Genomic DNA, 70,410 nt, shown 5'->3' with positions numbered 1-70,410 from the left:
ATAATAAATTTAGGGATAAATAATAATAAATTTAGGGATAAATAATAATAAATTTAGGGATAAATAATAATAAATTTAGGGATAAATAATAATAAATTTAGGGATAAGTAATAATAAATTTAGGGATAAATAATAATAAATTTAGGGATAAGTAATAATAAATTTAGAGATAAATAATAATAAATTTAGGGATAAATAATAATAAATTTAGGGATAAATAATAATAAATTTAGGGATAAATAATAATAAATTTAGGGATAAATAATAATAAATTTAGGGATAAATAATAATAAATTTAGGGATAAGTAATAATAAATTTAGGGATAAGTAATAATAAATTTAGGGATAAATAATAATAAATTTAGGGATAAGTAATAATAAATTTAGGGATAAATAATAATAAATTTAGGGAAAAATAATAATAAATTTAGGGATAAATAATAATAAATTTAGGGATAAATAATAATAAATTTAGGGATAAATAATAATAAATTTAGGGATAAATAATAATAAATTTAGGGATAAATAATAATAAATTTAGGGATAAATAATAATAAATTTAGGGATAAATAATAATAAAATCAGGGAGAAATAATAAAAAAATTGGGGATAAATAATAATAAATTTAGGGATAAATAGTGTTCAATGTAGGGATAAATAGGGTTCAAGGTAGGGGTAAATAATAATAAATGTAGAGATAAATAGGGTTCAAGGTAGGGATAAATAGGGTTCAAGGTAGGGATAAATTATAATAAATGTAAGGAGAAATAATAATAAATATAAGGATAAATAATAATAAATGTAAGGAGAAATAATAATAAATGTAGGGATAAATGATAATAAATGTAGGGATAAATGATAATAATGTAGGGATAAATAATAATAAATGTAGGGAGAAATAATAATAATAAATGTAGGGATAAATGATAATAAATGTAGGGATAAATGATAATAATGTAGGGATAAATAATAATAAATGTAGGGAGAAATAATAATAATAAATGTAGCGAGAAATAATAATAAATGTAGGGATAAATAATAATAAATTCAGGGAGAAATAATAATAAATGTAGGGATGAATAATAGTAAATAATAATATTATTCTCTGTAGGGATAAATAATAATAAATAATAATAGAATTCTTCGTAGTGATAAATACTATTCTGTGTAGGGAGAAATAGTACGCAACTTAGGGAGAAATAATAATTAACATAGGGATAAATGTCACTCAATGTAATGAGAAATGTCACTCAATGTAATGAGAAATAATAATTAACGTAGGTAGAAATAGTATTCAATGTAGGGATAAATCGTACTCGGTAGTCAGATTTCATTATATCTGTATGATTTTATTATAACTATTTCGATTTTTAACTATCATAATGACCAAGCTGAGGTTAATTGAACTATTTTCACATTAAATTAAATTAAATTAGGCACCATTTACGCGTCTTCGATAAACGTTGTATTACACGTTTAATTACGATCAGGCTCGCTGACACTAAATGCCTAAACCGTGAACGCCACTGTAGCTTACCACTAAGATTACACAATTTAACTTAAAAGCACCGATTTTTCTACTTCGAATTTAGAAAAATTAGATTTAAATTTAATCATCCAAAATCTTCTTCCATTTTTATTTAATATTTTATTAAAATGTTGTTTATTGGTATTCAGAGTGATACAAACACCAAAACACCAATCTAGTGTTTACTTGTTTTAATTTGTGCAAAATTATTTTCAAATTCCTTTCGCTAAAATTGCGACGTGAGTTGATGCCGAGAAAGTCGGTCTTAGGCATTCTTAATTTAAAATAATATAATCTATGCGGAAATTTACTAATACGCTGTTTATCTTAAGAACTTCCTGGTTTTTTATTAAAATGCTTTTGATATTACCACGATAATAACAGAATTAACACTTAATTGCCTAGAAGATAAGACAAGGCGTAATTTTTCTCACAAGTTATTATAAAAATTATTCTCACATTTTAAAAATAAAACGAGGAAAAAAGTTTATTCCTTTACGATCGATTAGACATATCGCTCGAACGTGTTTAGATTCCGATAATATTCGTTATCATTTTTCTGAGTTTCAATTGTGAAAAATGTGGGTCGAAACATTACAAGACATTTCTAACTAACGATACTGTAATTTCTTTATCAAATTATTATTCTAATTTATAAGTGAAAAAAGTTTTTGGGGGGATAATTTCCAAAAGAGAGAAAAAATTTCATTCTGATTTGAAAACAATGGGAGTTTGTTCATTTCGGTTTTTGAATACGTCAATTTCTTTATCATTGCTTCGATAATTCAGAAAAAGCAATAGGATAATTTAATTTTATTTGTTTTATACAAAAATTCTTTTGTCGTTATACGTAACAGTACCGGTCCGGTATCGGCTCGAAGTGACTGTGCCACTTTTCGAAGTCAGATATAAATGATATTACCTTGACCAAAGGAGGCCCAATTTTTTATTATTATTATTTTGTCCAGAGCTTTTTAAAATTATGTTTTATTTTTTTCTCTCGTGAAATGGCGATTTGGTATTTCGTACGAATTCTGTGGGATTTTAAGATATCATATTGACGAATCATTGTCGTGTTAAATATTATTTTTACCTTTAGAATCAATGTGTTTATCTCAGCATAAATTTTCTAAAATATTATTTTTACCTTGAGAATCAATGTGTTTATCTCAGCATAAATTTTCTACTAAAATATTATTTTTACCTTTATAATCAATGTGTTTATCTCAGCATACATTTTCTAAAATATTATTTTTACCTTTAGAATCAATGTGTTTATCTCAGCATAAATTTTCTAAAATATTATTTTTACCTTTAGAATCAATGTTTATCTAAATTTTTCTAAACCTGAGGAGGCCCAATTTTTTATTATTATTATTTTGTCCAGAGCTTTTTAAAATTATGTTTTATTTTTTTCTCTCGTGAAATGGCGATTTGGTATTTCGTACGAATTCTGTGGGATTTTAAGATATCATATTGACGAATCATTGTCGTGTTAAATTACGACTTTGGGGCAAAGTCTTTAAGTTATGACGTTGTTGGGAAATTTCAAGTTTTTAAAATGCGGTTTGAAAAAATTATCGTTTTAAATGTCTTAAGAAATAATTTAATAATAAATATATGATACTAAGTTCCACCCTATATACGTTTAGATATATTTTGTGTAATTTGTAACGGGTTCAACCATCCTTAAATTAATTCAGATTAAAAGCAATTTTGCGAAATTAATAAATGTAATATATTTTGATGCGTAAACATGAAATAATAATTCAAACTAATTGTAAAAATGTCTTATGTCAATGTAAACAATGTTTTTTATATAAAAAATGCGTTTATATTAAAGTACAACAATTATCCACACTGGCGCTAACGTTTTGGGGTCGTTCAGTAGCAGTATTCTTAATTTTTATTATCGTCTGCTATTATAACTGCTACCCTATTTCCTTTATGAAATTTAGAAATTAAATTTAGGCTGTTAAAATTACGTCATTAAGACCAAAACCAAAGGAGTTAGCAGCTATTTCAATAATAGAAATATTGTACACTAAGCAGACTACGGTTCAAAGGTTACGAAATTCACAATAACTTAATTTCATTGGTTAAATTTCAAATAGTTGGATAACTCAAAATGCAACTGGTTGTTGGTCTCCAAAAAATAATGTACACCATTTTGGTGCTCCCACTGTTCATTTTATTCCCAATTAGTTGGACAAACTTGTTGGTCAAACTAATTGACCCTTTAAACGTTGTATAGGCTGAGCTCAAAGATGGTTACACTCTATATAAAGAAATAAAATTTTAATTTTAGCACTTGTCTATAGTAGTATCGAATCCTTTGTGAATTTTTAATTTGATTCTAATAATATGAAACAGATAAAAAGCCTTTGGTGTCCAGCGCATCAACTATTCGTAACCAGTATCGTTAGCGTTAAATTCGAAAACATATCCACGAAATGACAATTGATCCAGTTTCGATCCCACCCTTAAATACCGATACCCCGTGAGTTTAAAACGATCTAAACAAAGCGAAAATATGCAAATGAGAAGAGAGCGAAAGGATGGTGGGCCGAAATCGAGTTCACTTTCTCAAATAATAAAAACGAACCTTTTCTTTGTAAACAAAAACCAACTATTTTCCAAACAAAAGAGTTCCCGTAAAAATGACGAAAACAATGGCCACTCTGAGATTATATACCCAAAACACATATCAAAGATAAATTCCAATCAAAATTGGCTCGCAGTAAATAGATAGCTCAGAGCCAAAATATTATATCTCATTTTATTTTGAGAAAATTTTGATTTTCATAAATTTTTTTTTAAATATATAATATTCAAATAAATTTTAATTCGAATTTGATTTAATTTAATTTAAGAATTGCAATAGGTTTTTTTACCATGGAATACTGAAAAATGTAAACTGATATTTTGTCTTTAAAAAATATATGCAAACCCAAATAACAATATTTGTACACTGAGATTTTTATAATTTTTAATTTACACTATAGTAATATAATAAAATACTATAAATAAATCATCTTAATTTCTGTAACTCGTAAATTCATATTGTTGAATCTGCCGAGGGGTAAGACAGTCTCAGATAATCTGTACACCGAGTTCGTGCATTTAGCACTGTCAAAGGTACGGCAGTGTACACCGAGTTCGCAGAGTGTCTTACCCCTCGGAATTTGCTAAAATATTATATTTATCTTAAGTATAAATGTAACATATTAAATTGTGAAAATATTCTTTTTAACTTAATCAATGTTTATGACAATATAAATTTGCTAAAATATTAATCAATCAATGTTTATCTCAATATTTACACATCACTTAAATTATGTTAAATTTGTTAAAATCTTTTTTATTTTAAGAATCAATGTTTATCTTAATATACATTTGCTAAAATATTATTTTACCTTTAGAATTAATTTTCTTTACTCAATATAAATTTGTTAAAATATTATTTCTACCTTTAGAATCAATGTGTTTATCTCAGCATACATTTTCTAAAATATTATTTTTACCTTGAGAATCAATGTGTTTATCTCAGCATAAATTTTCTAAAAGATTATTTTTACCTTTAGAATCAATGTGTTTATCTCAGCATAAATTTTCTACTAAAATATTATTTTTACCTTTATAATCAATGTGTTTATCTCAGCATACATTTTCTAAAATATTATTTTTACCTTTAGAATCAATGTGTTTATCTCAGCATAAATTTTCTAAAATATTATTTTTACCTTTAGAATCAATGTTTATCGAAATTTTTCTAAACCTGAGTTACGATATTTATCCACGGTGAAAGTGAAATGCCATTTCTGAATAACTCTTTAATTTGGAGCTATATAAAAACTGTGGGAATGTTTGATTGGGGTGTGGGCTTGCATAATTAACTTAATTATAAATAACAACCTAATTTTACTACCTATTGTATACACCTGAAAGTGATGGTGAAATCTTTAGCCTCCATATATATATATATATATATATTTGTTTTTTGGTTTTTTTTTTCGTACTCGTCAAAATTTGATTTATCACTAAAGTGAATGTCCCCAACTCAAGCCAATTAAGTTTCCATCGCTTGATTAAGCTTTCGTTCCGCGGGCGGCTATGAATTTTGATATGAAATTAAAGTTTAATTGGTTAATTGAAACGGCGATGCTTAGAGATTTTTCACCATCCACGCTAGAGTGACTACAGCGACCCCAATCGGAACTCGGGACAATTAAATTAGAACCTCTTTTTGGGAATTTCGTTTTATTGCGTTGGGGTTACTTTAAATCGGCTTCCCCAAAACAATGGAAAAATTTAGTAGGGTGTTTTTATTAAATATGTTTACATTTAATTTAAATTTCAGTCTCATTATTCCGTAGTTTCATTATTTTATGAACCATATATTATGTTTTATAGCTTAAATTTAAATCATAATTAGCGTCAAAAGGTTACTTGAATTTTACTTAATATTTATACGTATAGAAAATGGTTCATAATTCATTATAATTACGCTAAATTTCTATTTGAATTTTCCTAAAGGTGCAATCTTTATTAGAAAATATAATTTCGTATTATTGAAATTTTCACTAAAAACCAAAATATAATTAACGTGGTTTTGATAATTCGAAACTACTAAATAATGTCAGAATTATCAAATCTTTATAAAAACAAAACATAAATAATATAAATATTTTTAATATTGTAATTAAGTACTTATGAAACATTAAAATTTGATTTAGTTTCTTAAATACTAAATAATGCTAGAATTATCAAATCTTTATAATCAACACAAAATATAAATATTTGTATATATTTTTAATATTTTAAATAAGTACGAAAATTTAATTTAATTTCTAAAATACCAAATAATACCGATATTAAACAACTTAAATAATAAGTTTATAAAAAATTCATAACTTTCATTAAAATATTTCTTAATCGTTAAATTTAATTACATTTTATTTAGAAAAGTCTAAGCTACCGAATAACACCATAAATTATGAAAACATACAATGCGTCGAATGAAATAATATAAATTTTCAGCTATTGAACGTAAGAATTTGAGAAATCAAATGCGGTGAGGCTAAGTTAATTAAGTACTACTTTCCTATTCTATTGGCTGGCTCATTGTGTTTTTTCGCTAACGTAATGTCCCATATAGGACTATCGGTGGTTCGAAAATGGCTTATTGTCTTCCGCAGAAATAGTGACCATCGTAAAACGAGCATTGACACTTTCGTTTTGGACAATCGTACTTAACCGAGTTAACAATGTTATTACTTAATGTATTGGAGGAAACATAATGATAAAATGTATTAGCAAAGGACCTTCGAAGGTTGGAAACCGGTTCTTGATTTTTTAATGACGTGGCTTTTGAAAAGCTTTGGCGAAATTCGCGATGTTGTATTTAGATAGTGTGAAACGTTACATTGTTTTGGTCTTTCGAATCCGGAAGACATTAGGCGAAAATGTTCGGGTTGGGGCTTGATATATTCTGTAACGTACCTTGTTTAATTTCAATTTGGTGCCCCGTTTTGTTTTCGTTTCAATTGATATCAATCAATTGAATCGAACCGGATGTGAAAAAGACTCTTTTGTACGTACTTAAGTAGTTTAATTTACGATAAAACTGAAAAATCCTTTGTTGCTTTGTTCTCATTTAGGCGGGTGTATTTTTAATTTTATTACGATAAGTAAACGGTACTTTTGATGTAAATAATAATAATAATCAGCTAGGCTAATACCCAAGGGACTACCCTAGGCCCAAGTCATCTATCCAGGTTCGGTCATAGCATGGCACTGGGTGAAAACTTGGAACCACTCTTTCTGCGTTGAGTTTGAAAATGTTATCCTGTTTGATAAACGGGTACTGTACTTCGGTTTCATCTTTACATAAAAAATTGCGGAAGTTGTTGGGTATTAGCTAGCTGATTATTATATTAGCTTATGCTAATCTGTGGCCGGGCTAACCACAACCCTTCCACGCAGTTTAAATTCCCCTGTATCGCTGTTAAAAGGATTATAAACTATTAGCTTATTTATTTTATTATATAATGAAACGGTTAAAAATATAATGGTTCTTATAGAATACGTTTGACAGTTTATTGTTGAAATGAATTCAAATAATTCCATGACGGTGTTAATATAATGAAATAGTGTTGTAAGTCGGAAAATTTCCCGCTCGGAAAATATTAAAAACGTTTTCATTCGATGATTTGTCTAATATATTGTTTGCAAATTTAAATAAAGCGGCATTTTCACCTCATTTTTTCTAATCTAAAAGTAAAACTAAACCTATAGACTAGTTTAAACTGGTTGAAATGTAACACTATTAATGTTTTGTAGTATGTTTCCTGATAATAGTCATTTTAAATCGATAAAAAGTTTAAAACATTAAAAACCCTTGAAAAGTAATTTATGTTTAAATTTTTTATTTTTCCGAAAAATTAACAACCCTATAATGAAATAAATTAATTTGTAAGAATTCCATCAATCGGTGTTATATGATATTGTTGGATAAATATGCGACAGTTTGTATAACTATAAACATGATAATTTAGTTTCTATGGGAATATTGATTCCATGGATGGGAGTAGCTGATGAAGCGGTGTAGCTTTAATATCGCCAACTGTATTAAAAAAAAATAGTCACTGAGATATATTTGCTTAGTTACTAAAAAACAGACACAACATGGCATTAAAATGATAATTTGTTATTAATAATGAATAATAAATTATAATTATTAATTAATAATAAATTATTATTATTAATTAATAATAAATTATTATTTATTAATAATAAAAAACAGACACAACATGGCATTAAAATGATAATTTGTTATTAATAATGAATAATAAATTATCATTATTAATTAATAATAAATTATTATTATTATTAATTAATAATAAATTATTATTAATTAATAATACATTATTATTATTAATTTTCATTATTAATAATTAATTACTATTATTATTAATTATTAATTTTTATGAATAATAATTAATTACTATTATTATTAATAATAATTAATTACTATTATTATTAATAATAATTAATTACTATTATTATTAATAATAATTAATTACTATTATTATTAATAATAATTAATTACTATTATTATTAATAATAATTAATTACTATTATTATTAATAATAATTAATTACTATTATTATTAATAATAATTAATTACTATTATTATTAATAATAATTAATTACTATTAATAATAATAGTTACTATTATTATTAATAATAATAATTAATTATTAATAATAATAATTAATTATTAATAATAATAATTAATTATTAATAATAATAATTAATTACTATTATTATTAATAATTAATTACTATTATTATTATTAATTAATTACTTACTATTATTATTATTAATTAATTACTATTATTATTATTAATTAATTTTTATTATTTATAATTAATAATAAAGTATATTATTATTTCAATGTCTTTTCAATCTGTCTATTAGTAACTAAGGAAAAAAAGATAAAGATCAGCGACTGGTTAGAAAGCGCTAATAAGTACTAGCATAAGTCTATAATATTATTCTATAAGTTTGTCACTTTTGGGAATATTTTACTTAGAGCTAGTAACGGAGTGACGTCATCACAAGAAGGAAATCTCCCCCTAGCGAGGCGCTGCCAAAGGCTACGTGTGACGCGTTAGCGAGTGGACGCAAAACAGCGACGAAGCCCGTAATGCAGTCAGTCTTGCGAATAGCTCTCAGTAAGAAAAGGAAGTGTCACACTTATGTAAAAATATTATAGACTTATGGTACTAGCTATTTCCACAAATGGGAAAAAGGGTGAAAGGTCACGCTTTTTTATTGCCAAATAGAAAAAAACGACAAAGGGAAATAAACTTTAACCCGCTTTATCATTGGTGGAAATAGCTTTAACATTTTTTTCCAAAAGAAAAGTCGACAAATTCGTAATTTAGCCGACTGAACTCCTGGAGCTCATTTTGAAAACTGCCAAAAATCCATTGTTTTTAACACTTTTAATTATTTTAAACTGTTTAAAACCTGTGGTACTTTAATTTGACTCAAATGGATTTTGAATTACGAATATAATATAATATAATATAATATATAAAAATCGATTATCGAATCCAAGTTTATTTATTCGATTCACTTAAGAAAAACTTTACTTTCCTTTGTATTCTGAATGCAATTTTTTAACAACAACTTGATTGATTGGCACGACATTTTGTGAATCTGAAGAATATGACCTGAGGTATACTGACCATAATGTTGAATTGTGCGATATTTGAAAACGATTGTTCTATGAGGTTACGCTCTAGCGCAGTAAACAAACTAAGATTTTGGTGAAGGTCACCTCCCTTCTGCGAACGTCACTAAAAAAACTATGCAGAGCATATATTTTTTGTTTACTAAAGACCTAACAATTGGCGTGTATTTAATTCAAACTCGTGATAAGTATTCACCATGTTAATTTACATAGAAAAATCAAGCGTTTTCGGTCCAGATTTTGAAGTTGTTATCTTATTAAATATTAATATAAAAACTTGTTGAGGTTAACGTTAGGGCTGTGCGATTAGTGGTTTTAGGCAATCGAGTCGGTTATCGAGTATCAATTTTTTTTCATCGAGTATTCGAGTCGAGTAATAGTGAAGTCGATTCGAGTAATCGAGTACTTGACGAGTCGAGCAACTATTAAAAAACCTCGAGTAATATTTTTAACGTGTCGGCTTATCGATTACTTGATTTTATTCAAGAAAATATGAAATTCAAATTAAAAGGAGTATAAAGTAACTTTCAATGCTGAAAAATATTCCTTTAATTTAAATGAACCACAGTTTCCACAACTTTGTAGGTACCGTTTATTACCCCCCATAAAGTGGTAAAAACCCCTCTTTGAACTTTGAAGCCACGAGGATAGAAAAAACTAATACTCGACGTGTTTAGAGAGCAGCTTATTCGAGTAATCGGGTACCCGAATATGCAATTTTTTGGTACTCGGTAATCGACGAGTATTCTCCAATTACTTATTCGAGGTCGAGTTCGAGTACTCGATGATATTCGAGTACTCGCACAACCCTAGTTAACGGTAATAGTGAGTGTAGGGAGCTGTCGTTTCACGTGGCATGAAGGGCTGGCCACCACCCTCCTCAGTGGCGCCGATCCCATGGGGGCGGCGGGGCCGAAGCCCCCATTGGGAAAAATCCATGGGGGCAAAGCCCCCATTGGTAAAACCACCGATGTTAAAGGCCGTTTACTTTTAAGCATCCGTAGCAAGAAAGTGTTGCCAGCAGCCTCATTCCAAGTTGATTAGTGAGCTTCGGCCCCCATTGGGAAAAAAGTGATCGGCGCCCCTGACCCTCCTTAGCATTGAAACCCGTCTACCTGATTAAATTAAAAAGTCGCTCGATGACTTGGGCCTAAGGTCGTATTATTATTAGCTGATTATTATTTTACATAAATTACTTGTATAATGCAGATTAACAATCTCTTTCTTCTTTAGCGGCGACTCTAAAATGAAGCAATAAACCAGAGATTTTTCTGTGTAAATTAACACTGTAATTCTTTTCACAAGCTTGAGTGAACTGTACGTCAATTGTGATGTCTTTGTTAAAAAAAAAATGTTTGCCTAACAAGGGACAATATTATTTTCGAGGTTACGGATTTTCCTCAAAAGTTTCAATTGTAATTGAGGAATTTGAAGAGAAAGGTCAGTTAGGTAACCCAAAATTTTATTTCAAGGGAAATGCAACTTTTGGTTTCATAATTTTGAAATTCTGCATTTTTGCGCTTCAGTTTGAGCAAAGACAATATAGACCTCGTACCCTAGATTCGAAATAACTGCCTCGCGCGTAGTCAATTTACCCACTTCCTGCCGTGACTCCGAAAACATTAGCTCCATAGTTACCATGGTAACTGAGTCTGATTTTTCGGAGGTCACGTGCCGGAAAACGGTAAACGCTTCGTTACAAAACCGTCAATCAGAATGCTCTTACAATTCGAATCTAGGGTTCGGAGTTCTATGTAAACAAGAATTTAGTTAGATTGAACACGAGAATTCTTAAAGATTAAATAACATACATATGATTTCTCTAGCCCCCAAAAGTTTCCAAAATTATATTATTTGATATAATTTATTGTATTTTTGTAAAAATAAAGATTTTTTTAAGTTAAATTGATTCATGTTTCACTTCAGTTTAACATTGAAGATGATTTTAGAACTAATGTAAAATTAACAAAAATTAGGGTAAGATTGATATTTATGTTACTTTTTCTAAAATTCAATTGTTAAAACCAATGTGAAAACTACCCAAATTAATTCTAAACTTAAATTTTTGGGGTAATACTCAATTTTAGAACTGCCCAAATACTTCAAAGCCCACTAAAATATGTCCCCAAACGGTTCCAATATTGACCGTTCCCTCCTGAAGCGTTTGGTATTTTCGCCGCTGCTTAGTGGTTTGCCTGTCGTGTGCAAGTGCACTGATCCTTAAAATTGATGTGCTAGGGACGATGCACTGTTCTATGACCATGACGAAAGACTGCCTTGAATAAATGCCGCCATAAATGTCTTTGTTTTCTGCTCATAATTTTTTCGCTCATTCAGTATTGAAAGAGAGTCGATGTAAACAAACCGTAACGTCACGTTTTCGAGAAAAATAATAATAAATCAGCTTTAAAATCGTAACTGCATAGTAATTTTGATCTATTTATTTAGGGTAAATCAACCGAAAACTTAGTTGATTTAGGCTTTAAAATGGATTCCCTTAACAAAGTGTGCTAGCGTTCCTAGTTAACCCTAGGCTCCGCCATTTTGTTTGGTTACACGAGGCTACGAGCCCATTATACGCAGTATTTTTAACAACCTTGACAGGAGCCAACTTTGACACTCGCGCAAAGCCGCCAGCCCATTCGCTGTAATTCCATGAACAAGGATTTTCCCGCTATAAACCATGCTATAAACTATCGGCTTTCAGCGCCACGCTCGTTTTTATATTGGCTTCGATGCAAAAATTATTATAAATTAATTTTCCGCTAGGGGCGCTCAAACCAGAGAGATATTTTGGTTCGTACTTCGTAGGTTAACAAACTTCAACGAATGGGTTGGCCGCTATAATTGTGCGATTGTCAAAGCTGGCCGTGGCATGAGAAAATCAACGCTGCCAGATTTTAGGATAAATAAGGAGAAAGGTGTTAACAATGGCCGATTCAATTCATTTACCCGTACCGGTAATAGAATAATATGACCATGGATGTTCTTTCAACGAATTTCACATTACTGCCACCAGGTGTAACATAAGCTAGGTTTTAATGGCGCTAGTTACTTTAAATCATAGCGTATGTTAGCAGACGACTTTGCTGGTTGTATTTCCTTAATTACCAAAAGAAAATGTCTTAATTGAACGATGTGTTTCTTTATATTTTGTAATAATCTGTTTTGGTAAAATATATGCTTGGCAAAGATATGATACATCTTTGCAAATATGTATAATTTCCCTCAAAATTGTTCCTCATATTCAATAATTGTATATATAGAGCACAATGATTTAGAAACAAAATGGGGTAGATGCTTGAGCGTGTTACAGATTGTTCATTTCATCTTCCCCGAAAGCAACTGACCAGTTTGAAAGAGATGATTTCGTTTGATTAATTGTTCTTTTTCGAGTAATTGTTCCGTTGAGTGTAGGTTTTCAGATCGTAATCGAGACTGAAGAAGAATGGAAAACTAAATGTTCTAATGCCTACACTTGAAACAATAAACTCGGTCATGCTTGTTGTCTCAAATTATGAAAATGAGATGACCCTAGCTAGTTAAGGTTGTTTTCAGCCTTTAAATGTTTTGAAACATTTTTATTGTTGAATTTTTTGTTACATAATAGGCATTTATAAGTAGGTTTATTGTTATATTATATTAAAAATCTTATGTGTTTGGTTTAAAATATAAAAACTCTAAAATAATATGATTAATTTATCAATTTAAAGGGAATAGAACCTCCAACGCGTTCTTTATGGAAGACCCTATCAATTTCCTTTATTCCCTTCACAATCAGCGATTATCAGCGCCGCAGGTGTGAAAAGCCATGGGAGGCAGCGGACAATATTCGAACCCTCGGAGGGCGACAGAAATACCAGAGGTTATATTCCCTTTAAGTTAATAAAATATTTAAATATAACAGTTAGGGTTAATTCCATTTTTAGTGGTTTTATTTCTAGTAAAATGGTTTTTAATATTTATCATAATACTTTAATTTATTACAATTAAAATCATATCATTTTCCCCCTGTTATTAAGTGCGCAGCGCTCAAAGAAAAGGCCATTTCTAAGCACTTTAGAAGAGACACTAGGAAACATTTAGGTAAAGTTTGCTCAAACGATGGTAAAAACATTAGGTTTGCGCAGCATTTAGCGCCACATGTGTCAAAAATAAAAACGACGTAGTTCCGATTTTCGATACAGATGGTGCCAGGATCTCCACAAACAAGAGTTTTGGTGTTGTCCTCAACTTCAAACTTTTGGCACAGATGGCACCAGAGTCTCCATGGATAACTCATTATTTGTATTTTTCTCAATTTCTCCTCGCTGGTAAGGGACTTTCTGGTGTGGTGTAATATAATAAAAGTGGATTAAATTTTATGTATGCCTACATGAAACAAAAATTTTACCAAAATTTACTAAGACCTTGAAAATTTAATTTGTTTTTCTTAAATCCCCCCCCCCCCCCCCGCTGAAATGGAATATTTTATTATTCTTATAATATTCAATACCCATATGGGACAATTTCAACCCCCCGCCCTCAAAAGAATTTCAATTAGGACTCATCACACTTTTATAAATATTATAATCTCAGTTGGGATTTTCCTGTAGACAGCTATTTTTAGCAACCATATAGGGGTATTTATTTATTACGTGCTCCATTAAAAATTTAGATTATTTGTGTATCTCTAATGCAACTTCGTAAAATATTTCTGTTCTGAGTGTTTTACTATTAATAGAATATTTTGCATACTAATATATTTTAGAACGGAATTATAGACTTGTGATAAAACAATTCGAAATCTACTTAATAAAATAAAATCTTATGAACTTTTATGTTTATGGTGGCCACCAGGTTTAACAGAAGCTACAGCTGATTGGCGCTGCTTACGTTAAAAACAAGTCGTAGCGTTTGTTAGCAGATGATTATTCGATTTAGTTCATACTACCTTTAAAGGGCCACAGAATCGATTGAATTTTGAGGGTGGAGTTACATAATCACGTGTTTTAGAAAGTGGGAAGGTATGCCGGAGTCGCATAGCGGAAGAGGAGGGACTACCTGAAATTCGGCCAGAATTTTTAAAGCATATCTACGGCCCTTTAATTAAAACCAGTTGTCACGAAGAGGTTATATCAATTTCATTGGTGGAAACGGGCATTCAAACCGACTTAAACAAAGTTTCAACTTTCAAGCTCCAGTGTAAATGCATAACTTGCCAGCTAGGAGCAACAAACACAGCACCCCACACAAGGAGAACGCAACCCGTCAAAAGTCGTGCATTTTCTTGCGTACATTTTTCATTGGTTAGACGCTTTAGCGCCTGCTGCCGTCGGAAGGGGAAAATTCCGAAATTGTCTTCCGCCCTTTCCGTAAAACGTTCAGCGTAAAGGCTCGTCCAATGAAATTTGTACACAACACTGGGCTAGCGTGTTAAAAGGCCAGTTGCGTTTTCCTTGGGTTTGTTGCTCCTAGTTGCCAGCATGGAAAGTTCACAATAAGTGATAAAGGTTTTTGAGTCCCAAAATTGAAAAAACCAGAAATATAAAATATATTTATTACGAGTGCTGAAGTTATTCGTTTTAAACATGCCACAACAGGCTTTCGTTGTATTTTCGTAGGATATTTCTGAATAAAAATGGTGCAGGGCGAAATATCATAAAGTGATTTTCTAAAACTATTTCATCAGAAAAATATAGTTTTTAAAAATAATTGAATATTCATGATTTAAATTTTTACATATTTTTGGTGGAATAATACATTACCGTGGTTTGTCGGGGAAATATATCCTAGTGAAATGTGCTTAGATCCTGATAAAGTTCATGTTTTAGACTTATCTCGTAAAAGTTATTTTATATAATTAAATAAAGTTTTGGAATCACGACGGGTACTTTATGGTATTTTAAAAACATTTATTTTTATTATTAAAAGTTTTCGCTAACTTTTGGGTACGAGACCCTTTGTCAAGTGTACGTTCTGACAAAACGATAAAATTTTCTTAGGCTATTTTACCATTTTTTGGGTGATTTAACACTAATAATACTCAGAATTGAAATCTACACAATTCAAAGTTTTAATCGCTTACTGTTTAAAAAAAATGTTTACTAAATCAAAGCTTTAAAATTAAAAAAAAAACATATTTTCAAAATTTCAAAACATAAAAATGAAAATGTTGTTTTAAGGAAGGAATAAAGATTTTTAATTTTTTTGTTTTGTCCACAATTGGGAGACTTTTTTCGGTTTCCTGATCTAGCGAAATAAAAAAACGAAAGTTAGATGTTGATATTTGGATGAGATTAGAATAAGGGTTTGTTACACTTTATTTTTAGTATTTATTTTTCCCTCGACGTCGCTCTATGGAGCGTGCAATCGCCATTTTGGCGATAAAAATGGTGGTAGGAGAGGAATTTTAATTTCTCCAGGATTTTATTGCCTGATTATTTTGACCTAGCTTTCCAGATCAGTACTGACAAGAAATTCGGAGTAAAGGCTCGGATATTGTACTTTTAGACAGTGAAATATTCTCTGCCGATGTAAAAAGTTTGTAACCTCAGAAACGTTTGTTCTGATAAAATTCTAGTTAAAGATTATAGAAATTTGAGGGCCAAGGCTTAAACAGGATTTTTTAAACTTAAATAAGTATATAAGATAAAGATATGGAAATAACCTAATTAAAAATTAAAATTTTTAGATAATTACGGAATTCTTTAGAATCCCACTACTAGGTTTGAATTTTATTAGTTACTCTAAAATTGACCTAGATAAATCCCAGAATATAATTGGCTGGATCTCCTATGACAAAATACGGAAAAGGAAAAGTTACGGAAATTTCACCCAGATTTTTCTAACGTTGTTATGCCCCTTTAACTTAACCTTTCACATACTTGAAAAAACACATAATTATCTAAAATTAAAGGATTTTGCTTACCTCTACAATAACCTTTATTTCGATTTCGCTAAATAATCGAGTTACGTTATTTTTGATCTGAGATAGTGAATTTTGTTATGCATGATTGATTGAGCGCTTTAGCCTTATTAATATTAATTAACGGTCATTGGCTATAATTATTTCTTTTTGTTTGTTAATTCATGTCTGAAACCAACCTCAAACTGCGGTTTGCAAATTCACATTTCCTTCTATTCGATATTGAATTATAATTCGTTGAATTTTAATTGTAATGAGTGTCAATTTAAATTATCGTTATTTTAAAACTACTAGTGTTTATTTTGTCCTGGTTTTGTAGGAATCACGCAAATATTGGAAGACGTATGACAAAAATGTACTTGCTTTATGAGCCAAATCGAGTATGGTAAAATCTTAAAGGGAGTGTAAAATTCCATATTTATGGTGGATCACCCAATTTAGAATTTATGTCAACAGGGTTAACGCACGTTTTGTATTTTTCGATATAGAATATATTTAGTTTAAGAAAGTAATATGAGAAGGTCGGTCATGGCTTTAGGTATAAGTAACATAACCACAATAAGTACGACAATTTGCAAAAATTATCACCGAATTTATTTTTAAGATTTTTGTGTAGTTAAGCTTAGTTCAAATATGACCAAGATTAAATATATTACTTCCAAGGAGGATAATATTATTTTACTCAGTCCGGTAGCGAGTCCAAATTGGAGCTGGGTGTGATTGTTCGTGTCGAAATTTAAAAGTTCGATAAGAAAAACTGGTATTGTTATTAGGTTACTTATGCTTTATGTCTAAGCGCTGTGGAGGAATAGAGGCCCTTAACGGGTCAGAGTGTGCAATAACTGGTGGCTTTACCGTGGGGGTGGGGTCCGGCTCTTGTAACCCCTAAGGGCAGTGGCGTACTGGGAGATGTTAGCTCTGGTCTAATAGTCCTATCTCCACCTCCGACTTCGGTCAGGTAGGGGCTGGAAACTGAGTTTCGGCTCAGGCTAACGGAGAGGGTCCATGCAAACTGGCCACCTTGGCGGATTGGGTAGCCTGCAGTGGGGCGGCGGGCCTCCGTATGAGGGCACGGCGGTCCTGTTTCCCGGCCTTTTGGACTCCCACCGGGATCTCCGGTGCCAGCTGTGCGGGGTTACTTGGATTGCTGTGTGCTCGTCGTTCCCCTTTAGGAGCTCTCTCCAAAGGGTTTGACTCTTTACTTACGTAGGTAGGGTGTCGGCTGGAGTTCCTACAGCATCCACTCTTAATCCCACTGCTGTGTGTGAAGTGGGAAATGGTCCACCCATTGCTGCACCTTCTGCTGGGTTGAGTGGCTCGCTTCAAAGGTGCGACCATCAGTAGTAGGGTGCTAATACCCATGCTGGATTTGGCACCTGTCCGGGCTTGGGGGACGCTGGAGTAGGGCACTATGATGATAGACCTCCGGTGGTATGGTCTCTGTTACTATAGGTACACCAGGCTATAAATTCTGACACACTGTGGAGAAATAGATAATTATGACGTCACGTGAAAGCTACCAATAACAACTAGTAAATTCGAAATCTTTGTTATGTGTTTGCAGGCCCGAAAAGAGAGGGGGAATCCGGTTCAAATTACCGGGGCCCGGGTAGCCCACGGGCCCTGGTTTAAACAAATGACTTATACTTTTCCTGGGTTTCTCTCCAAAACCGTATGGCTATCTCCAGTAGTAACAGCTCTTGGGCCCCGGAACTTATAGTTTCCCGGGGCCCGGGCCCGCTCTCGGTGTCCCTGTGTGTTTTGTTCTGACGCGATAACTAACACTGCACATTTTAGCAAACTCATCAATTAATATATATTTGTTGCCAGTATATTTATTGTAATTCTGTAACATACATTTTGAAAAACGTAAATAAAACATTTTTATGTGGATTAGTGCCTATATCTACAAAATAGATAATTTCGTAAAAAAATATATTTTTTTTTTAATTTATTAATAAGGTTCTTCATCGTTTAGCTAAGAAGAACTGTTAAACATATCACATATCGACTGTCACAATTGCATGGATAGCAACATATATTTGCGTTTGAAATACTATCAAGAGGATAAATTTGCATTAAATTTAGTCAAAAAATAATTTAAAAATAATAATACCCATTGTAGGCTATAAATAACGAAAAATACGCGCATATTTAACAAAACATGTCAATTTACGTACAGATTTAAAAACAAATATGTATACATATTCCTGTTCGTTGGTGAAAACATCAAAGGATTAGATTTTTATCCTTGATGATTTGTAGAATCCTATATTATAGGTATTAGTCCATAAAAAACCCAAATCCGAGAAAAATATGCAGCTATATACGAATAATTTTGGAGAACTCTATTAAAATTGTTCAAACACCAAGTACTTCCTACCTGACTGCAGTCTATTTGGGCTAAAAAGAACAAGCATTTCGTTTAATTATTAATAAAATAATAATCGTACGCAAAGTACTCAAAAGAAAAACATGAAGGAAATTCAGATTTTCCTTTCGGAAGCGTTTCGGAACGTTGATGACCGTTGATCGCGAACGGGTGATTTCATACCCAACGGCGAGTCGGCGACTAGTTATCCTGACCACCGGCAATCGTTAAAAGTATAGCGACATGGACATCCTTACTATGGCCACGTTAAGACGACTATTTCGTGTATAATTGCCAATGAAAGTAAGATTATTTCTTGGAAAAAGAAGGGGGAAAGTCAACATGGAAATGAAAACCGCGAAGGCGTATCGAAATCTTCCCGTTTTCCTACTTGGCGCCGTGCAAGACGAGAGTCTCCCGCTGGCTTGACACCCTGGATGTTCGCGCGAGGTTCGGTCTGCTTGTACATTGTGGAAGCTATCGCTATCCCGTAGCAGAATCGACTGTTGCACGGAACACCTTCCAAGATGAAACCGTAGAAGACACGCACCCTTATTTAGAGGTTCACCTATTTCCTCTATCAGAGTTTAAACGCGAGGGTGTTTTTGGCTGGTTTCCCCTTTATTTATTTTAAGTTGGAAAAGCACCCCCACCTGACGCTGTTTTCTTCCAACGGGGAATCTTCCCTCCCCTTTTCATTTGGCCCCTCCTTTTGCTTATTCTGGTCGCGATATTAAAATGGGCATCGAAGAATTAACGGGAAATGGTATAAAAGGATTGGTAACGGTCCCGAGCATTCGCAGTGCGTTTCCGAATTGACTCGAAGTGACACGAACCTGCGTTGGTTCGATATCAACATGAAACTGGTAAGTCCTCGCTTTACAGTCTTTAACCAGTATTTCCTATTCAGCAACCCGCGGAACTTAAAGGATTACTTTGTGTTTGTGCATATACCATGGATACTAATCAGCGCACGACTATTGTGTTTATTGCTACTACAAAAATAACTGATTGAGTAGTACAGATTCGGTTTGGTTCAACGGTCTGGATTCATTATAGTTTTAAATTTTAATTATTTATCCAATTTGAATTTAAAAGAATTAGTTGTTGTTCATAAGGCACATTCAAACGTTGATGAGAAATCAAATACTTTCTGTAATTAAACAAAGTCTTCGGCAATATTTGATTCTGTTCCAAAAACTTAATTTTTATTAATCAAGATTAAGTTTTATAAAAATATATTGGATAATTTCATCGAGTATGATCAACAGAATAATAAATTTAATTTTCAAATAATAGTTTTTATTTCTGTGGTAGCAATAACAAAGAAAACCACTCTAAAATGAGAAGTGTTTCGTTTTAAAGAAACATTCGGAATTCTTGCGTTAAAAATGGTTACCGATTTAATTTCAGCTAGCACCATGCGTGCTTCTTCTACTGTCTCTGGCGTTCCCGATTGAAGGAACGTTCAAATCCAGTGACCATACCTTCGGAACAGCGCACGATGTCCACGAGACCAAACTGGGTGTTGGTACGGGCGACAACGACGCTGTGATCTATTCTTACTTCGAACAGGGTCATAAGAGCGTGGATGGACTCGGCGGAGGTCACGGCGCTGACATCTCGGAGTACCACGTTCCCGCTAAAGCCGCCACGGGCGAAGGACATCGTCCATCAGCCGTGGCTCCTTACCCCGACAGCGCCATGGAGGACGGATCCTACGGTAGCAGCGCCAATCGTCATAATGGGCATTTTGGGTACAAAGACCACAAAAGCAACGCCGTAGATAACTACCCCCAAGCCCACGACATACCTGGCGGCGAATATCACGGATCAAGTCCGAGCAGTTACGACAGCTCCAAACATTACGGACAACATTCTTTTGCAGACCCCCATCATGGTAGTTCCGGATCAGATGGTTTTCGATCTTCTCATGGGTCTTCCAGTGGGTCTGATGGTTATAGCTCTCATCATGGTAATTCCGGTGGTGGATCGGGTGGTTATGACTCTCATCACGGGCCTTCTAGTAGTGGATCTGATGGTTATGGCTCCCATCATGGCTCTTCCGGTAGTGGATCGGGTGGCTATCACGGGTCTTCCGGTGGTGGATCTGATGGTTATAATTCGCATGGCTTCGATGAATCATCTGGGTTTGACCAGTCGTCCAAGGATTTAGGTGGTATTAAAAGTCCTTACGGACCTGGTGGTCCTGAGGAGTATAATTTTGGTCCTGGAGGGGGCTTCAGAGGGCCTAGTAAGGAAAAACCCGAGAAAAACGAACATAAACCTCGCGAAAAACCTCGCCAACACTCAACTTCTCATCATAGACCCAGTCATCACGAAGAACCGCCGAGACAACATCACGCTCCATTAAGACATGTTCAAGTAACCCCGTCATCTAATCCGTACCATGGTTCTGTTGGACCCGCTAGACCAGTCCAATATTCTAACGTAATTGGAAATCACGGTAGCCCTCACAGAGCCCCCAATGCCAGAGCCCCGGCACCTGCACCGGCTCCTCACGGTGGACCACACGATATCAGTTCTCATCATAATCCGTTTCTAAATGGACCTCATGGATTAGATTTTATACCTACCCATAATCATGGACCTACAGCGCACACTCCAGTTCATCATCCAACTCATCACCAGCACTCCCATACACATCACCAGCACCAACATTCTCAACCTCATCCTCAACCACAGCACCATCACCAATCGCATCAACCACACCCTGGACATCACCCCGCTCAACTTAACCACATTCATCCAGCACCTCAACCTCTTCGTCCACCAGCGCATCACAGACCATCTCCACCACCTCCTCCACACCATCTCCCCCACCAACACCATTTTGGACCCTTTTCTCAGCCTTCAATACAAAGTCACAGAACACTTCCAGGCCACCAACAATTACATGGTCCTGATCCCAACCACCATCAAGGACCAGTTAAAGCTCCATCTTCGCAAAACCCGCAAGTTTTCCAGCAACCACCCCAACAAATTCAAATTGTTCAACAGCAACCGCAACAAATTTTACAGCAAACCCCACCACAACAACAAAGGATTTTACAACAGCCTCTACCACAACAACACGGAATTGTCCAACAACCTCCCCCACAACAACAAAGGATTCTACAACAGTCTCATCCACAACAACAAAGGATTTTGCAACAACCTCCACCTCAACATCAAGTTAGAATCTTGCCTGAACAGCCTCAACAACAGCAACATTTAGTTCCTGTAGGGCCTCAGCAGCAACTAGTTGTTGTACCTCAACAACACGGGCAAGTTGTACAACAACAACAACCCCCTAGGGTTCTTTCGCAACCACCACTTCAAGTACCGTTATTACCACTTCCTCCATTGCATCCTCATATCGTTCAACAACAGCAACAGCTCAGGTTGCAACAACAAACCCAGCAAGTTCCATTGCAACAACGAGTCCAACAACACGTTCAATTGCAGCCACAACAGCGTCAAGCTCAATTGCAATTGCAACAGCATCAAGCTCAATTGCAACCGCAACAGCATCAAGCTCAATTGCAACCGCAACAGCATCAAGCTCAATTGCAATTGCAACAGCATGAAGCTCAATTACAACAAAACCAACAGCATCAAGCTCATTTACAACAAAACCAACAGCAATTACATTTACATCAACAACAACTAACGCAACAGCAACACCAGCAGTTAATACAACAACAACATGGCTAAATTGGCAACATCCGGTTACTACCATGACAAAAACATTATATGTAAAAAAGTATTTAAAATATTTACTATAGAATATAGCGGTTTTAATTGACATTTTATCGCCAGGTACGCGTAGAGTGAATGATACTGTGATTTTTATCATAAAGGCCGCGGGAAAGAAGAGTCCAAATTAAGGGTCATAAACAAGCCAGCAATTTCTTTAACATCGAGGCCAATAAACTAAATATTTCCTTTTGTACGAACTGTATAAATATGTAAATAAAATTTATTATTTTAAACATATACTATGACCGATAAATTTCAAGTTATTCGTAAAAGTCCTATAATTTATATTTTTAGCAACGTTTTCGTACCCTACCGTTATACATTTAAAACGCTAAATTTGATACGGCTTGTATCTTTCGTTGATTTTTCGATATGTTCTGCATCAGTGGGGGGAAATTTCGTTTTTAAATATAGCCGAAACTGAAATCTTGGCTTTTTTTATTCCAATTTATATATGGGGAAATAATAAGTAATTCTAGCTTCCTGGCGCTCGCCACCAGCCCTCTTGGATATCTCGAAACCACTCCCTCCTAATAGGTACGACGGAAAGTAATGGAAACTTAGAAATCGGAGCGCGAGAATGTTTTTAGAAAAAGTAAAGAGACAATAGTGAAAGGCTCGATATTGGCTACTCGGAGGAAAAACTAGGTCTCCCGCCTTTATTTTGGCGGTGAAACAAAAAAAATACCTCGGCAATTACTCCGTGAATGAAGACTTTGTGTCGAGGGCCGACCGTCCAGATGCGGAGATCACTCCCAAACTAGCCACTGCTCTGTCTGAGTTGGAGGTGCCGCCGTACATAAAGGAAGCTCTCTTCCAACTAATCAGTTCATTCACAAAGTTCTCTTTTGCTCAATGACAATGGCTCACTGGAACGTCTTCCTTCTGGTGAGTGCCGGATCGTTTTATTGATGCCTTTTTCCATTTTCTTTTTAAGGCAGATATCAAATCCATCTTTATTTAATCTGCTCTATTATATTGTCTGGCCTTAGCTTCAAATAATATTTATTTTTAAAATAACCTCTAATATTTGAACAAATTTATAACTTTTATACTCATTGCTGAATTCAAATAGTTTATTTTTGGAAGATAATTTATTTCGTATTTTATTTTCAAACTATAATTTATTATTTCTTGATTTTTTTATTTTAAAGTTTTTTATATTCTGTTTACGTAAACTTATAAATTTGGAAATTAAGACGAAATTTTCTTAGGTTAGATTATTTCCTAAAAAAATATTTGATATTTTTATTTTGTGATACTTTTTATAAATTTTTCCTTTGGCAATTTTTGCAAATATTGAAACTATACCTTCATATATGAGTTGCTTAAACTTAACCTTTGTAGAAAAACTTATCTTATCAAAGTATTACATTTTATTACTTTAGAAATATTACAAAAACATAAATAATATATATATATATATATTATAATTATTAAATTCTTTATAAAATATGGTTACTTGAACCAAAAATATTTAAAAAAAAATTATATACCATATATATAAAAATATTTTTGGTTCAAGTAACCATATTTTATAAAGAATTTAATAGTTATAATATTTCATTATACCTTTATGATAAACGTTAGCTTTAATTTTAATTTATATCTATCCCAATTTATTTTTTTATTTTTAATGTAATATAATAAAATATTTAGGACTTGTTGATAAAATATGTTAATATATTAAATATGTTAAAGGAATTAATTTACAGGAAAATGAGAAAGTATTTCCCGTATAACTTTATTCTAAGAATTAAAATTTTAATAATAAACAAATAAATAAATTTGGGTGGCCTTATTATTCAAATAAAACTTTTGAAAAATAAGCGATAAGCAATTACCGATAAAAAGTTACATTTCTAACCCTGAAATAAAATAAACTAAAGGAAATCGACCATTTATAAGAATCATTAATAGGGTAATCTCGGGGGGAAATAATAAACCACTTGAGGAAAAATCGGGGAAAGTTAAAATCGAGAAACGCAGTTGGAAAGTTGAAAGTAGAGTCTATAAAACAGTACGAGGAACTCTGTTTATATTTTTGAATCGTGTCACACAATATTCAAATTGATTAAACGTTAAAAAATTCCGGTTCCTCATATTTAATAACTTAAAGAGCCCCTGGAAATAAATGAATACTATAAAGAGTCAAAAATACCCCGTGGATAGGCACCCTAATTCGCCTTTTAACGACTTTCCCAGGCTCATAAATCGAAATAACTCCGCTAATAAATGATTTAATTGATTTTAATTTACAGATTTTGGCCTCGTTCGCCGTCGTCTGCTTAAGTCAGTACCAACACCATCACTATCCTCAAAGATATCCGGTACAAAGCGTCCACGTTCCCAAGAAGCCGCCTCGGAATTACCACGTCGTCATGTACGAAAGAAGAGAGTTCGTGGATCCCATCAACGGTCATCGAGGTCACCACGGAGAAGAGGGCAAACGCTATTACACCTACGGCTACGGCATTGGCTACGGACAACACGCTCCGGGTCAAGAGTACGAAAAAGGTTACGGTTACGTCCGCGCTTACGGCCAGTCCAAATGCAAAGAGCCACCCTGTGACCGGAAGTTGGAATTTGTCGGAAATAAAGAACCATTTGGTTTCAGGGCGTAGATGACTTATGTTACCGCGATAATGCGTTTCTTTGTAACGAAAACTGCCAAATTATCCGATTGATTGTGTGTACATAAATTTAATGTTGCTGTGTTGTGTATTCATCCTTTCGCTGTATAGTAAAATATCTTTTAATTTATAAAAATTTGCGTTACTTTTTCCATTGAGTTGTCCATTAAGGTCATACAGCGGACTTTCATTAAGAGAGCGGGAAGTTACGTAAGTGGGGGAGACAAATTAGTACAGAAACACACGGTATTTTACATATTTTCACTTGATAATTAATTTAACTTTTGTATTTTCAGAGCGGATATAAAGTGGTTTAAAATAATAGTTTGGATATTTTAAATCATACTGCTTCCTTCCCTAGTTAAACTTGGTTAAGGGGGAAGACTACAGTGGTCATTGTCTACTTTCGCGCTATTTCAAGCTGAACTCTTTTAATTTTGTATTTTAACTTTTAAAATGAATATTTCAGTGTAAAACAGCCTCTTTTTTAGTGACTAAAATATTTTTTACAATTTTAAATTTAAAGTAATTAAGTTAATGCGTTTTAATTCGGACCCCCGGAGCTAAACAAGTTGGGCAAGCACCCAAACTACCCTTTAGTTAGAACCTTATACCTCGTTAACTATTAATATTATAATTATTAAAATTATTTTAAGCACTAGAGGAAGGTTCAGCCTAATAAGAAAAATATAATTCAATTATGCAATTGTTAAAACAGAAACGTTCAGCTTGAACGAAAAAGAGGCTTTTACTATATTCTTCCCCCTTAAGAAAAAAATATTTTTTCATGTCTATGTTATTATATTTTAATTTTCCCCGTCCAAAGTTGATCTTTTATTTACCTGCCAAATAAATTAACCTAATGGTTTTGCCATGGAATTTTTTAAATTATGAAGGAAATTAGTAATCAATGTCTTCGGGGGGTGACGCCTTAGGCACTCTAAAGGTTTTATAATTATAAATTATATTTAAACTTACTCATAAACATCAAATAATATTTTACCATTTAGTGAAACTCATAATTCACTAATAATGCGAATAAAATGTTATTGTAGAACTTCTAACAATCTTAAACCAAGTTTTAACATTTTATTCGTATCTTATCTGTAAATTATTACATTTTAAAATACACGAAAATATTTTAAAAGACCGAAAACATTTTGAGAAAAAGCTAAACTTTAAAAGGCTAAAAGAGAACTTAAGTTAAAAGGAACCACGGCTATGGACTGCAATGTAAAGGATGATAAAATTAGCGAAAAAGTAGATTAGTCCATTATGAAAAGGGATAATAAAGCTAAACCCTAAACAAATTTGAAGAAATTTAAAAACTTACTAACAGCTCGTACCGATAGGTCTTCGAGCAAACAAAAAGACGCGAAACTCGGACCAAATAGATCTTCGAGTGTAATCTACTTATTCGCTTATTTCTTCATCCTTTAAAAGATAACTTAATTGGTAACTGGCTACGGTTGGATATTTTTGAACAGTTTCGTATTTCAAGCTCGACTTAATTTCTTACCAAACAAAATTATAATTATAATCCGCAATTAGAGGAAAACACGCTGGGATGCTACTCGATAAAATATATGGTTCAATAAACTTGCCCATTAAGCTGAGTCGTAAAACGAAAAATCATAAACAATAATAGAAAAAAAACAACACAATTTATACATATTTGTTTATATTTAATTCGATAATTAAACCCACATTAAAATTTTAACCCAGCCTTTATTTAAAATTAGTTTTACGTGACGTCATCATCGGTAGTTAGTGGAATCTTAACGTCACCCCCTTTAACTCCATCGCACACCACCTTTGAGCCATGACCGCCATCTTGACCAAATTTATCTACGAAACATTTTTTAAATTTACCGAAATTAAAGACTTTTTATCACATGTAGAAACTTAATTGGGGCGAGCGTTTAACCCAGAACTCTCCGAGCATTATATTGAAAAAAATATTTAAAAACTGAACACTCATAAATAATGCATTTTAATTTAACTTTAATGTCAAGTGATGAAAAATAAAAATATAATAATATAACAATTGGTTTGGAAAAAATTGGGCGTTAAACCCAAAACATAAAACAGAGGAAAGGTTACAAAATCAATTGTGTCAAACTAGTCATAACACAAAAAAAGTTATTTTTTTTAAAATTTAAGATTAGAACTAATTTGTCTGGGTCTAAACATAATCTCTTTGAGAGTCCGTAGCAGCTTTTCTATTGGTGGTTGAGGCTCTTACGTCAACTAAATTCATAGCAAACGACCAATGATATTTGTAAACCATTAACCTATTACTTAACCCAGAATACTAGCTTACGTAAAAATTAAAGAATGTAGGTTCCGTCGAAAATTTATTAAAAAAGTCATTTCTCGATGATATTATAAAAGTATTCAAGATGGATTAGAAATTTCGGATGGGGGACTACAGCCGTTGTGGCGACGCGAGGGGGCTTACGTCAAGGACGTAGTTTCGATTTAGGAAGACCACCTTCTTCCGAAGTGGGAAATCTTATATAAGAGGTACATTTGGCGTGAAGGGCGTTTTCTCAACAGTATCGAATGGAAGAAGAAAAACAGCTTTTATTCTAAATCCGCCTTTTTCTTCTCTCGAAGCGAATTTGGGCTATCGGACCCGAAGCCCCGCGCCACGATTTCCCCCATATAAAGAAAGTGCAGTCCACTCTCGATTTCAGTTATACCAGCGAACACACTTGCCGAAATATCACCCTCAAACGCGACTAAACTTCTGGCCATGTTAGCGGTAAGTCCTTCTTGGGACAATTTCATCTACCAATCTAGATTAAATCTCATCTGGAAACTCGGTGGTTGAGAAGGGTTGCTTTTATGTAGTGGAATATTTAAATTGTTGGTCGCCCGTTGGCTCGGGCCTTTGTGATACAACCGGCGTTGTCATTTCTTAAGCCTTAGCCAAAGATACGTTGTTTTGTCCGGACTTTAAATTGGTTCCGTAAACAATAGAACGAGATTTTGATTTTGATATCTACTGCCATGTTGACTTGAAATATTGTACCGATTCGTGCTAGTTCGAAATATTTACAGACTTTATTTCAAAATCGAAATCTCGCGATTTTTTGATTGTTTATTGGGCACGTAGCTTGCCAATATATCTGTTCCGTGGACTAGAATCTAGCCATTGAAGTTTCCAGATTGACCATCGAACTAAATCTTTAATTTTTATTTGCAGGTAATAATACTAAGTTTGTCCTCCTTGGTTCTGGGAGGAGCGCAGAATGTATTCTATTTCCACCGCCACCCTTCCGTGCGCGCCCCTTTGGCGCCTAGAGCCCCTACCGTTATGGCCCCTAAGGCCCCTACGTTAATTTCCCCGGAAGCTGCCCCGTTAGTTTCCCACCATCAACAAGCGTCAATTCTATCAGCGCCATTGCAGTACCAGTCAACGCCGTTACAATACCAGTCCTTAATGTACCATCCAATGACCTACGGTCCCGCACCAGTTACGTACGCCCACACCCCAGTCAACTACGCGCAGCCTCCCGTTTTAGGACACACTTATTTACCCAGATCTTATCAACACGCCATTACGGCGCGAGTACCAGTTCAGGGTTACCCCTCCGTACCACCGCCTCAAGCCCCTTCGCCGTTTGCCCCAGAATATCAAAGAATGCAGCGAGTTGCCCATCAACAAGCGCCAGTACAAGAAGTACCCCATCAACAAGTACCCGTACAACAACTAGCGCCGCAACAAGTACCCGTACAACAACTAGCGCCTCAACAAGTACCCGTACAACAACTAGCGCCTCAACAAGTACCCGTACAACAACTAGCGCCTCAACAAGTACCCGTACAACAACTAGCGCCTCAACAAGTACCCGTACAACAACTAGCGCCTCAACAAGTACCCGTACAACAACTAGCGCCTCAACAGCCCTCTCATCAGCCCAGAGCCGCTCTGATGCAACAGCCCCCTCAATATCCGGCTCAAGTTGCTCAACCGACGCAAAACGAAGCCTACAGAAGCGCCTACGGTGGGGTCGAAGGTGCCACAAACAGAATGACAGTTCCAAAGGTATAGTTTTCAACTCCTTTTTGTCGATTTTTATTAGTGTTAATGAGTGTTCAATCACAGCAACAGACGAGTCAAAACTACAACCAAGCATCCGGACGAGAAGTCAAGTACACCATCCGCAACCCGCAAGACCCGAGTGGACGCACGCAAGTGGTTGAAATGCAGATTCAAAGCGATCGTCAGATGAGTCCAGCCGAGGCTGAGAAGATGATGAAGAGCGTCATGGGTTCCATGGGCATGAGGAATGTCCGCGAGACGCCAGAGCCAGAGCAGAAAGGAGACGTTAAGGAGAACTTTAACTCCTTTTTGAGGGAAATCGGTTTCGCCGGAGGATACTGAAATGGTTGCCATACATCGTCTAAGATGAACTATTTATTTAGTTGTAAAGTGTCGAAACTTTAAAAGCGTTTGTATATTCCTGGCGTCTGCGTCGAATATTTGTTAGATATTTTCTTATGACGCAGACTCGAAAAAAAGCTCACGTTCGTGTTTCTAGTTGATAACATTTTGGTTATGGAAAAAAAATGATAAAACACACTATTTTTCGAAAAAAAGATTATATTATTTTATATTAGCGTTCTATTTTGTTGTATTTTTGTAAGATGAATGTTTCCAATGGGAAGAAAAATAAAGATTTTTTAAAGTTAAATTTGTACATGATTCACTTCAGTTTAACACTTATTCTGTCGCCTGGCCAAAAGGGTTCTAGGATTGTTGACTCCAGGGGCGTCGCCAGAATTTCCGTTTTGGGGGCGCTTAAGCGCCTGCTCAAGGGCTCCCATACAGGTCGACTTAGCAAACCGATGACTTTTTTTAGAAATAATTTTTATCAAGAAAACTTCGGTCAAATTCAGATAACGTTGGAAAAGTTAAAGCTTCTATGTCCTCTCCTCTTTCACTCTCCCGAAACCAACCACCTAAATTAAAGGTATATAACGAAACGTTTTAAGAAAATAAAACATTTTATTTCCAAAATTGTAATAGGAACCCTTTTATTTCCAAAATTGTAATAGAAACCCTTTTATGAGTTTCATCAAAACAATGAAATCAATTTCGGGAATTTTAGGAGGCGCTTCAGAAAATTTTCAGGTGGCTCAAGCGCTACCTAAAACAGCCTAGCGACGCCACTGTCCTCCTATAATTCTGTGCTGCTTACCTAAAATCGTTCGAAGTTTCGTTCATTTTAACTAGTAATTCCGTATGAAATATTCATACATATAGATTTTCAGGAAAATTATATAATAATAATAAATATAATATAATCGTACCAAGGATGTTGTTCCTATCAAATTTCGTCTAATATAAAAATTTCGGTAAATCAATAACAAAATCATTTTCTAATTCAATGTAACCCAAGTCACCAAGGTTTTCTATGTTCATGGACACCAAAAGTGCCACAACGATATTTAACGACAAATGTGACATAAAAAGTCGTTATTGCTGTCGTAATTTTGTCAAAGAGTATCAAATTATATTTCCCCCTTTTTTGGGGCTTTAATATAAATGCAGTAAAAATGTCAAATTATTTTCAACGTACAAATTAAGTAGAAACATTGATTTCTGTCTGGTTTTAAACACGACAGAAAATATGACCGAACCATGGCGGAAACACGAAAACAGATAGATCAAGTTATAGAAAACGCGCTGGGTTATAAATTATCTTCCGTTTTCGTGGGAGCTTAAGCATTTTTAGTTTAGTCTCATATTTTATTCAATTTTTCGCGAGTCCTGCTGCACAATTATATTTTAAATATTAAATCCGGGGGTTTTTCGCTATCAAAAAACGAAAACACAGATTTGCGCATTAGCAAAGGATGCACTCGGTTTCAAAAGCCTGTAATCGGTGAACAGAATTATAAGCCATTCGGCCAAAGCTTACAAAACATTTTTGATAAATTAAAATATTAAAGTACCGGTTTGGTAGTGTAAGAAATTTTAATACATTTTGTCATTATGAAATTAACGTTATCTTTGACTAAACCTATGTTTAATAAAATAAGTCAACTTAAGATCAAAGTTTAATTGTTTAATCTATTTTTAATAAAATTATTCAACTTAAGGTCAAAGTTTAATTGTTTAATCTATTTTTAATAAAATTATTCAACTTAAGATCAAAGTTTAATTGTTTAATCTATTTTTAATAAAATTATTCAACTTAAGATCAAAGTTTAATTGTTTAATATATTTCAGTTAAAACGAATGGCTAGCTACTCTATTTTATAATCTCAACTAATCTCAAATTGTTAGAGAGAATACCACATATTATCGTATAATGCGGTTTATTACCGAATTTTATTGGGTATTACCAAATTTTATTGTGTATTACCAAAATTTATTTGACATTATTTTTTTTGTGCATTGCCAAATTTTATTGGATATTACCAAATTTTATTGTGTATTACCAAATTTTATTAGGAATTACCAAATTTTATTGGGAATTAACAAAATTTATTGTGCATTACCAGCTAGATATATTCATGGCATTACCAAATTTTATTGTGCATTACCAAATTTTATTGTGCATTACCAAATTTTATTGTGCCTAACCAAATTTTATTGTGGATTACCAAATTTGATTGGATATTACCAAATTTTATTGGGTGTTACCAAATTTTATTGTGCATTACCAAATTTTATTGTGTATAACCAAATTTTATTGTGTATTACCATTTTTTATTGTGCATTACCAAATTTTATTGTGGATTACCCAATTTTATTGTGGAATACCAAATTTGATTGGGTATTACCAAATTTGATGGGGTTTTACCAAATGTTATTGTGTATTACCAAATTTGATGGGGTTTTACCAAATTTTATTGCGTATTACCAAATTTTATTGTGGATTAACAAAATTTATTGTTATTCTCAAAATTTATTTTGTATTTCACGTTTCTTTGAAAAACAAAAATCCAAAATTTTCGAAGATAAATATCATGTTGCTATACACGTTATTTGATATCGTGTATTACCAAATATTATCGTCTGTTATCAAAATACGATTTCTATAAATATTGTTATACCACGAAATAATGTTGAAATATCTCGAAATATCATATTATCGTGAAATATTCACATAATAACTTCCAAAAATGTATTATTTCAAAAGTAATATATGAAATATTATATTATTCTCCGAATCTGGTGTAATCTCTAAATAATACGGTATTACCGCTAAAAACTGTTTTTTCCTGCTGTACACATTCTCATAGAATGGTAATATTTTGGTCTTTAGGTTTTAAAAATCTGTATTTTTAACCTATTACAATAAAGCTAAAACAACATCATGGAATATTCATGTTATAATTATTTATTCTTAAGGTTTTAAAAATCTAAATATTTAGTGTAGCTAAAACAACAACATAGAGTGCTAGAGCTATGGTATCCAACCAGACCCTTATGGATTAGTCATAGCCGATTAGGGTTAGCTATTATTAATCTAGCTCTCTAGCGGGGCGTTCTACGAAAGTGAAGTGGAAACCCAAGACATTCCTCACCCTCAGGTACGCTAAGTTTAATGAGAAATGAAGAAGGCAGGAAGGAGAGCGTAGGCGGCAAAGAGTGCCCATTGTTTTTCCGCTAAGGTGTCACGAGTTTTCGATTTAAATGTTTTCTGACACATTCCTGGGGCGCCGATATCGGAGGCTAATTGACCATTATCGAGAAGAACGGAACCACACACAATACCCACTCTGGAGGATCTCAAAACGAGTCTGACGTGGACAAGAGAATTGGACGCGCGCCCGACACCACTATTGTATTTCGTGAACTAATTTACCCAAAAACCTTATTTTCCACGAAGTTTCTCGCCAGTTTCCGACTCGTCGATTTCAATCGCGCCTCAGCCATTTGCCAAAGAAACACTTTTTCATAGAAGGGTCCATTCAAGACTGCCCCTTCTTGCCCAAATTATATTTTGCTTTTCAAGATATGATGCCTCCAGACTTATCTATTTCGGAATATGAGGGCGAGACAAAACAATTTATTGTTTACGAAAAAAGAATATTTAAAAATAATGAAATAACGCGTAAAATAAACAAAATTTTAAATCTGTCCTGTAAATAAAGTGGGTTGAAATCTCAGTTTATCAAAAAGGGAGTCAAAAGAGTCAAATAACAAATGTTATTTTATGTAAATTTGGGGCTAGTAAGAACTGCGTAATATATCGAGATATAGAAGCTTTATTTATATTTTGTCTACTCACGGAAAATTTTAATTTTATTTCTAACCGAAACTCTGACCATCTAATGTTACCAGAAGTAAATGAACCGAAGTTATCGAAATAGCGCTCAGAATCGGAGGGCGTTTTCCTTATGAAAATGATGGGAAAATCGAGTCAAATAAAAGCTAATTTCCATACCCGTCTTTTGACGCGATAAATTGCATTTGGGAATTGTGGTTAAAGCTATTTGTATGTGTAAAGAAAGGTTTCATAAAACAAAAACGGTTTGACCTAGGAGCGTGCAAAATTTCAAATTCGAGGTCAAAATGTAACTTCATAAGGAAAACGCCTCCAACATGTTGAGTATAGTAGTCTGATAACCTCGGTTCATTTACTTTTGATGTTACGTGATTGTTTGTGGTGTAATTTAATTTCTTTTGCACTTTCAGAGTTTAAATCATCTTTAAATAAAACTCAACGTGGCTTTTGAACGAGTGGTCTGACATAGATCATAGCGCCGATTTGATTTGGGTCGGCGGTGGCGTTTCGCTAAAATCACCCAGCGGAGTACGGCGCGCCGATTTTTCAAAACTTTTCGGCGGCGGCGGCTTGAAGGGGCAAATGTTTCCCCCCCCCCCTTTTGAAAATTTGGAAAAAAATTCCAAAATGTTTATGAAGAAAAAAAAATAAAGTTACGTAAAAAATCTTATAAAAAATACGGCGGCGCTATCAAAATTTATCGGCGACGGCCGTCCGACGCCAGAGAAAATATCGGCGGCGCTAGGCTTTGGTCTGACAGTTGCAAATTTTGCGTACGGGATTTTGAATCTCAAGGTGATTTTAGTAATCAGGAACGGATTTTTAGATTTAAATGCACAATTTTTGTGCTGATTTCTGGTTTTTTAGGGTGTGCTCGATTATTTGGAACTGATTTTCGTCCAGATTTCGGAATTTCCAAGTTGATTTCTTGATTTCTAAAATCATTTTTTTCTAGAGTGTACCGGATTTTTACTAACGTCGGACTTTAGTTAATAGAGACTTGGCACTCCGTAGCTTTGGCCATGGCCGCCATTGTGGTAACATTTTTCTCCCCACGATAAAAACTATTGAAAAAAAACACTGTGACGTAGTACTGCCAAGTCCCTATTATAGAAAATATTATAAATTATTGGAATTTTAATTAGTATTTCAAAAATTCAATTTGACCCCAAATTGATTTAATCCATTTACAGAAAAGAAAACTAACAGTGATATTCCTTAAAATTAAGTTATTATATTTCCCAAAAAAATCAGGAAACTTTTGGCGACAAACCTACATTAATTATTTCAGATTTATATTCTAAGATTACTATTATTCTCATACTTATAGTAGCACGGTGATAAAATCAACTTTCTTTCAAACGAAAAGGAAATAATTCTTTGAAATTGTCCGAATTTTGGAAATTAGGGGCCCACCGCGTAGTTAGATGTTGTTTCCGTTCCTCATGGCCGATTTCGCTCCAATTATGCACTTCTGGACGGACTCCTGCAATTTTAATTGTTGCAGAGGCACCTTTCTAGAGTGACTGTGGTCTCACACTACCTAATTAATCATTTCTTTCGACAGTAAATCATTTTTGTCAAAGCAAGTGGTTTAGATACTAGAGGTGGTCTCTAGCAACCCGATATTGAAGCGAAGGAAGCTAAAACTGTTTTAAAAAACTAGGCATTACAAATGGCATGCCGTATATTGAGTCAAAAAAAAACTCTTATCTTTCTCGTCCTGTTAGGTACAAAGTTCATTATTAATAGCTCTTTCTATAATAATGAACTTTCTATCTATCAGGACGAGAAAGTTTGTAGTTTTTTCTACTTATAACCCCGTTCCAATAGGCAGGCCCCTCTTTCCCATTGGGCACTCTGGGCACGTGCCCAGGGCCCCGCGATCGATAGGGGCCCCCTAGTTCCTGCCAGATCATCAAACGATAACCGTTATTTATTACCGAAAAACATATTTATTTCGAAAAAAACAAACGATAATGACTGACTACAATACCAACTTGCTTATTAGCTTTTTGCATGCGCGAAGCTGCTATACTCTCGCCCGAAAATCAGGCTTTCCGATTTAAGTTTAAGTGATCTTTCAAGGTCATAGGGGCCCCATTATCCTTATGTGCCCAGGGCCCCCAATAGATTAAAGACGGCCCTGCCAATAGGGCAAACTGATTGTTAACTTTATAATCCCAAATCAATACATTCTTGATGTGAAATTTCAAATAAGTTCTTGAGAAAAGTTGTATTTCTTTGGGTGCGTGCATCTTAAAGGTACTTGCTCGATTTGAATAGGTTCGTAAATAAGAAAAGGATTGCGTGGGATCAGTACATAAATCATTTAGAAGCGGAATAAAGCTAGAGGTTGCCTAGGGGTACTTCCGGTTTAATATACAGGGTGTTAACTAAATAATGGACCAGGGCGAATATCTCACAATGTGTTTTAACTACGATTTTGAAATTTTAGGGTGTTATAGAGCGCTCAGGGGGTCAGCTAACTTTGAAAATTTCAATGACCTTGAACCATGTCTTCAAGGTCGTTCAAAAATTAACTTGAGAACAGTAAGAGTTACGAAGTTGGTTAAAACCTCGTCTTCCACTTAACGACCTTCTTGTTTTTGGCCTAACATTTCTCGACTTCCTATTTCGAAAATCAGATAGAGTAAACGCTAGTTAGTCATAAAATGTGACGGGGAACACTTTTCTAATTGGAACCAACTTCGTAACTCTTACGGTTCTCAAGTTAATTTTAGAATGACCTTGAAGACACGGTTCAAGGTCATTTAAATTTTCATAGTCGGTGGACCTTTTGAGCGCTCTATAACACCCTAACATTTCAAAATTGTAGCTAAATCACATTTTGAGATATTCACCCTGGTCCATTTTTTAGTTAACACCCTGAAGCGATGCTTAAATTAGAACATTCCCGGAAGTTAAGAGTACCCGAGAAGATAATTCGGGCAAATAGAATGTTATTATAAAACAAAATTAGCAAAAAGTAGAAACATGAAATGTTCCTTTTATGTTCCTCAGGTGACTCTAGCACGCGCTCTTAGACTTGTCACACAGTGACGTTGGATCATATGTAACGTGAAAACACTAATTATGTCAATTAGGAAATATTAGGAAGGAAATGATTTTCAGAATTATTACGCAATCAAGGCTTAGTTATTACTAGAGAGCCCCCTAGTGTCTAAATATGCCCAAGGCGACGCGTGGGGCGGAGCCAATTTATAGTGACGTAGTGGAAGTAGAGTTGAATATTAATGGCTTAAATCAGGAATCCATACCACTGCTTGGAATGCTTATCCTGGCGTATCGCGTATGGTAAGATCACTCTGACGGCTTTGGCCCCACCTACGAGATAAAAAAATCCCCTTTGCGCGCGCTCCCCTCTCACGTAGCTATTTATTAAGTTAACATAGTGAAGTCAAAAACATCGTTAGCCAGATCGAGACGAAAATCTGCCGCGATAAGCATTCCAAGTAGAGGTATGAATTCCTGCATAAATAGATGAATGATGCTATTCAGTTCGGTTGCGAGTCCCTGTCGAAAAAAGCTTCGCACAGGAAATTAGCATTAAAGCTATAGGAAGTGTAATACTTATTGTTATTATGTAACTTATGGTAAGACTTACGTTAAAACGTTATAGAAAATTTGAGTTTCATCATGGGACGTTGTACTTTGATAGTTCTATTGTGCCCTTCAATAAAACCTCTTCAAGGAAATCGCCAAGAAGTAATGTTTCTCAGAGCCAGGTCTGGACCTGCAAGTTTCTTTTTATATAGTGCGTTTTGAAATAATGGAAACGTTTCACCTGTACGGTATGCAACAAGTGTTTCCTTTTAACCTCCATCATGTAGTATTTTGGACATATTACGTTCTGTTTCCATTTGAAAAGTTTCCATTATTTCAACGAGCACCAAATAAACAGTACCTTGCAGGTCCTGGCTCTCTGATATATTACTTGTTGACGATTTCCTTGAATATGTTTTATTGAAGCGCTTATTATTCTAAAAATTTCATTCAAATCGGAAATTGTTCGCCATGTCAAAAATTTGAGTCGATGATAAGAAATTTTGCTAGCTTCGCTTCAGCTAGAGAAAAAACCGAGAAAAACATGGTGTTTTTAGTTTGGGAAAATTAATAAAAGAAATCAATTACTTTGACACGGAGATGCAGACACCCCGTGATGCAGTTGACCCGCTTTAGTTTCGCCTAATTTTGAACGTACCATTTTCATAAATTATAATGATTGGTCTATACTCTATACACTTCCCAAAAATTATCTCGTTAGTGGATAGTAGACATGTCAAGGACCATTTCAAGTATTTTATTTTTATTTTGAAATTGGGACTAATCATTAAAATCAAGGGAACAACAAAAAAGTTTTTTCTTCGACATTATGTTTCAGACAATTTCCAAAATCTTTCGAACATTTACTGTATTTTTAAAAGCCGTGGAATTTAATTCTGAAAAAATATTTTCTTTAGGATATTAAATTAATTTAATAAAATTGTAAGTGAGAACGTCTTGGGCTTAAGAATCTGTGTTACTTAATGTTGACTTACCATGTTGGCTAAATATGCATTTACATACATAACATACAATAGAGATATGAATCGTATGAAAATTTCTGGTCAAATTTCAGGTAGCCCCTCCCTTTCCGCCACGTGACTGAGGCATACCTTCCCGCTTTTCAGGGGTACGTTCAGCAGCGCTCATCGGACTCACAGATTAGTAATCGCTGACATCGGTTTCCTACTGTACGCTTTTTCACGTTTCCGGTTTGACGTCACGATAGTCATCGGTTACTCACCGAAGTCATCGGCTGGAAGAGTCGGTTTTTCCGATGACTGACGTCATTACTGACGTAAAACTACTATAAAAGCTACGCCATTTTAAAAAACACCGATGACTGAATAAAAGCGTTCTGCAACTTACGACGTCATTATGACGAAAAAGCTCATCGGTGGAAAATATCAAATCCATCGGGTTTTATTCCGTTGACTGCTACTGAACGTACCCCAAAACATGTGATTATGTAGCTCCACCCTCAAAATTCAAATGATTCTGTGGCCCTTTAAAGGTAGTATGAAACGAGAGGCAGATCAATCCTGTTTCGGGTGCATACTTAATCGGATTTAATCCGATTAAATGTAATAAATCGGGTTAATCACGATTAAATTTTTAATCCTATTTAATCACGTTCTAATATTTTAATATAGATTTAATCTTTTTAATCTTGATTAAATCACAAGTTAATCTGTTTAATCACGATCGAATCTTTAAATCACGATTTAATGGACTAAACCATGATTAAATAGATTTAATAACGATCTAATCTTTAAATCACAATTTAATCAACTTAACCTTGATTAAATCGATTTAATCGACTTAACCTTGATTAAATCGATTTAATCACGATCTAATTTTTTAGGATATATTTATTTCATAATCGCGATTTAATCGGCTTTATCGTGGTTTAATCAGCTTTATCTTGATTTAATCAGCTTTATCGTGGTTTAATCAGCTTTTTCGTGATTTAATCAGCTTTATCGTGATTTAATCAGCTTTTTCGTGATTTAATCAGCTTTATCGTGATTTAATCAGCTAAATCGTGATTTAATCACCTTTATCGTGGTTTAATCAGCTTTATCGTGGTTTAATCAGCTAAATCGTGATTTAATCACATTTATCGTGGTTTAATCAGCTTTATCGTGATTTAATCAGCTAAATCGTGATTTAATCGCCTTTATCGTGGTTTAATCAGCTTTATCATGGTTTAATCAGCTTTATCGTGGTTTAATCAGCTTTATCGTGGTTTAATCAGCTTTATCGTGATTTAATCAGCTTTATCGTGATTTAATCAGCTAAATCGTGATTTAATCACCTTTATCGTGGTTTAATCAGCTTTATCGTGGTTTAATCAGCTAAATCGTGATTTAATCACATTTATCGTGGTTTAATCAGCTTTATCGTGATATAATCAGCTAAATCGTGATTTAATCACCTTTATCGTGGTTTAATCAGCTTTATCGTGGTTTAATCAGCTTTATCGTGGTTTAATCAGCTTTATCGTGATTTAATCAGCTTTATCGTGATTTAATCAGCTTTATCGTGGTTTAATCAGCTTTATCGTGGTTTAATCAGCTAAATCGTGATTTAATCACATTTATCGTGGTTTAATCAGCTTTATCGTGGTTTAATCAGCTTTATCGTGGTTTAATCAGCTTTATCGTGGTTTAATCAGCTTTATCGTGGTTTAACAGAAATAATCGTGATTTCATCGGCTTAGTCACAAACTCAATTTAATCCTGATTTAATCCATTTGATCATCTTAATCCCGATTCAATCGATCAAGGGTGCACACTTAATCATCGAAGTGAACTGCCCCTCGGTATGAGCTAAATCTAATAATCATCTTCTGGCGCACTTTGTCTTGTTTTAACGTAACTAGCGCCAATCACTAATCCTGGTGGCAGGGACGTGCAATTCGTTGATCCACCATAAACGTAAAAGTACATACTCAGCTTAAAATTTTATTTTCATAGCCACACCAAAATGCTTTAATCCATCAAAATGACAAAATTTATAGTTTAAGAATACTTTAAACGATTGACTTGAAATAAAAGATTAACATTATATAGGAAAAGTAAGTAAAATTTTTCAACTCCAAATAAACGATTTTCAAATACTTCAAAATGAAATTGAGTGGTTCGGCAGATAACCTCGAACAGAAAAAAATTGGGAAGCTAACTCGATCCTTGACACTAATTTAATGTCTTTAAAAATGGCGAACGTTTGATGACCACTCCCTCAATAAAAATATTTCATTCAACAATAAAGGAAGGGGAAAAACACGACGATTTTTCTTAGATTTAGAAGAAAAAATAAACTAAGAAATCAAGTATATTTTTTTCGTGACTTTTCTAGCCCACATTTTGATTCGAGTGTAATCCTAAAGAAATACGAGAGGCCCCAATTCCATCCATTGTAATATTAACTCGAAGGACTTTACGTGTAAGGGCTATCCCAACCGGAAATGACGTCAATATAACCGACGTAAATTTGAAAGATCATAGAAAATAGAATAGAGGAATAGCATCTCGGACAATTTGTCGTATCGTTGTACTTCCGGTAATGTTATGACTTAAGACTCGTCTATTAAAATATATAAGAACTGGAAGTACCCAGCACAAACGCCTAACTTTAAAACCTAAAGTTGTATTTTAAATACTTGTCAAAGCTAGAGATTTCCTTTTCTTATTAATGCTCCTATCAAAAACTTTTGGCGATTTTACGATTTTAGGTCAACAATATTAAAAGTATTTGTTTGTAAATTGGGCCGGTAATATTGCGGGCCCCAACAGCCTTTGTGCTTGTCCATTTTATCCTCCAGGGGGCGACTAAGATGGATGACAGTTGCTCCGGAAATGTAGTTCATTATGAACCACACTGACCCATTTTTTCACTATTCTAAGATGATAATCAAATCGGATACGGTTCATTGCAAACGTTAAAATGATCAAAAAATAAATATTGTACCTAAGAAATCGTAAACGAAGTTTATCCTCGGGATATTCTCGTTTGGATAGTCTAAAAATCTTCCAAGCTTTTTGGTTTCCGTTTGCGACCCTGAGATTTACGTGGACAGTGTATAATTTAAATTTAATTTTTCTTTGCCATATTAAAACGATACCGCAATCTGAAGCGAAATTACCCCGTTGCGCCGTCGGTAATTTGAATTTATTTCGCGAATAATGAAACGAGACCTTAAACCCAAAGTTCAGGGTAAAGGGGACTTCATTCTGTTCCTTCAAACGAAATCCCAGACGCCGCGTACCTCCTTTTTTACGGAATATGGGAAAATATATCCGAAAAAACCTCGCAATTTTTCTGCTAAATGTAAAAAAGTCGCTAATGATAATTTCTCTGAACTTCAAAAAAATAATCGTCGCAACAATGGACTAATGTCTTTGAGGCTCGGTGATTGATAAAAGAGAGGCTGACCCATTTGACGGACTCGTGGAGAAAAGACGCAAAAATCGCCAGGGGACAAAATTAATAGCGTTCGGAACTCGCGGGGAGGGGGCGGAATTCGGCAGTTTGCGAGAGATTATCCTCGCTGGTGGATTGGGAAGGGGCGTCCACCCTGCGATTGTCTGGGGACCCCTTGACCCCCCTTGAAAAGGAAAGTTACGAAAGAGGAATGGTGTAAGCAGACGACGCCCTCCGCGATTTTTTCCGTCCAATACATGGAACTTGAACTGGTGGGAGTGGATCCCCTTACGCTTAGTTCTCGATATATAAAAGGAAGACTGCTTTCTTCCAACAGCATTATATCCTTTCCGACTTAGTTTTCTTACGGATTCAATCGCGAGACAGCCGTAGCATTCTTCACTATGAAATTGGTAAGGGGTTTTGCGTTTGATAAGTATTGGTTTGTACAGGGGATAGTAAAGCGGTACTTGTCCTTTCAGTTCACCTTTGCGTTGTGTATACTGGCCTCGGCCACGTTAAGTTTCGCCGGAGTAGCCGCTCCTCTCGCCATCCAACCCGCAGTCGCCTACCAGACACCGTCAGTTGCCTACCATCGCCCGGCTGTGGCTTACCATCAACCCGCGGTGTACGGAGTTCAACCCGGACACACTGTTTCATCAGGAGCAGCTCACGCGGGTGGTAATCAAGCCTACTTGAACCAACTTCAAGGAATGACCGGACACAGCGGATACAACCACCAACTTCGAGCGGCCGATGTCGCGGCAGCGGACCGTGCCAATCACGATGTGTCTGGCTACAGGGATTACGATTTGACCGGAGCCCACGGAGCCGCCACCGGACATTCCCACAACAAAAACCAATTCGCCAGAAGCCGAGGAGCTGGTTACGAACGCGCGTACGCCTACGATAAGATGGCCGGTAACCAAGACATCGGAAACGATCACGGTTCTTACGGCGTCCGTTACGGTGTCAACGACGATACCGGTTTCCGTAACGCCGGTGGATACGGCCGATACGGACACACTCGCGCCGCTAACCAAGAACAAATTGGAGCTGCTGGACAAAACACCTATGGTCAACTCCACTCCGGAATGGCTGGATACGCCCAAGGTCATTCTGGTGAAGTACATCATCAACCAGCCACCGTTTACGAAGCTCAACCCGCCAAAACCTTAGTCGAACCCGGCCAAACTTACATCCAACCAGGCAAGACCATCGTGGAACCCGCGAAGGCTTACTACGCCGCTCCAGCCGAATACGCCGTGGCTCCAGCCCCAGTTGCCACTTACGCCGCTGGTCCAGCACCAATTGCCACTTACGCTACCGGTCCAGCTCCAATTGCCACATACGCCACTGGTCCAGCTCCAATCGCGGCGTACAACGCTCCCATCGCTACGTACGCCGCTGGACCCTACACCTACAGAGCTACGTACGCGGCTCCCTACGCCACAGCTCCTATAGCCCATTACCATTAAGTGATAAAACCCTCTTTTAACATTACTTACTGGTATATTGCTCATTGTAGTTGACGAAGATAGCGTCTTGGTGGTATCAGTTAGCTGAAACTACTTTACAGGCGAAGATCATAGTATTAGCCGCTCAGTAAGCAATAGGTTTACACGTTGCTTTGTTTTTACTCCACCATCTTGTGTATTTATTCTATTACGTGTAAATTATTACGCAATAAACTATGATAATATGTTTTTGGTTATAAAATGTGTTATTTATTTTCCATTTATACAAAAAAAAAGGACAAATTCCGTTTAAGACGTTTTGGATTTCTTCTTTGGCGGGGATTTAGCTTCGTCTGGCACGATTGGGATTGAAAAACCAGGTATCTAAGAATAATTATATCATAACGGTAGTTATAGATGAGTTTTGATCGGAATTATCAGAGTTAGGCCATACCACTGGGGACACTAATTTTATAACAAGTCTTTGATGTTGTAAACCTCGGCTTTCCACACTGACAAGAACTTTGACTGGGTCAAACTGCTTTAATTCAATGTCTCCCGCGATTTGAGTTGGACCCTGAAAAAATTATATTAGGTTTGGAATTCTTTTGGCGTAAGATGTTATTGACAATTTGACATACTCTTTCATCATAGGTAAATTTCACTTTGTTTTCACTTTCGTTTTTATTCTTAAGAAACAGGGTGCATTCCAGGCCTACGCCAGGAAGTAAAACTTGTAAAGCGTTCTCCCTAACGAATAAAATGTAGCCGTCTTCCACCACACTGCGGTCTTTGTAGTAAATCTAAATGCAAAATATACATTTTTCACAAATTATAGTTGAAATATCAATTGATTTAAGTTACTTACATGAGTATACAAATTAACAGATGCTCTACCAGCATACTGCCCCATCTTATGTCGAAAATTTAAGTTATTGCAAAGAATCTAAGGAAAAATCAGCGAAAAGAGTAATTAAGAGTGTGTCATCCAAAACATGAGTTTGAATTTCGCGGGCAGCTTTAGCCAATAGAAAATTTAGATAGTTTCAACTGTTAGCCGCCAGACGGCACCTATTTCTAGTTTTCTTCATTCAATCGGACCCCGCGGACGCGAAATATTCAGTCGTTCCGGTGCTGCATACTTTTTATTTTGGTTAAAATCGTTTGTAATGATTTGAAATGTAAATTACTTAAAAGTATTCAATAACTACCATAAAGAACGTCGGTAAATGTAACAAGTATGTTTTTCCCTATAATATGAAACTCAAGGAAGGTTTTAAAAATTAACCAACTTGCCAAGGCTTACAATTTGACAATACACAGTAAAATAGTAAATCAGATTAGCTGAAAACTATTCGTGAGTTCTGAACCGTTAAGAGAACGGTCCAGGACTGAGCTCTAACGTCACGAAAAAGTTCTGGATAGTTCAGAACTTTTGTACGAATAGTTGTGATTCGAATTAGGATCGTACAATTTGACGTACACTGCCCGATGTGCAGACGAATTTTAGAGATTTCAACCTTGAGTTCCGGCCAGTACTTGCTCTTGAGCAGGTACCGTTAGAGCAGTTCCGCACGGTTCAACAAGAGGTTCTTGTCTGCGAATAGTTTGCATTTGGGCAGTTCTAGATTTTTTTTGCCGAATAGTGCGTATGGGGACTGGTTGAACGGTTCAGAACTCACGAATAGTTTTCAGCTAATATTTATCATTAGGGGTAGGCTTACCTGCGTTTTCTTTTTGTCCAGTAAATCTGAATATGTATAATCAGCTCCTATTGCAACAGCTAACAATCGGTGAACAATTATGTCAGAATATCTAACAAAGAATAGGTGTTTTATAGTTAATAATGACATTACTAACGAAACCCACCTAATAGGTAATGTAAAATGCAACCCACCTTCGAATGGGTGATGTAAAATGCGTATAAATTGGCACAGCAAGCCCATAATGAAAATAATCTTCTTCGTTTAAAGTTCCACTACTAAAATATACAGCTTGTGTCATGCATCTAGTTGCTACCATTCTTAGCATAACATTGAAAAATGGATTTTGTTTAATGACAGCTTTGTCCAAAGACATGGCCAAGTTCTTTCCATCGTGAATATCAATCTCAAAGCCCTAAAGATCGCAATATAATTATTCTTGAATAAAAATTATCCAATTAACTTGTCTTACTTTGGACTTTCCAGCTTTGATAAGCATTTCATAATTCCCAGGAGGAGGCACTGGATGTCTTCTCAACAATGAACAATCTGGGAACTCTTCCAAAATACGTTTAGCAGATGATATATTCGCTAATAACATGAACTCTTCCACCATGGAATTTGTATCTCTGCATATTTACAGAAAATTTTGTAATTCAATATCCATATTACATCTAATAATATAAGCTAAATCACCTTAATTCTTTCGATTTAACATCAATGGGGTCGTGAGTCTCTGAATCCAGATTGAAACGTATTTCTGAAGAAGCTAGTGTTAATGCTCTAGAAATTTCAATTATTTTAGTTTTATTAATATACTTCTGCATTTGTGTTTTATATATTTTCTAACCCATTATCAATTCTTTTTCTTTTTAAGATTTTGGCTAAACTGTTCAAACCACGCAAACTTTCCGTAACCTCATCGGTCATGGAATGGTCATCAATACGGAGTTGAGCTTCAGCGTAAGTTAATGCTGCCCTTGATTTTATGATTGATTTAGAAAATTTGGTTGATAATACTTCAGCTTTGGGGGTTATTTCCCATACGCATGAGAATGCATACCTGTTATTTAAATATATAAAATTATCATTCGTAACAGATTTGAAATCAACCAATGGCAGTACCTCTCTTCGTTTCCCCTCAATGAACATAAATTTGAACTGAGTAATTCTGGAACCATATCAATTCTCTGATCTACCAAATATACAGTAGTCCCCCTTTCTGAGGCTTCTTTATCAATGGCTGTTCCAGGTCTTATAAAATGAGATACATCCGCGATATGAACACCCACTTCATAGTTTCCATTGTCCATTTTAAAACAATGTAGAGCGTCATCAATATCGGTACAGCCTGGTGGATCAACGCTGCATATTGCAATGTGTCTTAAATCTGTTCTTTTAGCTTCTTCCTCTTTTGAGATTTCCCATGGCATTTGAGGTAAACAAGCCAAAACCGCTTGCGAAAATGGGAGGTGGAGAACATCGTGTTCCAAAAGTAAAACTTCATTTTCTGTGTCTTTATCACCAATTGGACCCAAGTTTTTCACAAAATGGCCCTGTATATTACATTTTACATGATGTAGCACATTTAATAACTAATACAGGGTTGCCACTCATCAGGGAATTTTAAAATGGGACTAAAAAGTCAGGGAATTTTAAGAATTTGTAAAAAGTCAGGGAATTCAATTTTATCTTGACACTTTTTTAAGGTAATTTTACCCTAGTTATCTGACAAATTCTATGATTATTATTTAGTTCCTTTAAAATTTTGCAATTTTTTTTAACATTGCAATAATAGTTTACTTAAGTGTAGGTTGATTTCAATTTATAAACTTCTGATAAAAGCGAAATATAAAGCTAAAAATTGTCTAATTTTGGTTTTAAAAAGTCAGGGAAATTGAATATGAAATTATTGTGGCAACCCTGTAACAGCTTTTAGAATTAGTATGACTTATAAATACATTGGGGTATCGTGAATCTTGAGCCCAACCATCAATAGAGACAATAATTCTTTGACCCTCAAGATTTGCAGCTTGTCTAGTTTCAATTCTAATTTTGGGTATTCTTCTATCAGCCGCCATGAATAAATGTCTGTTTGCCTACAATATATGCAAATTATATTGGTTAACACACTCATTTCATAACTATGATGTAAAATATCACTTCTTTGATATTAGATGGTTGAAGAGTGCCGCAAAATGGTCTCCAGTTTCTTTTAATTATACCAACTACTCTTCCAGTTGGTTTAGCATCCTCTGATATAACTTTCTTTGCCTTTTTAATAACTTCATCCTAATATAATTACAGTATTTATAAATTTGCTCAGGTTAGTCTTTAAATGAAAATTACCTCTAAAGTATCCTCTTCTGGATTTTCATTTTCATCTACTAGAACTGCCTCCGATGTAGAGACCCATTGTTCTTTAGGCAATATTTCTATAGCTACTATATCATCATGTACAGCTCTGTTTAGATTTATTAACCCTTGAACTAACACCTAAAGTTAGATTCATTAGACAATGTATTACAGAAATAACTTGCATTACATTTATTACCATATTTGTCTCGTCATCTTCGACAAAAACGTTTCCTTCCAGATAGTTATCTCGATTAGCACTAAATTTCCCTTGGTGAATTTTACCAGATTTTATTTCTTGTTGAATTCTGGAAAGATTCCAGTGTTCGAGAAATATTTTCCCCTTTTTGTTTTTCATATGGACAGACTATAAAATATCAATAATTAGGAAATAATTACGAAAACTGTAGACTTAAAAAGAGATTTTTACTCCATCATCATTGTTTTTAGAAACTTTGGCTAGTTTATCCAATAAGTCTGGATGTTCCTTTATCTGTTCTACATATTCACGAACTGTTAAAAAATAAATAATAATAAGTAACAAAAAATTGTTATTAAGAAGCCAATAATAATACATGTAAATGCTAGAATTCCATCATCTAATGCTTTTTCGAGATTCTCTCTATCATTTGTCAAAAGTACTACTTGAGCTTTAGTATTTGATGCGTTAAAATGGTCATTGTACCATTTTGTCGCAACTCTTATAGCTCTGTCATTTCTATCATTTGCACTCTCTCCAGGTAAACGCTCTACATAGGTTTCCCTAGGAAATTAAAATTAAAATGTTAATCTTTCATAGATCAGTGTTTTACATTACCAAATTACTTGTGGTGCTCATTTGTAAATGAATAGAAGTGTCGATCCTTGTTAGTTATAATTTCTTTTAATTTCGTGTGAGATGGTGCATGTCTATGACGTAGTTCTTGAAGAACAGTTTGTAAAATTATCACATTAGAGAAAACTGGATCTTGTAGTACATCCATCTATATTTGGACACAAGCTTTATATCTAGCCTGATAGAATTAATGCGCTATGCAATATTCACCTGCTGTAGAACTACATTTGTGTCAGGCAAAATGTAATGATTGCTTGAAATTAAAGAGCTTAAACTTTTGGGTTGCCCTTGCAGCCATGGTTCGGGATTTGGACACGCTGGGCATATTTCACATCCACACCAAATATCATCTCTTAAATAATGCTCGCGTACAATTTTAATAACATTCCCCTTCCTGGTTTTTCTTACAAAAGACTTATTTGTTAGCATGATTGTTGTTTAACCACAGACCACGTGTACCCCAAACTACATTCAAACTAAACACAGATTTAAGTTTAATATGACACACTTTACGATAATAGATGGCATTTGTAACTAAATTTTACTTTATGGGAATGGGTGCAGTAGAACACGTGACAGACGTAGTTAGACGCAAAGAGTGTGCAAACCATACTAAGCTTTCTGGGGACAATAGTTCGACTGTAGTAGAACTCGTGAAGATGATATTATTTGTATGAATTATTTCTTTTGGTCTATACTACAATAATATTGAATTATTTTCTAATATTTTGGACGTTTTTTGACGAATCATTTTCGAGTTCTTCCATTCCAACATACTTCGGGATCCGGGGGAAAAGTGGGGCTTAAGGTGGGGTCCGGGGGACAACATTATGTTCGTATAACAGCCCCCAGCGCACTAGCGAACACGAAGCTATTTCGTTGGAATGACCTCTATAGTAGGACAAGAAGAATCCTACAATAGAGGCCAACACGAAGCTATTTCTCGCGGTGTCGTCAGGCACCAATACTTTGAATACATTCAGCGCCCGACTATACTTGGTGCGTAAGGCTAGGTACTGTCCTCTAGGTTGCGTTATAGAAGGCCCATCGTGATAGCGATATGGGGTTGGGGTGGCGCCGCGCGCCCCCAGCGCTCGAGCGAAGTGAGTGCGCAGCGCCGTTAGGCACCAATCAATACTTTGAATACATACAGCGCCAGACTACAGAATCCTACTATAGAGGCCAACACGAAGCTATTTCGTTGGAATGACCTCTCTACTAGTAAATTAAATTTCTTTCAATAATTTCCTAGTTGGGAAGTCAATTAATTACCTTTTCCCAATCAATGGCCTCTCTACTAGGATTTTTCCTTCAATAATTTCCTAGTTGCGAGGCTAATTAATTACCCTTTTCCCAATCAATGGCTTCTCTACTAGGAAATTTATTTCAATAATTCAATAAAAAATGTGTTTAATCTATTGAAATATGACTTATTTATTTTACAATTTCACTATTTACGATATCACTAGGAAAATTATTTGTCAGAAAACTACCAAAATATTAGAAAAGAATTAAATTTTATTGTAGTTTGGTCCAAAAGTAATAATTCAAACAAATAATTTATCTTCACGACTTCTACTACAGTTGAACTATTGTCCCCAGAAGGTTTGGTATTGTTTGAACACTTTGCGTCTGAATACATCCGTCGGGTGTTCTACTGCACCAGTTTGCATAAAGTAAAATTTTACCATATATTTTTCAGACGTCTGCTAATTTTCTTCAACTATCCCAAAATTGTGGCCACCATTGGATTTATCGCTGTGACCAAAACTAACTAACTATAAGATGTCTGAAAGAAAAGTTTTAAACGTAAGATTTATACTAATTTTTTATTTATAAATAGTTAAAAAATATGTGTATACATATATTTCTGCATTTCCTTAATACCCTTATCTTCAGAACCACTAAACCTTCTTACTTTAAGCCTTTGCCTTAAGTTTAAATCGCTTAAAATCTGTATTTTTATTATGGTTTATGTCTAATTTGCATCTTTTCTAGAAATACTATCCACCAGATTTTGATCCCTCCAAAATCCCTAGACTACGTCTCCCAAAAGATAGACAGTACACTGTTCGTTTGATGGCTCCATGCAATATGAGGTGTGTAATAAATAAACTGCTTCTTAATTTAAATTGTTTATCGTTGCTTAATTTAATCAATTTTGAAGATGTACTACGTGTGGTGAATACATTTACAAGGGAAAGAAGTTTAATGCACGAAAAGAAACTGTTCAAAATGAGGAATATTTGGGCATAAAAGTTTTCAGATTTTACATAAAATGTCCTAGGTGTTTAGCAGAAATAACATTTAAGGTATTACATTGTATTAACGGTTGAAGAACTTAATTTTAAAAAATTTGTTTGTTCAAACCCGGTTTTACCTAGACCGATCCTCAAAATGCAGATTACATAGTGGAACACGGAGCTACGAGGAATTTTCAAGCTCTTAAATTAGCCGAAGAACAAGCTGAAAGAGAGGCTAAAGAGATTGAAGATGAAGAAAAGAATAATCCCATGATGGTGAATCAAATGTTTTACACATTTGTCAATTTTACTTAGTATGAAAATACAAATTTTTTTATTAGATGCTGGAAAACCGAACTAAAGCTTCTAAACAGGAAATGGATTTGTTAGAAGCCTTGGAAGATTTGAAAGATTTAAATCAACGGCATGCCAATGTTGATTTCGAAGGCATGCTAGATAAGTTTGTAGTGAAAAAGACTCAACAGGAGAAGAAAACGCAAGAAGAGGAGGATGAAGATTTTATTATGTATGACAGTAACTAAAACTTTACAATGTGTTTTTTTTAAATGATTTCTTCGTATCTAGGTCAGTATTTGGGAAGCCTGAAGGTCCCATAATAAAGCGTTTAGCAGATGAAGATAGCGATGAAGAAAGTGAAAGGCAACACAAAGTACTAAAAACAACTGAAAAACCCACTGAAATATTATCAGAAGAGAAGAAACCAGATCTTGTAAAACCAAAAACCTGGGAGAAAAGTGTCGGAAGTTTGGGAAAGAAGAATGCCCTATCTTCATTGGTTAAAGTGAAATCATCAAAAACAGATGAAAAACCAAAACCCAGCGAAGCTCCCGTTCAATCATCAGAAACAAGCTCCAAAAGTAACGCTCTAAATTTGTTAGGGGCTTATTCAGACTCTGATTCAAATTGAAAAGTTATAAATATATTTTTATTAAGTTCAAAAAAAGACTAGATTACATTCTTACGAGATCAGGTCTATAGAAATATAAGCCGACACTAAATTAAGTAAACATAAATCCACTTAAAAATAATTATAATTAAGATAAACTGTGGTATATGGCACCAAATTATAGATAGGAAATACCAAATCCCCCCAAAAAAATCCAATATATTAATGGTTTAATTTTTTCGGTTTGTTTCACAAATACCAGGGCCTAAAATAGTGGACAGTTCTAAAACTCTGGTTTGGGCAGTACTATTTATCGCAAAAAAGTATGAAAAATTAAAAATAGCTGAACTAAGTTACTTTTTTATCTCATAATTTGGTTAAAATATTATTTTGCTATAAATTCTGAATTCTGCGCTTTTTTAGCTCATTATAATTATGTTTTGTGGGTTCCGTTTGTATTTGGCAGTTCTAAAAAACCCTTATTTTAGCCCCTGACAAATATCATAGGCTTATTTTCAACTGCAACTTGGAAACATTTATAAAATTTTGACAGTAGGTGAAACAAAAGTAAGAGAATGACTTCTATTAACTAAAATAATTGAAAAAAATATGGTTTAAAATTTCTACTAAATATGTGCTTAGAAAGTTTTGGATGTTGGGATTTATGTTTTTATGGCGTAAATGGCAGCCCCTCCACCTGGTAATGTAGGGAAGATACTACTATTAACCATTTTTTTACGTCGTTGGGTTACAACATAGAAATTTTCCTTCACAGTAGTGATAAACTCGTCTATTGCGTTCGAAGGAACTAGCGACACTGAACAGCCTCCCCATCTAAAAACCAAAATTTGATATTAATGACTTTTTTAAATTATATTAAAAATTATTCACTAACCCAGCTCCAGTTAGTCTCGAACCTAAGGCACCTGCTTTGAGTGATATATTTACTAATTCGTCCAATTCTGGATGACTACACTCGTATAAGTCACGGCAACTTTTGTGACTTGTATTCATTAAATTGCCTAATTCTTGCAAAGCAGTAGCTGACCCACTTTCGCAAGTAGCTTTAAATCTCCATACACGATCAGCTTCTTCGTACACATGTTTCGCTCTTTGATACAACTGTAACGTAAAAAATTGATTACTTATCTCAATAATTGTTTTAGCTTAATTTATAATAACGCACTTTAAATTCTGATAATGTTTTGGTATTATCGTTAAGTGAAATTTCAGTTAGCTCTTTGTCAGATATGTCCAAAATTAGGCAGACTTCTTCCCTCGTGTAAGGCTCAGTGTGTAGAATTTCATCAACAATTGGAGACATTTCTGCGATGGATAAGTTCAATGCTTTTTGGACATTGCCCAAAATGCGATTAGATTTCCAATCAAGCCCTTTAACTTTCGCAATGATCTTTAATTTGTAAAATAAAAAGCAAGCTTTAGTTTATAGTTATTAAAAAAATATTAAGTTAAATAGCACCTGCGCTGCCAATCTGCATTCAACCACCCTAATGTTATAATGGGAAGAAGCTGCCTTATTCATTTCTACGCAACTGTTAGCTATTACAAATGTAGCTCCATTAGGCAAAGCTACATTGGTTGCCTTAAGCGGGTTAAACTCAATCAATTTTGCACTGCCTGAAATATAGCATTTTTAATTCTCATTCAGTATTAACTAGTAAGAGATATTTGCTTATGTACCAGGTTCAGCCAAAATAGCAATAGCTTGATCCATGCCACCACCCTCTGTACCTATATATCGCTCCGCAACTGCGCTTAATGAAGCTATTTCCAATTTACTTAGAATTAATCTGTTAAAATTAAAAATTAAACTTGGTCATCAAATGTATTAAATTAGTGTTAATACTTATTGGCCTGAATTGTCGCTAGTACAGATGCGCAAACTAAAGCGCTAGAACTTGACAATCCTGCTGAGGGTGGTATTGTACCATGCACTGATACATCAATGCCAATTGGTTGAGTTAGATTCTTGTCCTCGATAATGCTCTTCACTCCGCAATAAAAATAATGAAACCATTTTGGATCTGATCGGTCAATTTTAAGTTTTTCAATATCAGCAGTGTTTTCCTCAAAGTTAGAATTAAAGTTTGATAGGTTGAGTTTCTGCTCGAAGTTAGGTGATACTGCTAGAATGATATCCTGTTCTATGGCCATTGGAAAAACTGCATATCCACAGTAATCAATATGCTCTCCTATTAAGTTTACCCTGCCAGGTACTCGTACAAAGAATTGAGGCTTCCCTTCAAATTTCCGCTCAAAGCAGCTTTTAGCTATTGCTAAATTACTAATTTTGTCATCATCAAAATTTAATTCAGAAAATAACTCCATTTTCAGGTTTTCTTTACGAATTTCTTAGTTTTTAGTAGCGAAGGAAAGTAGTAACAATGAATCGGATACTGTTATCTTATCAGCAGGCTCATTCGAAAACTAATTTATATTGTGTTGATAAGTAATTTATCAGTTCCTCCAAATTAACTTTAAAAAAAACCAGTTTAATGAGCTTGTTAACTGCACATTTAAAAATAGTGGAAAGCGCGGAAATTCAAAAATGACGGGGAATTTTCAAGTTTGTGCGTTTTTTATTTTTAAGTGACATACTATGATACTTTTAAAACGATTTAGACTCAACTGGAAATAAACTCGAAATAATTTAAAATTACGAAAACGAAAGGTTTTATGCACTTATTTCGATTCCCTTTGGTTATTATTACATGATCTTGCGTAATTTTATAAGCCACGTTAGCGTTTTACATAAAATTCGTTTGTTTTTGTTTTGCGTAGATGCAAAAATAATTTTTACGTCACACGTTTTTGAAACCGCCAATAAGAAAACTTTTCAACCACCCCATTCATTGGATATATTTTATTTGGTTCAAAAAATAAGTACAACGAGAATGGAGAGTCGGTAAAAAGTCCGAATATTTGTAAGAACTTGGAATGTTTAATTTTTCGAGATAATCAAGTAGATTAGTAAGTATTATGTAATTTTTGATTTGGTGGGCTCTCACGGGAAAATGTAAAATATTAATGATAGGAGTTTTTTTCTAACGTAAGTTACGTAACGATCTTTGGGACTTGGTTTTTGTGATTCCCAGAATGTCAAGACTTGAGAGTTATTTGAATAATTGGGGGTGTCAAACCACTGCCATACTTAGAAAGCAGTGGTCAAACTTTAAAAGGAAAACTGGTAATTTTTCCAGCGAATAAATTATTATATTTACAAAAAACAAACATGAATTTAAAACTGTAGGCCCAAATTAACTAAAATGTAAATATTAGTAAAAATGGGGAAGGTTTAAATTTGGAGTCTCGGGTACAGGTTTTTTTTTGGAGGAAAACTTTCAAGGCAAGATATTTTGCTTAGAGGCATATACTTTCACTGAATTTCTTATTCTCATTTTCAAGGAAAAATTATCCCTTTGCTTTAAAAATAACCCAGTCACCCATAAGTTTAATTTACTGTGTATGGTTGATGAACCAGCATTATTATATATATCTTTTAAAATTTATGTAGCACATGAGTACTTCTAAAATAAGGAAATTTGTTAATTGATGTATTTCTTTGCTTAGAATGATATAGGCCTAGTATCCAGACATTTCAGTTGTGCCTTATATAATCGAATAAGATGCCTTTAAAAACACAAAGACCAGCTCCGCCACCACCTGTTGGAGGCTCTAAACCAAACATGTATGATAGTTGTTTTTTGTTAAATGCCTGCTAAGATAACTATGTTTAACAGTTAGTTTTTCGCGCAATTTGTTTTTTAACTCTTCTCGTTTTATATGATATTTAGGTCTAGGTCATCAACTTTTAAAAGTCATGTCCCAAACGATTCTAATAATAATGCTAAGGTCATTAGTCGGCCTACAGTTATTAGACCTCTTGGTTTTAAGCCAGCCAAAAAGAAACCACCACCGAGACCTGGTATTATTCCTTTTAAAAAATGAAATTTCAACAATTTTAATATATAACTTATTCAATTATTTAGCACCGCCAAAAAGTTATCAAGCAAAATCATCACATGTTAGTATCTCAGTTGATACATTTCATAGTTGCTGAAATTTTTAAACGGAAAATTGTTTTTAGAAATCACCTACACCTGATTTACTGGCTGACCTGAGGGATATATTTACAACCCCAGTTAATCCAGCACCCCATTCAAAGCCGACTGTTATAAAACCAGCCACGGGATTGCGTTCCAGTTTCAAGAAAACTCACGCCCCTCCCCGTCCACCCTCTACAAGTGCCTTGGGCCAACCTCACCATCAACAAACTTCATTAATTGATTTTGAGTCACCAGCTCACAGCTATTCTAAACCCTTGCACCGTCCAGCTGAAAAGCCCAATCCTGCCCTTGTAGACCTTTTTGATTTAGACCCCTTCTTCTCCAACCAAAAATCATATCAATCCAATATTGGCAAATCAAATTCAGCCTCCGGTTCTTTAGCAACTCTCGCAATGAACAATCCCAATGCTACCAAGAAAGTGGCATCCACCATTTGGACAACCATGGTGAATAACCCAAAGGCGACTAAAGCAGTTGCGAGTACGGCTTGGAATTTACACAATTCATCAAATACAACAAACCCCGGTCCTAGTACTTCTGTCTTCTCATCCACTCAAACGAACAAAAACATTGAAAATTTTGTCACTAATAATTGGAACAATGAGAAAAGCCGGACTGTCATTTCAAAGGTCACAACTGAAACTGTCCAAAAAAATACCTATAATTACAGGTAATTTGAACTACTTACTGTTTCACTATATTTTACATAGTACAATTTATATTTCAGTTTGGCCGACAGTTATAATACAGCTTTAAACTGGAATGATAAACCCACAACTAGTACGAAAGAAAGTTATCCACCCTTACCAAATTGGAAAGATCCCCCGGTTACTCCTACATCAAAAAGTAGTAACGTACCTGGCTTTGGGTAAGTTAATACGTTTTTACATTCAATTAAGAAAATAATTCCACTTTTGTATATAACAGTTTTTATTTTTAAAAGTTTAAAAAAAATTAAAATTAAAAAATAATTATACAAAAGTGGAATTCTTTTCTTAATTGACCTATATGTATAAGCGTCTTATAAACTTTTTATTAGGTTTTTACATAAGATTTTAACTTAATTGTGAATGTTGCAGTGCGGGAGGAAATAAACTGTTTTCCCCACCTGAACCGCAATTTCCTCCACCTCCCCCTCCAGCAACGGAAGATGATAATCTGAGCCCAGTGATATCTCCCTGCTCTACAAGTTGCAGAGCCTTGTATGACTTTGTGGCAAATGATCCCGATGAATTATCCTTTAAAGCTAATGATCTTATTGGTTTGCTGGACAAACCGAGTGAAGATTGGTGGCTTGGGACGTTAAATGGAGAAAAAGGTTTATTTCCATCAACTTACGTTGACATTGTGGTAGAGGAGAATCCATTTACTGTTCTAGACAAAAAAGTGCTCAAATCTGAAGGTAAATAATCGTACTTACGACTTGGAAATTGAGTCTTGTAAATGAATACCTTAATTTGGTATAGGCTGCTTTGTTAAAGCATTATACACGTTTCCCTCCGAACAAGATGGTGATTTGGCTTTTCAAGAAGGCGATGAAATTGAAGTTCTCTCTCGAATTAATCAAAATTGGCTATTTGGCAAGTGTAATGGTCAAGAGGGTCAATTTCCAGCTAATTTTGTCCAAAAAATAGTCATTGATCAAGATAATGAAAACAATGTAAGTTTAATTATATTTCTAGTAAGTTGTAATGTAAAATTTAAAAATAGCTTGTAACAATAGCAAATCTTGAACCAAATAGATCTTAGAGTGAAAAACTAAACTAAATAAAATGAAATAGCCAGAAATTCCAACGGTAGACCGGTTTTGTCTTATTTGGGACTCAGCAGTACCGTGCGGGAAATCTGGCTTGTGACTACTACACCGAACAGAGAAACTAAGCCTAAACATTAAAAATTTCAAAACGCGTTGCGTAGCAACAGAAAGCGGAAAGGGGGAGAGTGGTGGATAAAATATTTATGAATTGTTTTTCTCAGTGTTCAACTTGCTTGGCTAAGTATCAGTTTCAAGCTGAAAATGCTGATGAACTTGCGTTTGACGAGGGGGAGGTTATTGTACTGGTAGAGAAATTGAGCATCGATTGGTGGAAAGGTTACCTACAGCGTGACAAGGATAAAAAACTTGGAATTTTTCCTTCAACTTTTGTGGAAGTATGACTTCCCATTCTTTAGTTTTTGAATTTTTTGTTCTTTCTATTTTGTATATTTGCTTTTGGCATACCAGTTTATATATTCATGCTTTTTGCGCAAGCAAATTAGTTGTGTACATTTTATTTCATGATCCGTTGTTAATTTTGCATTAAGCAAAGTTAGTTTAATTTTACGAAAACCATGATGTTAAAGCTCTATAATTTTTGAATGTTTACAAAATTTAAATAAAAATTAATTTGTAATAATCAAAAACTTTACGAAAATGTAGTGATAATTTAAGCATATGTAGGCAAACAGTGCATTTGAGTAAATTTTGGTTTTGAAAATATTTATGAAATATAAAAATTTAAAAACAGTGCAAAAATATAGGTTTGTAACCATTTTCAATGTAAAACATTTTAAAATTACATAAAATCAAACAACTTAATTTAAGAAAACTAGATAATTTCCAAATGAAGCAATTCTATTAAAAATAAGCAGCCTGCGTGTTTTCCTTCTCCTTTAAAGGTTGGGAAGATTTGCTCTTTACTTTCTGATATTTTTGTAATGCCAAGAATTGTTTGTAATTCTCTTCTTTCAGTTTTGTATTTTCCTGAAAAAAATTGATATAATATGATCAAATAGAAAAACACATTTATCAGGGTTGTCACAAAACTTTCAAATTGATATTCCCTGTTTTCCCTGACTTTTTAAGGCCAAAATTTAAATGGATTTATATTTCAGTAAAAGGTTATTGCAATGTTGAAAACATTAGCCAAACTAACTTTCAAGGAAATAAATGACAATCATAGATCTAGAGTAAAATTACCTTCAAAAAGTGCAAAGATAAATTGAATTCCTAAAATTCCCTGACATTTCAGACCCATTTTAAATTTCCTAACTTTTCCCTGATGTGTGGCAACCCTTTTTACGAATATATATTACTTTTCGTAGCCCAGATATATCTTCGTTTAATTTAATCACGTATTGAATCTTTTGCTTATGATTCTGGTGGCCCATTCCTTTGGCAGTTTTCTGTTGTAACTTCTCTAGTTCTGACCAAGCTTGATCAGTTTCTCGAACCAGAAGGCTTCTCTCATGGGCATACTGATCTAGTTGGTCCTTCATAAAATAAACCCAGTTAAAGTTAACAGTCCCAAAGTAAAAATATTTCATTATTACTTTGAAAGGCTCAACCTTCTCCAACAACTCTTCATACAGTTCTTTCCACCTATAAAAAAATTCAGCATGATAAGTATTTTTCTAATTTTCATCAAACATTTCAGATGCACCTCTCAGTTTCACTTGGATTATCTCGTAATGCTGTTAATTCTTTTATTTGTTGTTTCTGTTCCCCAAACCTTCTCCACAATTCCTTTTCTTTTTGTTCCTTCTCATCCATGTTTTTGGCGGCTTCTTCTAATTGAGTTTCAAGCTGTTCTTTTAAAACTTGGCTTTCCAGTTTAAGTTGGTTCTGATTGCTTTTCAATAACTCTATTTCTTTGTTCAAAACCAATTCAAAAGTCCCTTGTTCTAATAACCGATTTTCCAATACAGTTTTTTCTTTCTGCAAATCAATTTTAGTAGCTTCAAAATTTGCAATGTCTCTTTGTAAGTTGCTAATTTCTGCAGATAATGAAAGTTCATTTTCAGTTCGATCTTTAATTTCCTTGAGAGATTGCTGAAGTTGAATTTCAATTTGAGCATTTTTATCTTCTACAGCTATTCGAAGTTGCGATTCAATGGTCAGACGTTCATTTATTTCCTCAAGTTTCTGTTTCTCAGATTCCTTAACATTGAGAATTTGATGTTCATTCTGCTTCAGCTTTTCTTCCCATTCTAGTTTTTCTCTGACGAAGATTTGGTCTTGCTTTGCAAGAAGTTCGTTGGATTCTTCAAGCTTGCATTTTAGAGTTTGAACTTGGCAGATTAATTTTGCTAATTCTTCTTCCTTCTCCTTGGCAACATCTTCTAAGGCTGTGTACCTCGCAGAAGCATTTTCCAAATCTGAAACAAGCTGTTGCATTTTCTCTTCAAAAGAAATTTTCAAATCAGTGAGAACAACTTGATTATTTGATTGGAGCTGTTGAATTTCTGACTTGAACTCTTCTTCGAGTTCAACTTTCTCTTGCAAGATCAATCTTAAATTGGCCATTTCAACTGTCAAGAGTTCAATTTCTTCATTTCCTTTATGAAGGAGATCTTCATACTCCAATTTTATGTGGTTCGTTTCATTTTTCAAAAGGACCAATTTTTGGGTCAATTCATTTTCTCTTTCAATCTGAATACAGTTTTGTCCTTGTTGAGTTTCTAGTTGATTTTTAAGGTCTGAGACCGCTTTGTTCAGCTTGTGAATTTCATCATCCTGGCTCTTGACTTTCGCTTCAAATGTTTGCTGAATTGTGACATAAAACGAGCGACTTTCTTTCAACTCAATATCAGTTTTGATAATTTGAGTCTTCAGCTGTTCAATTTTCTTTGTATTTTCATCGTGTTCTTTCTCAAGAAGATACAGCTTCTGCTTGGTAAGTTCATAGTCTTTAAGTTCTTTGTTGAGTTTGTAAATCTCATCTTCAGCGAGAGATAATTTTAACAAAGCATTATGTTTTGCTTCAATAAATTCCCGGTTTTCAGGAGATAATTCTTCAGAATTCATAAGCTGGTTGTTCCTTTCAGGACTGCCATTAACAATGATTGCTACAGGTTTAGCTCCATATTTTTTTTCCAAACTAGAATATTTTTTTTCAGTTTCTCGTAACCCACACTGCAATTCTGATATTATTTTCTGATAATTAGTCTCTCTCAAAATCCAGTTATCTGTGAAAGAGGAAATGGTTTATAATTAATTAAAATTAAATAATTTAATGGGAAACTTTTGAATAACACCTTTGTTGGGTGTAACTGAAGATTTGGGAATTGGTGATAAACCCATATATTTCAAGAGTGGTGATGAGCAGCATACAGGTGGTGAATTAAGAGAGTCTCGGCTAAATTATACAGAAAATTTTAACGGTACCATACAAACTGTCACTGATAATGTTAAAATGTTTACCTATTAATATTGCTAACATTATTCTGCATTTTTCTCAGCTTAGACTTCAGCAAAATATTTTCTCTCTGTAGCTTCCTAACAATATGGAACTTAAATTATTCTATTCCCTAACTAAATACAATATGATCTTATACTTTATAAGCTGGTCTTGGATTATAAACTTTTCCTTTAATGTTTGGTTATCAGACTCAGATTGTGCAGTATCACTAGCATCGCATTTATCAATAGTTGTAGTTTGAGCGGATTCCAAAAGAAGGCTTTCCTTCATTTGAGAACCCTGTTAAGTTTAGAAGTTAGAGCAAAATTATAGTTATATTTAAATTTAAACTATACAACCATGATAGTTTTTTTTGCTGAGCGTAAAGATGATGATGAGGATGATATGCTAGATAGAGATGAGCTTTGTTCTCTATACGGCTGGGTCTTCTTACTTGAGGTAGGTTCAGTAGTTTCTTTAAAACGACGGCTCTTTTCAAATACTGCGCTAGGGACTGTTGCATTAGTTTTGGGATCATAATGACCCACTCCTGGAGCACATCCTATACACATGAAACTACTGGTTAAGCAACATTACTGTTATTAAAAAACAGAAGCTCCTCATCACCTGTTTCTTCATTAAACCTAACGACTTTGGCTTTCGGAAATGACATTGTACTTAATAATTTGACACTCTCTTTGTTCTATTTGACTTAGTTATATTAACAAAACTATAATAAAAGCATTCTCATGTCTTTAACGCGTGACTGATGGACGACGAAATTCAATTAAAGATAACTTTCAAATACAGCTTCGTTTATAAAAATTTCCACTGATTGGCTGCTTTTGTTTTAAAACTAATCTCCTTACGTCACGTTTCCACCAAATCCATAGACCTTAAACCAATCAGAATTGTTGAGCAGCGTTGCCGAAAATATACCAAGCTACCAACTAAGGCTGCGTTCAGTAACTCTAGGCCGTTTAAAAACGCGATCTTATGAGTATATTGACGTAAATGATTGTTGTAAATCATTTGTTGGACCATAGACAGTATATATCCCTAAGGGGACGAGAAATCGCCTACCTTCCACTGCATTAACGTCGCTGTTTCTCTCACCTCCCACTGACGCTCTGTTATTGAAAGAGGGGGAAAACATGTAAGCTTCTAAGCGCTTCAAATGACCTTGAAAGTTCCCGTTTTAAAAGTACAGCCGTCTTTATTCAGTTGGGGCCCTAGCATCGACATGAACTCTTGCAGCTGGCCGCAAAGCGACTGTGATGGGGTCTAAAAATCAGAGCGTATTCTCGTCCCCTTAGGGATATATACTGTCTATGGTTGGACTTTCTAGTTTTTGGATCTAAGAATGTTTTTTTTATTCAAAGAAGGAAGAAATAAGGGCTGATTGAGTCTGAGAAGACCGCGAGCCCGGCGAAAATCTGATTAATCAGGGCGAGATAGATGGAACGGCCACGCCAACGGGGGGGATACGTGGGGACACCACCCGTTGGGGGATTGGTGGTCGTCCTCACCATAGAAATCTCATAAGTAACTAGAATGCTGCCGCCTACGGCCGAGCTTGACGCCAGTTCGCCTTGAACCTTCAGCCAATGAGAGGCCGTAGAGTGGTTCCGCCAAGGAGGATAATAATCCTCCTTGGTTCCGCTACTATAGCGGGAGATAGTTGACGTCATTCTCTCTGGTGACATTAAATTCTTGGCAGAACCACTCTTTGAGCTCTGATTGGCTGAAATCTGGCTATCGTCTGCCACCGCGTTTGGTCCATTTGCCAGTTACACGGCAGCATTCTAGTTACCTATGAGATTTCTATGGTCCTCACACGGCCATCCACAAACTCTGCCTCCCAGACACTTGGGATTAAAGGAGTACGCCACTACTCCCGGCGATCTAAGAAATTATTGCTGAGGTTTATTTTATCGACGGTAGAAATCGTAACAATGAGAATTACGAAATCGTACGTGACCCTAAAATTACGATTCGAATCGTGATGTCTCACACTTATTATACGGTATATTTTTTCCAATTGCGATTCGAATAGTGATGTCATACAGCAATTGTACGGTTTTATTCCGAGGTCAATTTCAGGGCGACGTCACTGAAAGTAAACTATAAGTATATTCTGGAAGCCTGGAAGGGCATCGTATCATAATCCATCCGCTAGGCTTGAAGAACCGGTGTTTCCACTCTGCGGTCGAGATTTTCGCCTATTTTAGTGGCAATGAGGTTCTTGAAACGATTTTAGATAAAAGGAGGTGCTGCACAACATTAGGAGATTAAATCAGCCTTGGCTTTTATATGCCACTGGCGGCCACGAGAGAGCGCATGTAATAAATAACAGAAATCCGCGCGCGATGATTCGTGCGGCTTATACAGTGTGTCAGAATTTATAGCCCGGTGTACCTAGTAACAGAGACCATACCACCGGAGGCCCATCATCATAGTGCCCTACGCCAGCGTCCCCCTAGCCCGGACAGGTGACAAATCCAGCATGGGTAGCAGAACCCTACTACTGATGGTCGCACCTTTGACGCAAGCCACTCAACCCAGCAGAAGGTGCAGCAATGGGTGGACCAATCCCCACTTCGCACACAGCAGTGGGATTTAGAATGGATGCTATAGCAACTCCAGCCGACACCCTACCTATGAAGGTAAGGAGCCAAACCCTTTGGAAAGAGCTCCTAAAGGGGAACGACGAGCACACAGCAGCCCAAGTAACCCGGCACAGCTGGCACCGGAGATCCCGGTGGGCCCCAAAAGGCCGGGAAACAGGACCGCCGTGCCCGCATATGGAGGCTCGCCGCCCCACAGCAGGCTACCCAATCCGCCGAGGCGGCCAGTTTGCCTGGACCCTCTCCGTTAGCCTGAACCGAAGTTCAGTATCCAGCCCAAACCTGACCGAAGTCGGAGGTGGAGATAGGACCATTTGATCAGAGCTAACATCTCCCAGTGCGCCACCGCCCTTATGGGTTACGAGAGCCGGACCCCGACTCCCCGGTAAAGCCACCAGTTATTGCACACTCTAACCCATTTAGGGCCGTGCGGCTTATACAAACCGAAAGGCAGATTTGGTTCCCTAATGTTGTGCAGCGCCCCCTTTTATCTAAAACCATGTCAAGAACCTCATTGCCAGTTTTCGCCGCCCCCCCCCCCCCTAGATTCCCCTTAATTTATTTAGTGTTACTGCATAAATGTTTCTTCTCTTTATTTTTAATCTTAGATTTAGGTAATAGATTTCTTTTTTTTAAAGGTAACTATTTAAAAAAAAACACACTGCCAAAAAATTGTATGGGTTGCCATTAGGGGCACAGGGGAACTACAGAATTATTTTTTAGTTTTCTGACTTAAAATATTGAAGAAAAAAAACCGCCCTTTTTCGCCGCAAAGTGGAAACACTGATCGGGCTGATTTTACCACAGAAATATCATAGGTACCTAGAATGCTGCCGCGTATCTGAGAAATAGCCAAACAGCCGTGGCAGACGATCGACAAATAACAACCAATCAGGACTCAAAGAGCGACTACCGCCGGTAAAGTTTGACATCTAGCTTAAGATCTAAATAGTAATAAATTACTTTATACATTACGTCACTATAGAACCAGCAATTGATTGGCCGATATCTCTTTTATTGTTAATTTTACTATCGATGTTTTTAAATATGGCAGGTAATCAAATTGTTCCGACGAGGCGAGAAGATAAAAAACTGTTTATTTAATAGTTTTAACTTAATAAAACATAAAAACCACTGTTGTAATAAAAAGTTTTTATTATTGTACAATAGATATATTTAGTAATAATTTTAACTTTTATTGTTATGGCTCCTGGGTGTCTAATTCCGACGTGCAAAAAAAAATAATCGGGCGCGAATGTTTCCTTGCACATGTATAACCCTCGGGATGGAAACGGCGGGTGATTTGAGTTCAATTTAAGTGACGCAGAATGATTTAATTTTTTTTTATTTAATTACAAAATATATGCAAAATGCTGGTATTGCTGAAAGAAAATTATCCTTATAATCGTTGTGATTTTGTTGCGTTGGAGAGAAGAACAGTACTAGTCTTTACTCAGTGAACCCAACTGGAATAGATTTCATAAATTTCTTTGGCAAGCAGATGGGTATTGTTAAACCATAAATACATTTTGAGAAACTTGCTAATATTTGTAAAACATAGCGTGGTTATCAACAACGCAGTCCCAAATTGTCTCATAAACGGGATTGTATCACAGATTATACCAAATATATTGATTGTGGCATATGAAATTTGTGGTTAGATTTGTGTTTATTTTATCAAGACATTTGGAATTGTAAATTAATTTTTGGCAAATTTTTTGGATTTGATATAGGCAGGAGTTCTCTAAATGAATAAAGTTAAATAGTCGGAGCTAGAGTTATATGACTATAATAAGGTTTTATACAGTGCATTTAAAATTAAATGTTTTCTTATACCAAATAACAGCCTCATCATACGCAGTTTTTAAGAGCCTCGGCTCGCCACTTTTTGCCAGGCAGATGGACCTAGGCTTAATGTTTTCGAAGCGCACCAACGAAAGAAACCGTTGAAACGGAGATATATTATTCAAAATGGCTCCTAATATTCATTATTTATACATATTTAAAAAAAATAATAAACTTAGTATATTTACCGTTATAATTGCATTTTTTTCCAAACGATTAAAGGGGCTCCAAAGTTCGGTGTAAAAAATAGAAAATTGAGCATGCTTTTCATCCCCCCCCCCAGCCCCGCACTCGGCCTTGGCAGAGTCGGGCAGAGTCAACCGTAAATTTCGCACTTTACTAACTTTACACACATTTTGCCACCGAACTTTGGAGCCCCTTTAAGATCTCAAAATCGAAAAAACCCAGCATAATAATATGGGAATTACCCGAGCTTGGCTATCGAAAGCATCGTCTGCAGCTTTCATATTTATCGGTCGAGAGATGACGCGTCGAGCGTAGCGTAGTCACTCTATCGCCTTTCATTGGCTGAAGGACCCCTGGCGAACAGGCGACAGGCCCCGCCATAGACGGCAGCATTCTAGGTACCTATGAGATTTCTATGGATTTTACACCAAAGCGCGCTCAAGCCTCCAGATGTTTTTGGGGCTCATTTTAAATTTAAGCCCCGTGGCGGCTGAAAATAAAACGTAAAACACGATTGGGGTCACTGGGTAGTGGGGTGTGCAAAAGAAGCCCCAAAATCACTGCGCTTAGGTATAAACGTGCCTCTGGATTTTGGCATCGAAAGTAAAGTCAGCTAATAGTTCGTTTCCACGATAGCAGTAAAAGGCAGTAAAACAGAATTTATACAATATTCATTTCATGTAATTTTAAAAATTATAGATGTTTATACAATGATTCAAAATTATTATGTAGTAATTTTTTTAATATTTAGCTGCTTTCTAAATAAGCTTCGTGCGTAGTCTAAACTTTGGTCAGAAGTATCGCCGCCTACCGATTGAGTTCTAAATCGAATGTGTGAAAGCTGTCTGCTCATTCAAAATGATCTCGATATAAAAGCTGAACGTTTCAGTTAAACAACATTCATATTCAAAAGTCGTCTGCTATTTCTTCACACATTTAGTTGACATTTATTAAAGTAGATGACGCTATCTTTCCTAAGCTCGAAGCCTATATAAGTAATTTCTAACGATTTAAAAAAATATATTAAACGAACAATGAAACAGTAAAGTGAGTAAACAAACATATTTTCCACACAAAAGCTAATAAACCAGATATCGTGGGAGTCGCTGCGCTGATAGAGATGCAAAACTCTTTATAACTTCAGCAAACCTTGTTTTTTCAAAATTTCGATGATCTCAGCGCCGCTTGTAAAGGGGGAAAAACCATTCTTCAATTCTTGGCATATTTATTTTGGTGGCTTAAGTTGAAATTTTAACTATTTGCGACCGAAAACTATCACTACGGCCCCTTTGGTTCGCCATTGCATAGCCGGTGCCTATGGTCATTGAAACCTAGATAGGTAGTGCTAGGAGTATTCAAGCTTTTCATATTCCTAGGGTAGTGGCTAAAGCAGTCGCTATTAGAATTTCCTCATTGTTATTCGTAAATTTGACTTGCATTTTAATATAATTTTGACAGCGTTTGCTTAAATTTTTATAAGTTTATTAAAGAAAAAACGTTCTTATGACTTCTTAATTTGCAATAGCAAACGCTAGATCCTAGGTGCTGCCTCGGAGAAGCTAGCACCGTTACGCCACCTATAATCATTTCGGTGGCGAATAGTGTGATAAAATGATTGTAAAGTCAGCACTGAGCAGTGATATATTACTTATTGTGATAAATAAGAAAAAATTGCATATGTTTTTTGATTATGTTCCTGGATATATTTACTGATTTTTATACCAATATAGGCTTCGTGCGTAGTTTAAATTTTGGTCATAAGTATCGCCACCTACCAACCGAGTTTTAAATTAAATATATGAAAGCTGTCTGCTCGTTAAAAATTATCTCCGCATAGCAGCGGAAAGTTCAACCGGAAAACCTAGAAATTCCAAAGAAGTCTGCTATTTCATCAAATATTTTGTTTACGGATATTAAGACAGATGGCGCTTTATTTTCTAAGCTCTAAGCCTATAATATCCGTGGAATAACTTGAGGAGGAGGAGGTTAACAAGATTTCAGGGACATTTAACTACACGCAATTGGCCCATGTTCTAATAATAGCAAACGACCGATATCTGAACGTCGAGTGCCAAACATGATACCGCAACAACAAGAGCTTGATATCCGTTGTCAACTTTCGCATCATTATCCTTTCCACGCCTAACGGTGCGAGGGACAGCCAATGCCTAATTTCTGGGCATCTTTGCCCAAAACTAAGAGAGCGACAGTAAGGGCACGATGTAGCCCATCGATTGATGCATAATTTATCTTACTATCACAAATGGAGCGGGATACAGCTAATGCCCAAACGTGAGACAACGACTATGAGGGTAAAATATCACATGAAAGAGGGCACGATATCACATATCGATTGATGTATCCCATTCCTTTCATCGTCAATGGCGTGAGATACAGCTTATGCCCAATAAATAGGTCCCCGAGCGCCCAAATTGATAGAACGATAGCGAAGAACCACTTTTTGACGATTGTAAAGTCATATAGTAGGTGGTTTCTTTTCACTTGTTCCGGGATTTCGGAGTAGGGTAAGAAGAGTAAGGCTATGACATAATTTTATTCCAATTCTGTGGTGGCGAATAGTTTGAGTCGTCGGAGTAAAGACGTTCTTCCAAAATGGCTGCCTGTGGGCTGGGGCCCTTTTGGCAGATAACTTCTGGCTAGCAGAGGACAAAATCCGATTTACTCCTTTACACCTCCTTTTTTGAAGGAGTAAAAAGAGTAGCCCTAATAAGCGAATAGTTTATGGCAGCGGTTCCCAATTTTTTTTTGCTATGGAACCCAAAATTATTTACCTAATTCTGGCGGAACCGTATCTCATTTTTTTACGTATCTTAAAAGACTCGATCTTGACACAAACCATGGCCAACTCGCGCCATAGCGGCCAGCCCATTCGTTGAAGTTTCTATGTTACCCTACGAACAAAAATATCTCTCGGCATCGAGCGCCCCTAGCGGAAAATTATTTTTAGAATAGTTTTTGCATTAAAGCCAATATAAAAACGAGCGTGGCGCTGAACGCCAATAGTTTATAGCATGGTTTATAGCGGAAAAATTATTGTTCATGGAATTTCGTCGTATGGGTTGGCCGCTATTGCGCGAGTGTCAAAGTTGGTCGTGCACAAACAAAGATGGCTGCACTGTGAATTCTCGGAACCGGCGAATAAAACGTTTTAGGGTAAAAAGGGTACACTTTTAGTCGGGGGGAGGCAAAATAACGTGTAAAAGGTTGGTGTATATGGCTGGAAGTCTTCACACCATGCACACCGGAGAGTAAAACCATCAAGTAATACGAAAGGTCCAAACAAACTACGAACGGTAAAAAGAAAAGCACAAAATACATAGCAAAGTCCGCGATGGGCAAGCGAATAAGGCGTGGGAAGCGTCATCCCCCGCGGCTCCACACCGAGCCCAGGAGACCTTAGTGGGAAGTCTGCCAGAGCCGAGGCGGGTGAGTAGCGTGTCATCCCGCCGCGTTAAAGTTATCCGCATAATGGCTTGAAAGTCAGTAAAAGGCTTCGCGTCCAGAAGAGGCCATTGTGTCCTAGTTACTGACCACTCTTGAGTCCATGCCGATGAAATTGCCCTTTAGCTCCGCGAGGATGGAAGGAAGGAGGAAGTCCACCTTTGGTGGGCGTATAACCTTAGTGACTCCCGCCAGACGGTCCGCCATTTCATTGCCCGGAACTCCAACATGAGCCGGACACCACACAGGCGCGTAGCCAGGTAGGGGGGGGGGGCAGTACGGGCGAACTAAATCTATAAAGACGGCACTGAATACTACTGGCCCCTTCTAAATTACGGTTCGCCCGGTCTACATCTATAGCCTGGCTACGGCCCTGACACCACAGGAGAGTTATGGGCCACTGGTATCCATCACAAAGGTCGTGAATGGTGGTGACCAACGGGTCCGTAGAACGAGTGAAGCTGTGTCAGAGCGCTTTTCGAATCCGAGCAAGTTTGAATAGCGAAGAGTTCTATCTAGCGTTGTTAATTTTCCGGGAAAATAAAATGCGGAAAATTTTCCAGAAAAGTTTCAGAATTGCGGTATAGTTGACTGTAGCGTTCTTTTAGTGAGGTTCTGGAGTCGCGAGGAAAAGTTGTCGCAGCATATCCGAGTGGTTGTTTTTCTTAGCGGTAGTGAACCAAGTCAAGATAATCGTCTCGGCGGGCGGTTCCCAGGACGGCGAACCCTTGAAAGATAAATGGTAACGGGAGGTATTGAAGAGCCAGCTCCGGTTGTGGAAAACGCCAAGCCCTGAGGAGGAATGGTAATCGTCCCAACGGGAAGCGATGTTCCAAAGTCTCGAGAGGAGGCAATCCTTCCCTCAAAAAGGAGGTGGAGTAAGCAGGCGTGTCCGCCGCGCCGCACGGAGCGAGGTTGAGGGGGTCCAACAAATCGCGTCTGAAGCGCAATGGAGGAAGCGATGCTTTCGCCTCCATGAGACTAATGGCCGTTGAGGGTGGGACTCCAAGGATGACTCTGAGAGCCGCATTTTGAACCTTGTCGAGCTTAGCAAAAACAGTGGAGGTGGCCGACGCTGGAATAATCCATCCTGGAACGAATGGGGTGGTACGTGTACGGTGTAAAGTCAAAGCCGCCGAATTTTCAAAATAAAAACCGAAATAACCTTCAACAATTCTTTTGAACTAGAGGGCGCTCAAAACAGGAGCACGAGCCGGTATTTTACATACATTTTCTTCCCGTTCCCACCCACTGGTCGTCTCACGCTCTCTGACTTCGGATGCAGCCATAAGAGGTGCCATAATACAACTCCCCTTCCAGGACCGTAGCCAGGACATCGATATAGAGCGGGCGAACCATATTTTAGGAGGGGCGAATTGTCCCAAAAGGGGGCGTCGGAGTTGAGTTGCAGAAAAGGCTAGGTCGGCCGAAAGAGATCCCAGTACGGGCGCCGCCCGTACTGTCCCCCCCCTGGCTACGGGCCTGTCCCCTTCCCTTAATCCTCCTTGCTAAAATGACGAGAAAACGTTATCATATGACACGTGGCGCCATCCATTATTTAAAAAAAAAATCTATTTGCCGGTAAGCTGGTTTTAGGAAGACTGGTCTGGTTCCTAGACCAGAACGCTGTTCTGCCTGCAGAGCAATCGGGTTTTCGACGTGGGCGTCGAGCGACCGACAATGCGATCCGCCTTGCTATGGCAGCCCAAGGCGCTCTCGCTACGAACAATCACTGCCTCGCGGTCTTCTTAGATCTGAAGGATGCTTTTGGCAGTGTTCACCACCAGGCGCTGCTCTACAAACTCCAACACCGGGGCCTTACCGGTAATCTTCTT

General features: G+C 35.5%; 8 protein-coding genes across 9 annotated transcripts; 5 read left to right on the top strand and 3 right to left on the bottom strand.

The window, feature by feature from the left end:
• Positions 1-23,172: 23,172 nt before the first annotated feature.
• LOC149944227 (uncharacterized) lies at positions 23,173-25,567 on the top strand. The gene is made up of 2 exons (XM_090175490.1): positions 23,173-23,719; positions 25,093-25,567. The coding sequence occupies exons 1-2, from the start codon at positions 23,687-23,689 to the stop codon at positions 25,453-25,455; spliced, it is 396 nt and encodes a 131-aa protein (XP_090031616.1). The 5' UTR covers positions 23,173-23,686; the 3' UTR covers positions 25,456-25,567.
• Positions 25,568-28,036: 2,469 nt separating this feature from the next.
• On the top strand, positions 28,037-30,029 carry LOC149944226 (uncharacterized). Its single transcript, XM_090175485.1, has 3 exons — positions 28,037-28,231; positions 28,676-29,518; positions 29,579-30,029. Exons 1-3 carry the CDS (start codon positions 28,223-28,225, stop codon positions 29,855-29,857), a joined length of 1,131 nt encoding a protein of 376 aa, XP_090031611.1. The 5' UTR covers positions 28,037-28,222; the 3' UTR covers positions 29,858-30,029.
• Positions 30,030-41,937: 11,908 nt separating this feature from the next.
• Positions 41,938-43,346, top strand: LOC149944225 (uncharacterized). Its single transcript, XM_090175517.1, has 2 exons — positions 41,938-42,121; positions 42,191-43,346. The coding sequence occupies exons 1-2, from the start codon at positions 42,113-42,115 to the stop codon at positions 43,184-43,186; spliced, it is 1,005 nt and encodes a 334-aa protein (XP_090031643.1). The 5' UTR covers positions 41,938-42,112; the 3' UTR covers positions 43,187-43,346.
• Positions 43,347-43,414: 68 nt separating this feature from the next.
• Positions 43,415-48,538, bottom strand: Dis3 (exosome complex exonuclease RRP44-like protein Dis3). Its single transcript, XM_090175997.1, has 18 exons — positions 48,269-48,538; positions 48,049-48,206; positions 47,799-47,986; positions 47,654-47,736; positions 47,423-47,590; positions 47,218-47,364; positions 47,032-47,160; positions 46,830-46,967; positions 45,994-46,424; positions 45,719-45,931; positions 45,565-45,651; positions 45,341-45,497; positions 45,063-45,283; positions 44,890-44,980; positions 44,034-44,111; positions 43,807-43,968; positions 43,620-43,742; positions 43,415-43,549 (listed from the first exon to the last, which is right to left on the bottom strand). The coding sequence occupies exons 1-18, from the start codon at positions 48,485-48,487 to the stop codon at positions 43,475-43,477; spliced, it is 2,868 nt and encodes a 955-aa protein (XP_090032123.1). The 5' UTR covers positions 48,488-48,538; the 3' UTR covers positions 43,415-43,474.
• LOC149944223 (splicing factor YJU2) lies at positions 44,313-51,292 on the top strand. The gene is made up of 8 exons (XM_090176000.1): positions 44,313-44,403; positions 45,746-45,831; positions 49,761-49,867; positions 50,057-50,157; positions 50,226-50,370; positions 50,443-50,577; positions 50,643-50,827; positions 50,887-51,292. Exons 3-8 carry the CDS (start codon positions 49,844-49,846, stop codon positions 51,227-51,229), a joined length of 933 nt encoding a protein of 310 aa, XP_090032126.1. The 5' UTR covers positions 44,313-44,403; positions 45,746-45,831; positions 49,761-49,843; the 3' UTR covers positions 51,230-51,292.
• Positions 51,293-51,302: 10 nt separating this feature from the next.
• LOC149944222 (N-acetylgalactosamine kinase-like) lies at positions 51,303-53,708 on the bottom strand. The gene is made up of 6 exons (XM_090175998.1): positions 53,076-53,708; positions 52,910-53,019; positions 52,689-52,846; positions 52,395-52,619; positions 52,104-52,330; positions 51,303-52,042 (listed from the first exon to the last, which is right to left on the bottom strand). Exons 1-6 carry the CDS (start codon positions 53,555-53,557, stop codon positions 51,871-51,873), a joined length of 1,374 nt encoding a protein of 457 aa, XP_090032124.1. The 5' UTR covers positions 53,558-53,708; the 3' UTR covers positions 51,303-51,870.
• Positions 53,709-54,079: 371 nt separating this feature from the next.
• Positions 54,080-57,629, top strand: LOC149944221 (uncharacterized). 2 transcript variants are annotated; one of them, XM_090174843.1, is made up of 9 exons: positions 54,080-54,199; positions 54,800-54,917; positions 55,024-55,154; positions 55,219-55,253; positions 55,317-55,966; positions 56,024-56,164; positions 56,376-56,698; positions 56,763-56,956; positions 57,274-57,628. In XM_090174843.1, exons 2-9 carry the CDS (start codon positions 54,856-54,858, stop codon positions 57,451-57,453), a joined length of 1,716 nt encoding a protein of 571 aa, XP_090030969.1. In that variant the 5' UTR covers positions 54,080-54,199; positions 54,800-54,855; the 3' UTR covers positions 57,454-57,628. The 2 variants fall into 2 exon arrangements, with proteins under 2 accessions (XP_090030969.1, XP_090030970.1); XM_090174844.1 differs by lacking the exon at positions 54,080-54,199 and adding an exon at positions 54,557-54,575 and having other exon boundaries at positions 57,274-57,629.
• Positions 57,630-57,772: 143 nt separating this feature from the next.
• On the bottom strand, positions 57,773-61,216 carry LOC149944220 (uncharacterized). The gene is made up of 9 exons (XM_090174842.1): positions 61,083-61,216; positions 60,815-61,017; positions 60,613-60,755; positions 60,479-60,553; positions 60,313-60,413; positions 58,719-60,243; positions 58,609-58,657; positions 58,372-58,548; positions 57,773-58,039 (listed from the first exon to the last, which is right to left on the bottom strand). Exons 1-9 carry the CDS (start codon positions 61,126-61,128, stop codon positions 57,914-57,916), a joined length of 2,445 nt encoding a protein of 814 aa, XP_090030968.1. The 5' UTR covers positions 61,129-61,216; the 3' UTR covers positions 57,773-57,913.
• Between the last annotated feature and the right edge of the window lie 9,194 nt (positions 61,217-70,410).

This window comes from Leiobunum rupestre, chromosome 5 (genome assembly GCF_980474605.1).
Source record: "Leiobunum rupestre chromosome 5, qqLeiRupe1.1.hap1, whole genome shotgun sequence".
Lineage (NCBI taxonomy): Eukaryota > Metazoa > Arthropoda > Arachnida > Opiliones > Sclerosomatidae > Leiobunum > Leiobunum rupestre.
The sequence above is the reverse complement of the archived record's forward strand: the minus strand, read 5'-3'. Positions and strand labels throughout refer to the sequence as shown.

Excerpts from the sequence above, each read along its gene's own strand:
- LOC149944227 (XM_090175490.1), top strand. The coding sequence starts at position 23,687 with ATGACAATGGCTCACTGGAACGTCTTCCTTCTG. Across the intron at positions 23,720-25,092 it reads ACTGGAACGTCTTCCTTCTG|ATTTTGGCCTCGTTCGCCGT; the intron begins GTGAGTGCCGGA and ends TTTAATTTACAG.
- LOC149944226 (XM_090175485.1), top strand. Across the intron at positions 29,519-29,578 it reads ACAGAATGACAGTTCCAAAG|CAACAGACGAGTCAAAACTA; the intron begins GTATAGTTTTCA and ends GTTCAATCACAG.
- Dis3 (XM_090175997.1), bottom strand. The coding sequence starts at position 48,487 with ATGCTAACAAATAAGTCTTTTGTAAGAAAAACCAGGAAGGGGAATGTT. Across the intron at positions 44,981-45,062 it reads TTTACATCACCCATTCGAAG|ATATTCTGACATAATTGTTC; the intron begins GTGGGTTGCATT and ends ATTCTTTGTTAG. Across the intron at positions 43,969-44,033 it reads CTGTTAATTTGTATACTCAT|ATTTACTACAAAGACCGCAG; the intron begins GTAAGTAACTTA and ends TTTTGCATTTAG.
- LOC149944223 (XM_090176000.1), top strand. The coding sequence starts at position 49,844 with ATGTCTGAAAGAAAAGTTTTAAAC. Across the intron at positions 50,371-50,442 it reads TAGCAGAAATAACATTTAAG|ACCGATCCTCAAAATGCAGA; the intron begins GTATTACATTGT and ends GGTTTTACCTAG. Across the intron at positions 50,578-50,642 it reads AAAAGAATAATCCCATGATG|ATGCTGGAAAACCGAACTAA; the intron begins GTGAATCAAATG and ends TTTTTTTATTAG.
- LOC149944222 (XM_090175998.1), bottom strand. The coding sequence starts at position 53,557 with ATGGAGTTATTTTCTGAATTAAATTTTGATGATGACAAAATTAGTAAT. Across the intron at positions 52,847-52,909 it reads TGCTATTTTGGCTGAACCTG|GCAGTGCAAAATTGATTGAG; the intron begins GTACATAAGCAA and ends GCTATATTTCAG. Across the intron at positions 52,043-52,103 it reads TCGAGACTAACTGGAGCTGG|ATGGGGAGGCTGTTCAGTGT; the intron begins GTTAGTGAATAA and ends TTTGGTTTTTAG.
- LOC149944221 (XM_090174844.1), top strand. The coding sequence starts at position 54,856 with ATGCCTTTAAAAACACAAAGACCAGCTCCGCCACCACCTGTTGGAGGC. Across the intron at positions 54,918-55,023 it reads GGAGGCTCTAAACCAAACAT|GTCTAGGTCATCAACTTTTA; the intron begins GTATGATAGTTG and ends TATGATATTTAG. Across the intron at positions 55,155-55,218 it reads GAAACCACCACCGAGACCTG|CACCGCCAAAAAGTTATCAA; the intron begins GTATTATTCCTT and ends TCAATTATTTAG.
- LOC149944220 (XM_090174842.1), bottom strand. The coding sequence starts at position 61,128 with ATGTCATTTCCGAAAGCCAAAGTCGTTAGGTTTAATGAAGAAACAG. Across the intron at positions 58,658-58,718 it reads AATCCAAGTGAAACTGAGAG|GTGGAAAGAACTGTATGAAG; the intron begins GTGCATCTGAAA and ends ATTTTTTTATAG. Across the intron at positions 58,040-58,371 it reads ATATATCTGGGCTACGAAAA|GAAAATACAAAACTGAAAGA; the intron begins GTAATATATATT and ends AATTTTTTTCAG.